The sequence below is a fragment of the Oculina patagonica genome, chromosome 3, assembly GCF_052425735.1.
Source record: "Oculina patagonica isolate OP01 chromosome 3, crgOcupat, whole genome shotgun sequence".
NCBI classification, from domain to species: domain Eukaryota; kingdom Metazoa; phylum Cnidaria; class Anthozoa; order Scleractinia; family Oculinidae; genus Oculina; species Oculina patagonica.
In genome coordinates, this window is record NC_135760.1 from 2,955,244 (window position 1) to 3,025,289 (window position 70,046).

General features: G+C 38.5%; 9 protein-coding genes across 10 annotated transcripts in view; 5 read left to right on the plus strand and 4 right to left on the minus strand.

The window, feature by feature from the left end:
* Positions 1-5,092: 5,092 nt before the first annotated feature.
* Positions 5,093-6,439, plus strand: LOC144645794 (BTB/POZ domain-containing protein 6-B-like). The gene has a single exon (XM_078505335.1). The coding sequence runs from the start codon at positions 5,093-5,095 to the stop codon at positions 6,437-6,439; it is 1,347 nt and encodes a 448-aa protein (XP_078361461.1).
* A 6,109-nt stretch (positions 6,440-12,548) lies between these two features.
* LOC144645560 (BTB/POZ domain-containing protein 6-like) lies at positions 12,549-13,913 on the minus strand. Its single transcript, XM_078505135.1, has one exon. The coding sequence runs from the start codon at positions 13,881-13,883 to the stop codon at positions 12,549-12,551; it is 1,335 nt and encodes a 444-aa protein (XP_078361261.1). The 5' UTR covers positions 13,884-13,913.
* Positions 13,914-16,611: 2,698 nt separating this feature from the next.
* Positions 16,612-18,175, plus strand: LOC144645561 (BTB/POZ domain-containing protein 6-A-like). The gene has a single exon (XM_078505136.1). The coding sequence runs from the start codon at positions 16,646-16,648 to the stop codon at positions 17,894-17,896; it is 1,251 nt and encodes a 416-aa protein (XP_078361262.1). The 5' UTR covers positions 16,612-16,645; the 3' UTR covers positions 17,897-18,175.
* Positions 18,176-20,406: 2,231 nt separating this feature from the next.
* On the plus strand, positions 20,407-22,007 carry LOC144645562 (BTB/POZ domain-containing protein 6-like). Its single transcript, XM_078505137.1, has one exon. The coding sequence runs from the start codon at positions 20,625-20,627 to the stop codon at positions 21,960-21,962; it is 1,338 nt and encodes a 445-aa protein (XP_078361263.1). The 5' UTR covers positions 20,407-20,624; the 3' UTR covers positions 21,963-22,007.
* A 2,312-nt stretch (positions 22,008-24,319) lies between these two features.
* On the plus strand, positions 24,320-26,198 carry LOC144645563 (BTB/POZ domain-containing protein 6-like). Its single transcript, XM_078505139.1, has one exon. It carries the CDS (start codon positions 24,320-24,322, stop codon positions 25,643-25,645), a length of 1,326 nt encoding a protein of 441 aa, XP_078361265.1. The 3' UTR covers positions 25,646-26,198.
* Positions 26,199-30,966: 4,768 nt separating this feature from the next.
* Positions 30,967-48,109, minus strand: LOC144645565 (uncharacterized). 2 transcript variants are annotated; one of them, XM_078505141.1, is made up of 8 exons: positions 47,930-48,109; positions 44,036-44,164; positions 34,553-34,663; positions 33,775-33,891; positions 33,133-33,174; positions 32,832-32,954; positions 32,094-32,238; positions 30,967-31,079 (listed from the first exon to the last, which is right to left on the minus strand). In XM_078505141.1, the coding sequence occupies exons 1-8, from the start codon at positions 48,012-48,014 to the stop codon at positions 31,070-31,072; spliced, it is 762 nt and encodes a 253-aa protein (XP_078361267.1). In that variant the 5' UTR covers positions 48,015-48,109; the 3' UTR covers positions 30,967-31,069. The 2 variants fall into 2 exon arrangements, with proteins under 2 accessions (XP_078361267.1, XP_078361268.1); XM_078505142.1 differs by lacking the exons at positions 44,036-44,164; positions 47,930-48,109 and adding exons at positions 35,811-35,934; positions 37,439-37,556.
* LOC144645564 (adenosine receptor A2b-like) lies at positions 39,571-40,884 on the plus strand. Its single transcript, XM_078505140.1, has one exon. It carries the CDS (start codon positions 39,947-39,949, stop codon positions 40,868-40,870), a length of 924 nt encoding a protein of 307 aa, XP_078361266.1. The 5' UTR covers positions 39,571-39,946; the 3' UTR covers positions 40,871-40,884.
* A 1,454-nt stretch (positions 48,110-49,563) lies between the features above and the next one.
* On the minus strand, positions 49,564-55,004 carry LOC144645566 (uncharacterized). Its single transcript, XM_078505143.1, has 9 exons — positions 54,876-55,004; positions 54,015-54,071; positions 53,551-53,670; positions 52,910-53,002; positions 52,111-52,227; positions 51,499-51,603; positions 50,905-51,021; positions 50,411-50,533; positions 49,564-50,294 (listed from the first exon to the last, which is right to left on the minus strand). Exons 1-9 carry the CDS (start codon positions 54,931-54,933, stop codon positions 50,275-50,277), a joined length of 810 nt encoding a protein of 269 aa, XP_078361269.1. The 5' UTR covers positions 54,934-55,004; the 3' UTR covers positions 49,564-50,274.
* A 3,821-nt stretch (positions 55,005-58,825) lies between these two features.
* The window catches only part of LOC144646215 (uncharacterized), a 12,694-nt gene continuing 1,473 nt past the window's right edge, over positions 58,826-70,046 (minus strand). The window contains exons 3-10 of the mRNA XM_078505753.1: positions 66,736-66,978; positions 66,191-66,304; positions 65,465-65,548; positions 64,634-64,756; positions 62,490-62,591; positions 62,047-62,160; positions 60,980-61,114; positions 58,826-59,833 (exon numbers count right to left, since the gene is read on the minus strand). Of these exons, the coding sequence (XP_078361879.1) occupies positions 59,799-59,833; positions 60,980-61,114; positions 62,047-62,160; positions 62,490-62,591; positions 64,634-64,756; positions 65,465-65,548; positions 66,191-66,304; positions 66,736-66,978 (950 nt within the window). The 3' untranslated portion in view covers positions 58,826-59,798. The remainder of the gene's footprint in view (positions 59,834-60,979; positions 61,115-62,046; positions 62,161-62,489; positions 62,592-64,633; positions 64,757-65,464; positions 65,549-66,190; positions 66,305-66,735; positions 66,979-70,046) is intronic.

The following is a 70,046-nucleotide window of genomic DNA, read 5'->3' on the forward strand; positions in this document are numbered from 1 at the left end:
AACTTTCATTCTAGCAAATTAGCTCAATTTCCTGGTAGAAAAAATAGAATTTTTTTTCTAAGATATCTACTTCTCGGCAAATCGTTTGATAAAAATGCATGGAAGGTTTATTAAAATAGCCAATCCTAATTTAGTACTCAGTTGTCTTCTGGGATAAGTATTGACAGCATGAAATGCATATAATTTTCTAACTAAACCAAATGATAACAATAACAAGGTTCTGTGAACACACACACATCTCCCAATTGAACTGGTGAAGACTAGAGAACTCTTGAACTGCCTGACTGTGATTACAAGAGTGTACAGCAATAAATGATCTTGAGTGGTAGTACCTGTAATGTGATGTGTGTATATTTTTGGAGGAGGGTTCACTATTTATGTAAAGGGGGGCTATGATCAATTCAGGGGGGCATGATTTTTTTCCTGTTAGGTTGTTTTTTTTTTTTTTGGGGGGGGGGGTGGCATCAAAAATTATTGTACTTGACATTTTATAGCAGAAGGGTCTTCTGCAAACGAAGCTTTAGTATAGCTGAAACTTGCAAGACGTGTGGCAATCTGTCCACTCTTGGTGTATGTACTTCACACATGTATGTATTTCACACATGAAATATTATTGGAATGATGGCTCAACAAACCAAATGGCCATTTTTAATTGGTTTTAAAGACTGCAGTGAATATAAGATGTATCCTTTTATGTATGCCAATCAGTTTGATAGCTTGAAGTTTTTCACTCTCAGTGCAACAATAAACATTGATTTTTGCTTTAATATTATGCAAATTTTAGAACATGGTTAATTACGAAACTAAAATGTGTTGTTTCAGTCATTTTAGAGTTTTTTTGGGTTGTGATGGCGAAGGGGTGGGAGGAGGGGGTCATGCTATTCTGCCTGCCATTGTAGGATATGCAATGAGGAAGGGAGAGGGGTAATGGGCAGGCAAAAACAAACCAAATAATAGGGGCAGGCTTCCAAAGATAACAAGGAAAAAAACATAAAGTCATCGTAACCCACGCCACCCCCCTCGAACTAGAAAAATTATAAACCCTCCCTTGGCAAAAAAAAACACATGGTGCCTTCCGGCTTGCTGATAAGGCACGGAATGTCTGCAAGAAATCGTTGGTCAAATAAATGATTTCAGTATCTTTTCGTCTGCTCAGAAATATGAAGAGAAAAACCTGGTGTATCGATGCTGGAAAGTGATTGATAATCAGTCACAGAAAGCTGTGAACTCTGATGGATTTGGGACAATCGAGATAGTCTTACTTGAAGGAGTAGTTGAAAGGGACACCTTGAGAATAAAAGTGGAAAATTTGTTCAAATCGGTCAATCTATAGGCAACAAAGTAGTCGTGCGAGTGCGAATGCTGACACCCAGCCTACACTAAGAAGCATTTGTTTTTGGCTCTGTTATTAAAATGACTGTTTTTGGTACTTTATTGGACTGCAAAGCTCTGTAATTTAGCAATTACGTACTGACTCCGTGCTAAGCCAGGAGCCAATTACCCGGAGCGTGCAACTTTCGTATATTTGTGCAACGGCGTTTTAACAAGTAAAGATATTTTTAGCTAAGCCATTCCCGCGAAAATTACTGCTTCCAATGAAATGTGCTGAAATAACCACTTAAAATGTCAGAACACTCCAAAATCCTCGTATGTATCTGCTATGTCAACTTCCCAGGTGGACGAGGTACTATTTAACAATTATTCGCCGAAGGCGAAGTGACTATTCAACAATAATCACTGAGCCTGAGGCGAATAATGTTTTTAGTATAATTTTCAGAGGTGAATATCAAAAACTGCAAAATAACAATAGAAAACACGAAAACAACAAACAGAAGTGCTCGCTTGCATACGTGTAAACCAGTTTAATTCATCGACTGAAATCATAATTTACACTCAAGTTTTAGCAATAAAAAGGAACAAAACAAACACTACGAAAAAAAAAATTGATATCCGGTACCTTTGTTTAATTGTTGGTGACTCCTGGGCAATTGTGTGAATCCTCTCGAAATTACTAGCTCCAGTGAGAAGAGAACTAAATAAAGTTTTGACAGTCGATCTGATTGAGTACATGGCCGTGTGCGATCTCCAAAACCACTATGTTTACGATCAAATTCTAATGCCTTGAAAAACATCTCTTGAAAACATTTTCGGTCCAAAAGCCTTGGTAGTAAATTTGCAAAACTTCCAATGTTTCAAATATCCAGGATTTGGAGTGTTTTTTTTTTTTTAATGAGAGAAATTTTCATTCAGCAAATGCCGCCATGTTCACTGGCCTGGATGGCAAACGTGGCATGGCTTAGTAGCCAAACCTTCAGATGCAATATTCACCGCCTAGCGCGGTGAATATTGCGAAATAGTCCGAGCTTCTCGACCAATCAGAATTGAATTCACCTCTGGAAATTACACTGAAATTACGTATCAATAGTCTATCACGAAATCGCTTGTGATTGGCTATCCGTAACCAATTCGCGGGAAAATCTTATTTAAAAATAACTTTACTTGTGAAAACGCCGTTTTACAGACGCATAAAATTTTAGAAGTTGTGCGCTTCCTGTAGCTGAGTACTCGCGAGGCTTGCGTCTCCCGCGTATTCGCGTGCAGCCTATCGATATCTCGACCCCACACGTGCAAATTGTATTTATTTCATGACCTCTTAGAAATCATCAGGTCATGACCTCGTTCACCACGAGTCTCCCATTGCTCAGTGGTTAGAGCGTCCAACCGGTATTCTGGAAGGTCATGGGTTCGACTTCCGTTGGGGGAACTCGGAAAATCTTTTTTCCGAGCATTCTACTTGAGAACGCTTCTTCATTCATTTTCACTTTATCCAAGTTGCCATTCCACTTAACACCTCCATTTTCGTCAAAAATACTCCGCTGTACATGTGCGTCGTATTTTCAACTCTCTTCTCGGTGTTTGGATATCCCGATGAAACACTGTCGCTCGTGTTTGATATATCACTTGACAAATGGAAGTCAACTGCATGATATTCAATTTCAATTGACATGTTGCACTGTGCAGAAAGTTAACTTCATAAATTCAGAACTCTGTTAGAGTGGTTTCCAAATGGTTGTCGTTAAAACAAACGAAAGCTATCCCAGTGTGGCCAATCACAAAGGACACATGCATGTACTCATTTTTTCTTCAGACAATCAAGTGAACGAATCAAATCTCGAAGCAAATACATGTAGCTGGCACGAAGCGCGGGAAAACGTGTGCGGTGGGTGAGTCGCGCTAGTATAGTAGCGAAATAAGCACTTAGTAAGCTTTGCTTACCACAGACAAAAATGTCCAAAATTAAACTGAGAGCCCTCAAGATCTAGGAAGATAAAGAAAGTTCACTCAGCTTTTAACGTTTCTGTGGTCTTTTGTCATTTAATGAGGTTTTGAGGCCTAATTAATTCCTCGCTTGCTGCTGATCAAATCACAAAAGACGACACAAAAGTTAAAAGGTAAGTGAACTTTATTTATCTGGCTTACAGTAGATCACAGATTGGGATCAAAAGATCCAAATTCAGTATTTTTTTGCGTATCGTGACGTCACGCTTGCCTCGAATAGTCCGGAATGTCTGGCTGTGGTAAATGACTTTAAAAGCGCAGTAGAATGCCGCATACGTGTTTCTTTTTAACGAATACAAATATTGTGCTATTCTATGACCGACGGAAAACCGACCCTATGGGTATGGCAATGGGCAAATTGGTGGCTGTATACGAATATTTTAATAAAAGTTTCGTGTTATTATATAAAATATTTTAAAAGAAAACAGAAACCACCTTAATATAGTTTACTACATCTGAGCGAGTTAGCTGTTGCCAAAAGACCTGCACCTAGTTTGCCCCTCAGCATTAGGGTCACCTAATCAATTTTAATTAAAGACTCAAGATAACAAACTTGCGTATGTATGGCTGGGTGGCAACTTTTAGCACACCACCTAAAAAACGTTTATGTCAATAATTAATAGCAACTTTTTAAAACAGGATTCAAAACAGGCCTTCTTCATCCTTTCAAACGTGAGGTGAAATTTCACATGCAATAATTGTTTTAATCAGTTTAGAGAGCATTATATGTGAAGATCGTAATAAAACAACCAAAACATAAGTAATCCGCCTATCCGCTGCCCCGATACTTTCCTGTCCCTATTTTCACCACGTATGCGGAAACAAACAACGCACAATTTATTTTGCCATTGATCCTAAAACCCTCTGATGGCTTTTGAAAAATAAGTAATGTACTTATGATTGGAAATATTTACACAGCGTCTGGAAGTTAGCTACAATAGCGTAAAGCTGGCTTAATTCCCAGATTGTCTTACATGGGCTTCCTGAGACTGTGAGGGCCTGTTTATATTTAAGACAGTTGTCCCTGGTAGGAGGTTTACCCTCTCCCGCGAGCCATCTTTTGCCGAGCGTTTATATGAGAAAAGTTGTCCCTGTTGGCCAAGCCAAAACCTGGCCCTTTCGGATCAAAAGACTGGTGAGAGTTGTTTTAAAACATTTATTATGGCTGCCTTTTCTAAAATCAGGAACGCTGCAACATCGACCAAGACCATTTTTTGGACAAATTTACCGCCGACTTCGATTTCTATTTATCTGCAATTTTGTTTATTGTAGCGTTTTCGCATGCTCCGTAGGTGTCAACTTGTCCCTGGAAGGCGAGGCAAAAATAGTTGGCTCGCTCCCCAGGGTCACCCTCCCTTCAAAGCGAGTGACCCTTCACCTAGGGCTACCCTACCCCCCTCCCCCCCCCCCCCCCCCCCCCCCCCCCCCCCCCCCGAGCCAACTTTGAAATTTCTCATGTAAACGGTTCGCAGCTATTTATAAAGAAATATATGAAAATCTCTCTCGTCCGGGGTGGCTCGGTATGGAGGGTAACCCTCTTACCAGGGACAACTCTCCTCCATATAAACAGGCCCTAAGAGAGCGTCTGATACGCAGGCTAGCGTGAAGCGTGACGGTTTAGTAAGAAGAGATGCAAATTTGTTCAACTACCGCTGTCTGACAACTGACAAATCAATTCAGTTTTACTTTCCAGCGATTCTTAAACAACGCCTTCTAGACAACTGAAAATCTCGCCGTTCTTACCCAAAGAGCCATGTCTGTCGTCAAGAAAAACTGGCAAACAACCAGACCGACTATCAGAGAAAGAAGCAAGTATATGTTTAGCAATGATCTCTTCAGCGATGTGAAGTTTGTTGTCCGAGGGGCCGATGGCAAAAGTGAAAGTAAACAAGTGATTCCTGCTTACAAGTTCGTGCTGTCGATTAGCAGTCCTGTGTTTGAGGCCATGTTTTACGGTGAGCTGGCAGAGACTGGAGATTCTATTGAACTGCCAGACTGTGACTACGAGAGCCTGTTGGAGTTGTTTCGTTACATATACAGCGATGAAGCGATCTTGAGTGGAAGCAATGTGATGGGAGTGTTGTATTTGGCGAAGAAATACATGGTGCCTTCACTGGCTGAAAAATGCACGGAATACCTGCAAACTAAATTGGATCCATCGAATGTTTTTAGCATCTTGCCTCACGTTCTGAAATTTGAAGAGGAAGAGCTGGCGATTCGATGCTGGGAAGTTGTCGATGAACAGACAGAAGAGGCAGTGAAATCGGGTGAGTTTGTGACAATTGAGAGGTCCATACTTGAAGCAGTAGTCAAGCGTGACGCTTTGAATATTGAAGAGGTGGAGCTGTTTAAAGCGGTGAATTTGTGGGCAACAAAGAAATGTGAAGAACAAGGCTTATCGACAGATGGTAGCGAAAAAAGAAGAATTCTTGGAGAACGGATTGTAAAAGGGATACGTTTTCCAGTGATGACACAACAAGAATTTGCTGGTGTTGTTCTTGACTGCAAGATACTGACCCCAGACGAAGCTTTTTCAGTGGTTAAACATTTAAATTCAATTCCAGACACTCCAGTAGGATTTCCCGATAAGAAAAGAACTGGTTTACGGGAATGGTTTCATCATTGTTGCAGGTTTGGTTCCGTTGATCACTCTGGTTCAGATTTTCCTTATTTACCTGATGAAAAAGACTATCTTATTTTCACAGTCGACAAAGACATCTCCCTACTTGGAGTTATTCTCTGCGGAAACAAAAATAACACGTATACTGTAACTTTAGAAATACGATATGCGAATGCAAGTAAGGCATTTTTTGTTTCAAAATCAAGAAGCTTTTCTTCTGTTTGTATCAAGTCAGAGCCAGTTTCTTACTACGGTTTCAATATTTTCTTTGATCGTCCTGTTGACATAAAGAAAGCTATCAGATACCGGATCGAAGCTTCCATTACTGGTGCGGATTCGTGCTTAGGCAAAAATGGTAAAAAGTCTGTACTTTGTTCAGGGGTTACATTTAATTTTGAGAATAGTTCTGCGATGTCGAGAAGCAACAGAACAAGTGTTACCATGGGACAATTTCCAGAATTTCTTTTCACTGTGCAATAATCATGCTATCAAATAGAAGGTGTTAAAAATGCTCAGTTAAGAAAAAGAAGAAAACATTACTCAGATTTGATACAATTTAAATTTAGGCCACGTTTTTATCAGAATCCTAATTTGCAGAGCAGACTTATCGGACTTTGACCAAATGTTTTCCAAGAGTTAAGAATTAGACTCAAACCTTTTTATAGGATGGTGTGTGTTTTATTGTTTCAATTTGTACTGTCGATCTATTACAAATATGCAGTTTTGTAACTAGGTTCAGTTGTATTTCATATACTTCAATATGCAGTTCAATAATACTGGCTTATGGTTTGCATTAATTCTAGTTGTTGCTATTAAATCCACTATAAAGAATAAAAATCGGTTATAAGTCACGGAATTACTTATCTTTCTTTTCTATAAGAGACGGACTATTATTTTCCAGGAGGGGCGGAGGGTATGAAAAATATTGAAAACAATTGTTAGCAGGGCCTAAAAAGACTAACTAGAGTTTAACTAGCTAGAGTTTACCGTAAGAAATTAAACCCTTGACTGGGTTATTGCGGGCCCAAAGGAGGCCCGCAACCCTAATCTTGACAGTGACCAGCGGATTGCGTATAACGCGTGCGCGCCACGTTTATAAAAGGCTAGTTGCAAAGCGGAAGTTGAAAATTTTGTTCTTCCACCAAGAACGATCAGAATGCGAAAAATGTGTCAATCAGAACAGATTGTTGAAACACCGAAAGTTGAAAATCTGTTCTTCAAGAACGATTAGAATGCGAAACCAGAGCGAAACATAAGTCAACCTCAACACTTGTCACATAAGATCATGACTTCTGTCACAGGGAAGATTGAAAACTACGTTTGGCCGACGTTGTTTAAGCGTTGGTTTTGAGAATATTTACTGTGATTGTATCACAAACAAACCACGCCAAAACGAATGATTCCTTACAACATTGACAACATAGCGAGTTCACCGACCAAACAAGATGACATCTCGATAACACCGCCCGGGTACACCGCTTGCTCGATTAATCATCCATTCCGTGCGTGACGCGTTACTTGGAATAATAATTGTCTTTTGTCCAGCGATTTATCGACACTTCTGATAAATTTTCGCGACCTGTCGGAGTAATTGCCGGCGTGAAAATAAGGTGACCTAAGTTATTTGTTCTTCAAAATTGCAAAAGGATCCGAAAATGTGTCGTTCAAACAGGAAGTTGAGAAATTTTTTTGGTTAGAATGCGAAGAAAGTGTCATGAACATTTATCAACTGAGATCGACGCTTTTGTCACCTGGAGATGAAGGAAGGTGCATCTAGGCCCGCACTTTCTAACCTGTGGTTACCACTAGTTAACTAATTATTTTACCTTTACCTCGTACTCGTACAAAGTAGGTCTCATTAGGACTCTTGTTGAAAGGGCCTACAAGATCAATAACACCTGGTTGGGGTTACAGGAAGACATAACCAAGCTTACTGAAATTCTTAAAAAGAACCTTTTCCCTACCCATTTAATTGAAAAAGTAGTTAACCCTTACATCACTGGGACCCATAGCAATCATTGTCCCCGGGGCTCCCTCCCTACCACTTCGCCCACATTTTACTTTACTTTTGCCTGGGAAACTTGTGCCGCTAGAAAATAATCCTAATTGAACACAGATAACAAGATGCCGGGGACGATCGCAAATTCCAAAGAAGAAATTTTCAAAGGTCTTAGTAGTTGCCAGTACATCCTGGTTCAATATACACAGAAATAAGATAAAATGGACAGAGATTGTCGGCGGCTTACCGGTATGCTTAACATCGGAGTAGACGTCGACCATGAGGCATAAAAAGAGAAGCTGAATTTAAGATGAAATAGATACTTGATATCAATTGAATTTGCAAATGTTGTCGTTAATAGTAAAATTCTAACACCAAATGAAATTAACAATTTCTTTAAATATACAGTTCAGGACTAAGTTATACTTTGGGATGTTTTAAAACCAAGAGATCTGGTTTCCGCGATGATAACATCCGCCGCTGTGGCAGATTTGACTCTGTACTAAAAAGACAATGGGATTGTGGAGAGCAAGCCGATGGTATTGATTTTACTGTGGACAAAGACATCATGTTACATGGGTTGTGTTTGTTCGGCAATGAGGACAACGTATACTCAGTGACTTTGACAATCAAGAAAGATGGAAGAAATCGAGCCCTGTCCAAAGCAGGAACGTTTTCGTCTAAATTATTGCAACACACAAACGGGAGCTATTACGGATTTGAAATTTTGTTTCATTCTGCAGTTAAGTTAAAGAAGAACACAACGTACCAAATCAAAGCTTTTATAACTGGTCCGCCATCTTGCATTGGTATGGAGAAAATGGTTTCAGTACTCTTGTTTGTTCTGGTGTTACCTTTACATTCACAAGTAACGTGAACCAATTATGGAACTGGCACTGAAGCTGGACAATTTCCTGAAATTCTCTTTTCTGTTTTAACCTAGTCAGTCGTTTTTTTAAAATAAGCCATACAACAACTTGACAAATGGACGCCAACGAATGGAAGTGCAATTTCAAAAAACATGTTGAACACTGTGCAAAAAGTTAACTTTATATAAATCAGGTACTTTGTAAAGGTGTGTTTTCCAATCATTGTCGTAAAAACAAAGCGAAAGCTATTCCAATGTGGCCAATCACAAAGGACACATGCATGTACTCATATTTTCTTCAGGCAATCCAGTGAACCAATCAAAACTCGAAGCAAATACATGCAGCTGGTACGAAGCGCGGGAAAACGTGTGCGGTGAGCGAGTCGCGCTAGTTTAGTTTTAAGCCAGCCAATTACTAAGCAACCGGTATTGCAAAACCAATGCAAATGGAATTTAGACTTTCTACACTCAAGTAAAAAGTACTTTTTTGTTACTAAAAAAAATTCGTCATTGCAGGAAATTGTCCAAAAGTTAATAAACAATGTCGACCAGACTCTCGTACTCACAGTCAGGCAGTTCAATAGAGTCTCCAGTCTCCGCCAGCTCACAATAAAATTGGCTTCAAACACAGGACTGCTAACGACACTAATGGGCTAGCTGAGATTTCCCGTTTAGGAGGATTAGTATTGGTAATCAAATGGTGACGCGTGAAATTAGGAAATAATTTCACGCGCGTTTTGTCAAAATGCATGCTAATAATTTAAAAGGCGAGGGAAACTATTAGCATTTTGACAAAATGCAAGTGAAATTATTTCCTAGTTTCAAAAGTATACCATTTGATTATATTTTAATATCATAGGTGACAAATTACGCTTGCAATCGTAGGTTTTTGACTGGTATATTGCATCGCGAACTCCGAGCTTTGAAAAAGCTGAAAGCATACATATTTTGCTCAAGTTCGCAAGTTTTTTAGTATTTGAAGAAAACCTTTTAGAGATTCCGTTTTGCTGTTGACAAAAGTTTTAAAGATGAATCAACTGTCAATTATTTCTTACATTATGACCGTAGTTCGCCTTGAATGAACTGAAAACGGTGCCCGTGTAAAACGCTCAAAAATCCGCTCGATGCTATTTATGTAACTGGCTTAAGTCTAGAAGTCGCTTTGACGTTTTGAAATATAAAATATCATCAAAAGTTTTATTACATGGCCAAGGCTAGCTAGCTAAGATGAAATTCAAGCAAAAATGTACAAAGTTTAAGCTTTAAAACATCATTTATTACGGACGCCATCTTACCACTAACTACGTTGCCATGGCAATTTTATAATTTCACATGTGAAATTATAAATTAACGTTAAAACTTCGCGCCAAAGTTAAGGAGTAATTTGTCACCTATGATATTTAAATTAATAATCAATCGTAGGGTGGCGGTATGGCGGAATGACGGAATGGTGTAAGTATTGCTCTATCTAACAAATACAAGCTAACGGCAAGCAAACCGGTAGGTCACCCTAATCCGTGTGACTGTGTGATATCTTTGGATGCACGAGGCGAGTTTTACAAACAGATGTGTGCAAAAGGTCACGGCAGTGATGCAGTTTAACAAATTATAAATATGTACCCCAAGCCGTGTGTCGAGGAGCAATTGGGAATTGTGGGGTCGGGGGGGGGGGGGGGGAGATGTACTAGTGTATACGTGGAATTACGGTGTCCGTTAGCGGGTGCGTGAAAACAAAGCGGTTGCTTGAAGGGGAATTAGATAATCTTAAATTTCATATAAAAGTCCTCCAACCCATACAATGGGTGCTAGAGTGTGGCAATAAAGAATAAAAATGATCCGTTTCACCTGTCTCGCTTTATTACTTTATTCTTGTTGTGCCGTTAATCATACATACAAACTTATGATATTATTGTATACAGTTGAACTTCCACTATTGGACACTTCCCGCAGGCGGACACTCAGTCATGGTCCCAGCCACATACATACTGCATTTTTAACCTCCCATAAGCTGATACCTTTCGTACGGGAACACTTGTTCAACGTACCAAGGGTGTCCGTTACCGAAAGGTTTAACTGTAATTAATTACGTAAAGTTATGGGCATAAAACTGAATGCTACACTTGTAATAATTACTATTACAAAGTTAAAAACATAAACAACCCCTTATTAACGCCAGTGTCAACGGTTACAGAACCTATTATTAATCTTTTCATCTCATACCGATAGATTACGCGTTTACTTTAGAGTGTTCATTGATCTCTGCAAGTTTGGATTCCTGCTTACACGACATGCAAACTTAAGGTTTAAGTAATCAGCTATGCCAAATTTAATCCCAATAGAAAAATGAGCAGGTTGAAAGCGTAAACGACAAGAGTAAAATAACAAATAAGCTAGAGCATTGTTGTATAAGCGCAGTCACAGCCACTGATCATGAGAGTTTATTAGTTCTTTCAATCCCGGAAATAACTTCAAAAAATGTTCAGTTCCGTACCTAAGTAAGCAATATAACAGAGCCTATCTTTTCAATATTTGGCTCAGAAAAACAGTAAAAACCTAACGGGGGTACGTCTTATATTTTCAGTTTCGTTGTTTGTAGTCCGTTTAAATTTAAATGTTACCAAATCGAAACCACCCTTGTTCCATTTAGTCCGGCGGCTTAGCTCGAAATTTTAGTTGAATTGTGCACTTTTTGATACAAGCATGAAACTTGGCACAATGAAAGAGATCACCAACAGAAGTTTTTTCAGATATAGTGCCAAGCCCAAAAAACGCCAGTTTCAATGGAAACCGTAATTTATTAAAATCGATAAAATTTCGTGAAATATTTCTTTGTCCTGGTTTATAGACAAATACTATTATGTCAGGTAGTGATACCAAGTCGCACGTGCAAAATTTAGAATAAAATGCGAAGGACGCCAGGGAGTAGAGGGCGGGGAACGAAAAATCTTTTTCCATGCAACAATTTCCTAGTAAATTATTGGTATGGAAAAGATGGTAAAAAATAACAGTTGTAAGCCTGATTTAAAGCATTCATATCTGTATTTTTGAAATAAAATCTACAATAAAAGGTGTATAGAAGCGCAAGAAGAAGTACTTCGTGGGGGAGGGGCCTCTTGGCTGAGAATTTAATTGCTGTTTACTAGCTGAAAATAGGAAATTGGCGTTGGCACTATATCGAGAATTGATTAGTATGTGAATGCTTGTAATCCTGCCAAGTTTGGTGCTTGTATCAAAAATCGCACAATTCAGGAGCTAAGCCGCCGGACTAATTGTGGTTTGGTATTAGTTAGGACTGTGGTTTTCCTGTACCTCAGTAAAGAATTATTTGAGATTTCCTTCTCTTATGGTAATTTTGTACATTATCATATACTCAAGAATATACCGTCCATGCAATTAGTCTATTTGCTACTATAAGCCATATAGCAGATATTGTTTTCAAATCTTTCCCTTAAATTAAACTTCTGTACTGTAACTGTTGTAATTATTGTACAAATATCAAGCTGTATTGTAGCTTATTGAATAAGACATCAGTGACTTAAGTCTATTCGTGTGCAAAATTCACATGTACTTTCTGAGTTCAGTCGTTTCCTTATACTTGGTATGGTCTTTTTAAACTATCACTTGGTTGTAGAATAGGAAAATTCGCTACATCAAGACCTTCAGCACCTATACCAGGCCTAAACTGGCTGCTAATATTTATGGTGGAAATGAAATCGATTTCCTTATATAACTGTGAAAAGAAACTCTGGAAATTGACCTTTTTCAACGTCAGTATTGCTGCCACTACAACACTTTTTGAAGTCAAATCTAACCCCAGAACAAAGCACTGATTGCTTGCCATTTACACCAGCACAAGTACTGGCACCAGAAATAGAAGCTTCAACACGGTATCTGACGCCGCCTTTTAAGACAACAGGACGATCGAAAAAAATATCAAACCCATAGTAAGAGACTTGCTCAGACTTGATATGCTCTGGAGAATAGTTTCCTGATTTGGAATCGATATTTTCATTCCTTTCTAAATCTGTTATTTGTATAGTTACAGAATACTCACTACTTTCACTTCCACAGAGTGTTAACCCAAGTAGGGAAATATCTTTGTCGACTGTAAAAACAAGACAGTCTTTTTTAGCATCAGAACAAGGAAGACCAGAGCCAGTGTGATCCGCGGAAACGAATCTGCGACACCGCTGAAACAATTCCTGCAAACCACTTCTTTTCTTCTCTGGAAATCCTACTGGAGTGTCTAGAACTGAATGCCAATATTTAACAACGTTGAAGGCTTCATCCTGTGTCAGTATCTTGCAGTCAAGAACAACAGCAGCAAATTCCTGTTGTTTTATCACTGGAAAGCGGATGCCTTTCACAATCCCTTCTCCAAGAACTCTTCTCTTTTCACTGCCATCTGTTCGTAAGCCTTGTTCTTCACATTTCTTTGTTGCCCACAAATTCACCGCTTTGAACAGTTCCACCTCTTCAATGTTCAAAGTATCACGCTCGACGACAGCTTCAAGTAAGGACCTCTCAATTGCATCAAAACCTTCCGATTTCACTGCCTCTGCTGTATGTTCATCGATCACTTTCCAGCATTGATCCACCAGGTCTTTCTCGTCATATTTCTGGGCAGCGGACAAGATGTTGAAAACATTCGAAGGCTCTAAATTACTTTGAAGATACTCCGCGCATTTAACAGCCAGTGAAGGTACCATGTATTTCTTCGCCAAATACAACACTCCCATCACATTACTTCCGCTTAAGCTCGCTTCATCGCTGTACATGTAACGGAACAACTCCAACAGACTCTCGTACTCACAGTCAGGCAGTTCAATAGAGTCTTTAGACTCCGCCAGCTCACCGTAAAACATGGCTTCAAACACAGGACTGCTAATCGACAGCACGAACTTGTGAGCAGGAATCATTTGTTTACTTTCACTTTCGCCATTGGCCGATCGCACAACAAACTTCACATCGCTGAAAAGATCGTTGTTGAACATAAACGTGTTTCTTTCTTTGATGGTTGGTCTTGTTGTTTGCCAGTTTTTTATAACGAGAGACATGACTCTTTGAGTAAAAACAGTGTGATTTTTGGCTCTGCTGGATGAGCTGTTTAGCTACGGTTCCCAGACAGCGGTATTTGAACAAATTTTGCATCTCATTTTCTTAAACGCAATGCGTGCGTGACGATATTACGCCACAGGCCATCCCGGCAGGCGACCCGGGGATCGGGGAACTAAACAAAATTTTATTTGGGAAGGACCCTCCCCGCCACCTCAGATGTCAAACTTCTTACACCATTTTTTTTACAAAAGATGTAATCCTTTGATATACATGTACCTTCCACTATAGAAACGCTCAGGCTCCTGCCCGGCACTACATTCTATTTCTGGACCCGAAGCTCGATGGAGTCCTGCTGGAATTAAGTAACCACTTTAAATGCTTGGATGCCCTTAGGTTCGTCTGTTTGAGATTAATTTTTGACAGACAGCTAGGGCCTTTTAAATGCCAATTTTTCCTTCCCTTTTATATCTGGGCCAAAATGTATACCCTTTCCAGCAGAGCTCCCCTCATACGTCTATTATCAGGACAACACGAAGATGAAATCGAAAAAGTAATATTTCGTGACCACTTGGAAAGCATTATAAGCCATGACATGAGCCTGATACGAGAACTACAACCAGTGGACACAAAGAGATTCCGTCTTTTAAGCGTGACGGGTTAGAAAGATAAGATAAGATGTAAATTTGTTCTCTTGCCCAAACTGAACTTAACCATGTCTGTGATTGATGAAAATTGGCAAACAACAAGATCAACCGTCAGGGAAAGAAGTCAGTTTATGTTTAACAATGATCTTTTCAGCGATGCGAAGTTTTTTGTGCGATCGGCCGATGGCCAAAGTGCAAGTAAACAAGTGATTCCTGCTCACAAGTTCGTGCTGTCTATTAGCAGTCCTGCGTTTGAAGCCATGTTTTACGGTGAGCTGTCGAGTCCTGTCCAAAGCAGGAAAAAGGAAATTTAAACTATTACGGATTTGAAATGTTGTTCCATTCTGCAGTTAAGTTAAAGAAGAACACCACGTACCAAATCAAAGCTTTTATAACTGGTCCGCCATCTTGGTATGGAGAAAATGGTGTTAGTACTGTTGTTTGTTCTGGTGTGACCTTTACATTCACAAGTAACGTGAACAATTATGGAACTGGCACTAAAACTGGACAATTTCCTGAAATTCTCTTTTCTGTTTTAACCTAGTAAGACGTACTTTAAAATAAGCCGTACAACAACTTCTCAAACTCAGTAATAATTCAACAAGTTAAGACAAAGAAAATCATAACCGTGGAGGAGGTTTGGATACGCGATCTTAACTAGCATAGATTTTTACGATATTACTTCTCCGTTTACTCCGTAGTTTTTGTTTCGATCGAGAATATATATCAAACACTCGAGACAGTGCTTCATTTTCTGTCCAAACACCTCGAATTAATTTCGTTAAAAATACTCCGCTGCGCGTCATATTTTCAACTTTCTTCTCGGTGTTGGGATATCCCGATTAAACACCGTCGCTCGTGTTTGATATATTACTTGTTAAATGGATGTCAACTGAATGATTTCCAATGACATGTTGCACTATGCAGAAAGTTAATTTTATAATTTCAGTACTCTGTAAGTGCGGTTTTCAAACCAGTGTCGTTAAAACAAAGCGAAAGCTATCCCAGTGTTGCCAATCACAAAGGATACATGCATGTACTCATTTTTTCTTCAGACAATCCAGTGAACCAATGAAAACTCGAAGCAAACACATGCATCATTGGAGCTGAGACATTATACGCGAAATCCATTTTCATTATTTTTAAATATATTTTTAACAGCAATTGGACAATTTGCTGCAATGATGAAATTTTATTAGCAATAAAAGTCTGATTCCATTTACATTGGTTTTGCAATACTTTTCTTAGTTGTTGGCTTAAAACTAAATTAGCGCGACGCTTCGTGCCAGTTGTAAAGTGAAGCGTCGCTTACCAACCAAAAAAAAATCAACATTAAACTGAGAGCCAGTGAGAAAGATTCGAGATAGTGTAGATACTGGTGAGCTTTGCACAGGGACCGCATTTTTCCAATGGGGGAGGGGGGGGGGGGGGCAGCTTGTGTTCATGTGTTTCTTTTAAACAAATACAACATTGCGCTGTTCCGTGAATACAACTAAGCAAGGGGGCGAGCGTGGCCTAATGGTAAGGGCGCTGAACTTGTAATCCGGAGGTCCCGGGTTTAAATCATCCTCCCTGTCACTAGATGGATTTGTCTTCGGTATCCCTGAATTCAACTCCTCCGCGCTTTATAAATAGCCAACTTGTCAGCCTCCTGCCAGTTGGGATTTTTAACAAACTTCTTCTGTTCTATTTACAATGTTTCTTTCCTTATTTACAGTATCCATAATTAGCACAGCATTGTTAAATACTCTGAAACTTAAATGAAGTGATTTATTTTTTTTAACCGCTACAACCGACAGAATACCCATGCTATCGTATGGCAAGGGGCAAATTCTTTGCTTTATATGAAAAAGAAAATGATAATGAGAAATGGTAAATGATAATGCGAGTATAGACCATGAAAGTGACGTCAAATCGTGGTTTCACTTGAGTTTTTTATTTTTAGGTTTATGGTTTACTTCCGACTTTGAAAATCAGTCACGCTGCGGATCAACCGGAACGAGGCGACTGGGTACGAGTCGGTAGTGACGTCAGAACGCTATGTTGTCACGCGTCACGTTAGTTGTGATGCAGTTGAAGAAGGAGCTGGAAAATCGCATATTCGTACGCTAAAAGTCATGTCTATCGCCGAGAAAAACTGGCAAACAACAAGACCCACCATAAGAGAAAGGGGAAAGTTCATGTTTAACAATGATCTCTTCAGCGATGTAAAGTTTGTTGTTCGAGGCGCCAATGTCGAAAGTGAAAGTAAACAAGTAATTCCAGCTCACAAGTTCGTGCTGGCGATTAGCAGTCCTGTGTTTGAAGCCATGTTTTACGGTGAGCTGGCGGAGACTGGAGACTCCATTGAACTGCCTGACTGTGAGTACGAGAGTCTGTTGGAGTTGTTTCGCTACATGTATTGCGATGAAGCGATTTTGGGCGGAAGTAATGTGATGGAAGTGTTGTACTTGGCGAAGAAATACATGATGCCTTCGCTTGCCGATAAATGTACGGAATATCTGCAAGACAACTTAGATCCATCAAATGTATTTAACATTCTGCCAGACGCTCAGAGATATGAAGAGAAAAATCTTGTGCATACATGCTGGGAAGTAATTGATGAAAAGGCAGAAGAAGCTGTGAAATCAGATGGATTTGAGACAATTGAGAGGTCCTTACTTGAGGCAGTAGTCGAGCGTGACACTTTGAATATTGAAGAGGTGGAGTTATTCAAAGCGGTGAATTTGTGGGCAACAAAGAAATGCGAAGAACAAGGCTTATCGACAGATGGTAGTGAAAAAAGAAGAATTCTCGGAGAACGGATTGTGAAAGGGATACGTTTTCCAGTGATGAAACAACAAGAATTTGCTGGTGTCGTTCTTGACTGCAAGATACTGATACCAGACGAAGCTTTTAGCGTTTTTAAATATTTTAACTTAATTCCAGATAGTTCAGTTGGATTTCCTGTGAAGGAAAGAAGTGGTTTACAAGGATTGTATGAGCGTTTTTGCAGGTTTGGTTCCGTAGATGACACTGGGTCAGGCTTTCCTTATTCACCAAATAAAAAAGATTGTCTTTTTCTTGGAGTCGACAGAGACGTCTTGTTGCATGGAGTAACACTCTTCGGCAGCGAAAATAATAAGTATTCTGTTACTATACACATCAAAAATTTTACCGAAAGTAAATATATTTTTTCCAAAACAGGTAATTTTTCTTCTGCGTACATCAAGTCTGAACCAATATCTTATTATGGCTTTAAAATTTTCTTCGATCCTCCTGTCATCATACAGAGAGCTGCCAGTTACCGTTTCGAAGCTTCAATTTCTGGTCCCAATTCTTGTTGTGGTTTAAAAGGTAAATCTACATGTTGTATGTTCAGGAGTTAGATTTAGTATTGACGTTAGTGGAGAGAGTAGCAATGGAACAAATGTTGGACGAGGACAGTTTCCAGAGTTTCTTTTTACTGTAAAATAAATGGCTTGTTTATTCCATATCAAGTAGGATATCTTACAAGACTCAGTCTTTCATTTTACTGCCCCGTAATTGCTGCCAAAAGTCTTATGCAGCCACTTCGCCAAGTGATATAAAACTACTGAATGGACGTCTTTATTAAAAACCAATGGTTGTATATAATGTACTGAGAAAATTATAAAATTAGCCAAAACTATCACGAACCCTTCGAATTCCAATCTATAGGTAGTTTTTGCTATTGTAATGGCAATAAAAAGAAAATATAGAAAAACGTAGCGATTTACGTTATATTACTCAGTTAATACCATATAATTAAGTACATGTAAATAGTGATAATAGTTTGTACTTTGTATTATAATAATACTAAATGATATATGGCTTCAGTTGTTAGTTGTTTCGTTGTATAATTTTCATGCTGAAAAGTGCAATAAAAATTAAACTGTCCTTATGCCACTTTAATCAAAAGCAGCTGATCATGTGCTGTTATAATTATGTTCCAACTCCTCTTTGAGCACATACACAAACTAGTGAAAACAGCTGAGCACTAGACGTGTTGGTAACTATGACAGAAAAAAAGTTTCGCTGTCACGTTTCCGTCGCCTTGACGACTTAGTTTCTTTTTTCTCGAAGTACCTTTGGTACATCTCAATTTGTGAATTGTTGTAATCCAGACATTAAGCAACAGGATTCAGTGACTAATAATGCTTTCTCTGGTGGAGCAAGTGTAGAGTCCAAAGACTGGCCTTTCTTTTTTCCTTGGAAAAAAAGTGCTCTCCTTTCCCTACTTTCGGCCTCCCAGGCCACCCATTCCCCTCCAGTTTTAAACAAGAAAAGCCCAATCTAATTCGTCCCCTCCTCTTTTAGAATGCTGCATTCAAAAGCTTCCCATGGTCACATTGATACCTTCGTTTACCCATGTGCGAAACGCCGACACCCAGCCTAAATGAAAAAGACTTTGTTTCTTGGTCTGTTATTAGATTGGCTATTTTCTGAGTCCTATATGGACAGCAAAGCTCTGTTAATTAGCGTGAGTTTAAAACGATCTGGAACGATTATTTACTGGGCGTAGAAATCTAGAGTGGGCAGGAGACTCGCGAGGCTTGTGCTATGGCTCCGCGTCTTCCGCGTATTCGCGCACAGCCTATCGATATCTCGACCTCACACATGCAAGTTGTATTATGTTTCATGACCAATTGGAAATCATCAGGCCATGACATAGCCTGTGTAGCACAAACTGTCTGCTCACTGATACGAGAAATAGGACACAAGGAGATTAATTCCGTCTATTCAAGCGTGACGGGCGGCCGTAAGTAAGATTAGATGCAATTTTTTTTCTCTCGCAGTACTGTTTAGTAGTGTTCTTGCCCCAGAAACTTAACCATGTCTATAATCGACGATCTTTTCAGCGATGTGAAGTTGCTTGTGCGATCGGCCGATCCAGTGATTCCAGCTCACGAGTTCGTGCTGTCGATAAGCAGTCTTGTGTTTGAAGCCAATTGTGAAGCCATGGTTCACGGTGACCTGGCGGAGATTGGAGACTCTATTGAACTGCCTGTGAGTTTTGGGTTTCTTCAGAGGAAGATTTCGTAGGATCTTAGCGCTCGTTGGAGGCTAAAATTTTGGTGAATAACATATCTTTGTATTAACGTTTTATTGGCATAAAGAATAAATGGCCATTTTGGAGTGAACTTTTCCTTTAAAATTAAAAAATACAATCTTATGCTGTTCCGTGAATACAACTAAGCAAGGAGGCGAGGAGGCGAGCGTGGCCTAATGGTACGTTAGGGCGCTGGACTTAATCCGTCCCTGCTGCACCGTAATCCGGAGCTCCCGGGTTTAAATCCCCTTCCCTGCCACTAGTTGGATTTGTGTTCGGTGGTCCCGAATTCAAGTCCTCCACGCTTTGTACATAGCCAACTGGTCAGCCTCCTGCCGGTTGGGATTTTAAACAAATTTCTGTTCTATTTACAGATGTTTCGTTCCTTATTTACAGTGTCGACAATTAGCACAACCGCCAAAAAAAACCGGATGCTTGCAAGGGGCAAATTCGTTGCTGTGTATGAATATTTTTCAACAAAAGCTTCGTCTTAAAGTTGTTTTATAAATTCATTTTTTAAAAGAAACAAGAATCATGGATAGTTTACTACATCAAGCGACTTTTAGGCACTCGCTATTAAAATAGCGAGCGCTTAAAGACCAGCTGGCCCCAGTTATTGAAAGGGTGAATAACGTTATCCACCGAAAAAATCACTATCCATGCGAAGTAAGTTTTGTTTAGACTTGTGGATAGCCGTTATCCACCGTTTGAACAACTGGTCCCTACTGCTGCACCTATGTTTCCACGCAACAATATTCCCTTTATAAACATGGGATAACTGTATATAAAAAAAAATAGACAAACGAGGTTTGGATCTTTTAAAAAACCTTTAAGGGGGTCCTTAAACATAAAAAGAAAATGCAAATGCATCTAATTTAAGTTACGCTCGAGATTTGACAACTGAGGCGACTGGGAACGATGCAGTAGTGACGTCAGAAGGCTAAGTTGTCACGCGTCACGTTATTTCTGCCGCACTTTAAGTTGGGGCTGTTCGGCAAATCTGAGTAGAAGGAGCTGAAAAATCGCATATTCGTACGCTAAACGTCATGTCTATCGCCGAGAAAAACTGGCAAACAACAAGACCCACCATTAGAGAAAGGGGAAAGTTCATGTTTAACAATAATCTCTTCAGCGATGTGAAGTTTGTTGTTCGAGGCGCCAGTGGCGAAAGTGAAAGTAAACAAGTGATTCCTGCTCACAAGTTCGTGCTGTCGATTAGCAGTCCTGTGTTTGAAGCCATGTTTTACGGTGAGCTGGCGGAGACTACAGACTCTATTGAACTGCCTGACTGTGAGTACGAGAGTCTGTTGGAGATGTTTCGTTACATGTACAGCGATGAAGCGATCTTGAGCGGAAATAATGTGATGGGAGTGTTGTATTTGGCGAAGAAATACGTGGTACCTTCACTGGCTGATAAATGCATGGAATATCTGCAAGACAACTTAGATCCATCAAATGTATTCAACATCCTGCCACACGCTGAGAAATATGACGAGAAAAATCTAGTGGATAGATGCTGGGAAGTGATCGAGGAACAGACATCGGAAGCTGTGGCATCCGATGGATTTGAGACAATTGAGAGGTCCTTACTTGAAGCAGTAGTCGAGCGTGACACTTTGGCTATTGAAGAGGTGGAGTTGTTCAAAGCGGTGAATTTGTGGGCAACAAAGAAATGTGAAGAACAAGGCTTATCGACAGATGGCAGTGAAAAAAGAAGAATTCTTGGAGAACGGATTGTGAAAGGGATACGTTTTCCAGTGATGAAACAACAAGAATTTGCTGGCGTTGTTCTTGACTGCAAGATACTGACCCCAGACGAAGCTTTTAGCGTTTTTAAATATTTTAACTCAATTCCAGACAGTCCAGTTGATTTTCCAGTGAAGGAAAGAAATGGTGTACAAGAATTGTATCAGCGTTTTTGCAGGTTTGGTTCCGTGGATGACGCTGGGTCAGGCTTTCTTTATTCACCGGGTAAAAAAGACTGTCTTTTTCTTAGAGTCGACAGAGACGTCGTGTTGCATGGAGTAACACTCTTTGGCAACGAAAATAATAAGTATTCTGTTACTATACACATCAAAAATTATACCGAAAGTAAATATGTTTTCTCCAAAACAGGAACATTTTCTTCTGCGTACATCAAGTCTGAACCAATTTCTTATTGTGGCTTTAAAATTTTCTTCGACCCTCCCGTCATCATACAGAGAACTTCCAGTTACCGTTTCGAAGCTTCAATTTCTGGTCCCAATTCTGGTTTCGGTCGAGCTGGTAAATCTTCTGTGGTATGTTCAGGCGTAAGATTTATTTTTGACAATAGTAATGAGAGTAGCAATGGAACAAATGTTGGACGAGGACAGTTTCCAGAGTTTCTTTTTACTGTAAAATAAATGGCTTGTTTATTCCATAACAACTAGGATATTTAACAAGAGTCAGTCTTGAATTTTACTCAGTGCCCCATTTTTGCTGCAAACAGTCTTTTTGTAGCCACTTCGCATTGTAACATAAAACTACTGAATGGACGTCTTTGTTAAAAACCAAGAGTTGTATATAATGTACGAAATTCTAAAATTAGCTTAAACTATCACAAACTGGGCCGGACTTCCAATCTATAGGTAGTGTTACTTTTGTAATTGCAATAAAAAGAAAATAATATATAACAAAAAAACGTAGCGATTTTCGTTATATTATAATTAAGTACATTTAAATAGTGATACTAGTTTGTACTTTGTGTTATAATAATACTAAATGGATATATGGCTTCAGTTTTTAGTTGTTTCGTTGTATAATTTGATATTCATGCTGGAAAGTGCAATAAAAATGAAACTGACTTCGTGCCACTTTAATCAAAGCATTCCAGACATGGGCTGACCATGTTCTCTTAATCTTCCAAGATCATCTTTGAGCACATAACAAACTAGTGAAAACAGCTAAGCACTAGACGTGTTTGTAACTATGATAGAAAAAAAACGTTGCGCAGAGACCGCTGATACTGTATTAAACGAGACAATCGTGTTGCGAATTTTTTTCATTTATAGAGTTTACAGTAAGTTAGGGATTTTTCCTGCGATAGTTGTTTGAACAATAAAAAGGACATTGTGGGTGAATTTCAAAAAACAGGATGAAAGTTAAGGCATGAATATAACAAATTTTTATGGATTCTTTATGATTACACAAGCACTCCACATATCCGCACTCCATTTTTTTGTAATATTTTTTTGCCCTAGTTGCTCAGCATTCACCTCAAAGCCCCATTAACAGACTGGTTTTTTTTTTACTGTGGACAAAGACATCATGTTACATGGACTGTGTTTGGTGGGAAGTGAAAAAAACGACAACCATAAAGAAAAGGGGTAATAATTCAGCACTAGTGACCAATTGCAAAACTGATTAATATCTATTATGAAGAATTAAAAAGTACTGGTGACCAACCCTGAGGGCGCTTTCTATTCGATCAAAAATATGCGGTTTGAATTTCCAGAAATTTCCAGTGGCGAATGGAACAGCATTTTTCGCTTGACTGCACCGCAGTGCAAAACGAAATTTTCATATTAGATGCAAAATTAAAGCCATAATTTCGAGAATGAAGAAACATTTTAAACACTGTTACACCGCCATGACCGACATCGCGGTCACAACAGCAGGGACGTTTCAAAAGCCACACCAGCAACGAAAACGTCGGCAAAAAAGGTTTATTAAAAAGGGGGCAAGATAGAACGAACTGAAAAAATCGAACTAGGAGTTAATTTTCATTCAGCTTTGTTGTAGCTTTTTCAGGATAACGCAAAGAATCCGCCTATCCGTTGCGCTGATGTTTTTCTTTTTCTATTTTCAGCGGCTATTTTGCAGAAACAAACTGTCCTTGTGACTCATCTCTCCAGGGATGCTTACCATTTGTAAGAAAAATCCGGTTGGTGTGACCGTTGCATAAAGGTAAGTGATTTTCCGAATATGCCGACCAACCGGATGAGATTTCGCTTACCATTATTCTACCAGGCGTTCCTTCCCGCTCACTCGATCTAGCGCCAAATTCAGTGTTGTTTTCTGTCGATATAGCTGAATACTTCGAGGTAGAAAACAAACTTTTTGACGAAGAAGATGGGTTGATGCTGTTTACTGCCGTCAGCTGTTCCGTGAGACGCGATTTAAACAGAATACAAGGTTATTTTGAGGTAACTGTTCCCACCTACGCACCGAGTGAATTTCGCAGTCGAGTGAAATTGGCACGTTCGATGTTCGAACACATGAACAATTCCAACGTGGAATACCAGAGGCAGGCAGCTTATTTCTCCTAACAAGTGCTGGCATTTCTATGGTCGAGGTGAACATACACGTTCTAAATTGGTATAAAGACTAGCCTCCTACGCAGACGTTCTTTGGGCTCTGAACGTCTGCGTAGGAGGCTATATAAAGACGCCATATTGTAAACACGACTAAAACCGCGCGGAGGTGCTAAAAAGGGCCTGGAAACGGAAGATTCGTTCAAAAACCATCGTACCATGTTCCATTTGACTTTCAACCGAAATTTCCGTTTTTTTGGCTAAATGGTAAGCACCCCAAAAGAGGGGAAAGGAGAGAGCGTGACCAAGTGTGATGCGTGACGGGTCAGTCAGATGAGATGCAAATTTGTTCAACTACCGCTGTCTGATAAATCAATTCAGTCCAGAGTTTCTTAAACAAGACAAACAACGCCTCCTAGCTCAATAACTGAAAATCCTGTCGTTAACGTTCTTGTCCCGAAAGAGCCATGTCCGTCGCCGAGAAAAACTGGCAGTCAGCAAGACCGACTATCAGAGAAAGAAGCAAGTATATGTTCAACAATGATCTCTTCAGCGATGTAAAGTTTGTTGTTCGAGGCGCCAATAGCGAAAGTGAAAGTAAACAAGTGATTCCTGCTCACAAGTTCGTGCTGTCGATTAGCAGTCCTGTGTTTGAAGCCATGTTTTACGGTGAGCTGGCGGAGACTGGAGACGCTATCGAACTGCCTGACTGTGAGTATGAGAGTCTGTTGGAGTTGTTTCGTTACATGTACAGCGATGAAGCGATGTTGAGCGGAAGTAATGTGATGGGAGTGTTGTATTTGGCGAATAAATACATGGTACCTTCACTTGCCGATAAATGCACAGAATATCTGCAAGACAACTTAGATCCATCAAATGTATTCAACATTTTGCCAGATGCTCAGAAATATGATGAGAAACATCTAACGGATAGATGCTGGGAAGTGATCGAGGAACAGACATCGGAAGCTGTGAAATCGGATGGATTTGAGACAATTGAGAGGTCCTTACTTGAAGCAGTAGTGGAACGTGACTCTTTGAATATTGAAGAGGTGGAGTTGTTTAAAGCGGTGAATTTGTGGGCAACAAAGAAATGTGAAGAACAAGGCTTATCGACAGATGGTAGTGAAAAACGAAGTATTCTTGGAGAACGGATTGTAAAAGGGATACGTTTTCCAGTGATGAAGCAACATGAATTTGCCGGTGTTGTTCTTGACTGCAACATACTGACGCCAGGCGAAGCTTTTAGCGTTGTTAAGTTTTTTAATTCAGTTCTTAGTACTCCAGTAGGATTTCCTGAGAAGAAAAGAATTTGTTGGCAGTGTTGTTGCAGATTTGGCTCCGTTAATCAAACTGGTTCTGGTTATCCTTATTTACCAGGCAAGGAAGACTGTGTGATTTTTACTGTCAACAAAGACATCTCGTTACTTGGAGTAACCTTCTGTGGGAGTGAAAATAAAAAGTATTCTGTAACTATAAAGATAAACAATTTAGATAAAAATGAATATCTTTGTTCCAAATCAGGAACCTTTCCTTCTGTGCGTATCAAGTCAGAACCAGTTTCTTATTACGGCTTCAGTATTTTCTTTAACAGTCCTGTAGTCTTAAAGGGAGATGGCAGATACCGGTTCGAAGCTTCAATTTCTGGTGCCAATTCCTGTTTTGGTGAAAATGGTCAAGAGACTGTGCTTTGTTCAGGTGTCAGATTTAACTTTAAAACTAGTGCTGCTAGTGGCAACGGAACAACGGTTAAAAGAGGACAATTTCCACAATTTATTTTTACCGTGGAATGATTTTTTTGATTTCAACACGCAAAAATACAAGATTGGTAACAACTCTAAGTTCTGGGGAGAAAAAGAAAAAGAAAGCAAAAAAAAACAAAAACATTTATCAAATTCGTTAATTGATCATGATAGCTGCTAAATGTTCATGATAAAAGTATATTGAATAGTTTCTCCAGACTATGGTAGACATTAAACAGATGCTCCCAAAGAGCAAGCTCCTCAAGCCCAGGGTTTCTCTGAAACTATGTTCATGTTGTATAGAAAGACAGAGTATGAATAATACCTTGCCGATGTCAATAGGAGATATTTCGAAGATATTTTATATGTTCATTCAGTGTGATTTTCGGTTAGTTTTGTAAAAATGTAAAAAAAAAAAAAAAAAACAATCATAAATTAAGCATTAACATTTCAGGCCATTTCTAAGCTGATCTCAATTCTGAGCACTTCATCATTGTTGTAAATAATTCTTTTATAAGTGCATGTAGTGATTGCTTCATTTTCTAGTTGTTTCAGTGTAGTACTTCCCATGCAGGAAATTAAAGTGCAATAAAATATCATATTGATCCAAAGCACACCGTGCACTATACTTGTTTTCCTTACTGACATTGTGTTTTCATGTAAATGCTCTCAAACAGTGGCATGTGTAGACACAATGGCCTTCATTTACGGTCTTGCAAAAATATGCCCATATATTTTTCCTTGGGCTTTACATGTGACATTATCTGTACTGACTAAGAAGTGAAAACTTACCCGAAAGCTAGGCTCGAGAAAAACTTGTCGCTTCACGGAATCGGATATTTGCAGGCAAATATCACGTGCATATTTTCGCGCCAAATGACGGGCATCGGGTTCACATATGGCTTACAGTTGTAAAAAAAAAGTTTTGCAACAAATTCAGGACGTAAAAATCAATTGGTTTATTAGTTTAAGTGATCGGTGTTTTGTCTGTTGGATTGTCTCTTTAAATACGTGAAGTGTATTGTGGAATCTTTGGGACAGCCCTAAGCCCCTAACGGTCTTGCTGCGAAGCGAGCTCGCAGCAGCTAGTTATAATCAGAAGTTAAAAGAAATCTATGAAAAATCTTGGTGATCAGACCTCCCCGCAACCCATACTTTTTGCTTCCAGTTCTCGTCTCTTCCGCCTGTTATGCTTTCTTCATCTACTGAAAAATATTAGGGAATATATGTAATTTTTTCTTATTTCTCTCGGTTCCACCAGCGCAGAAATTCTGTCCCGCCCTCTCTTTTCGGTCTCCCGGCCTTAAACATCCAGGTCCCTTTTCTACTGGGTTGTTGCCCATATGAGTGAAGAGAACTCCGTCTTTACTTAGCAAGGTGGACTATTGTTACTTATTGAATCACGAAAATAAAGGGCAGTTGCAAGCTCAGTATTTCATTCACAAGTCTAGAGGTAATTTTTTACTATTTAACATAGCTGCCAGATTTCAGTCAACTCTCTCTAAGACGGACACCTTCGGGACCGGCCCTAACTGTCCGTCTCGGAGAGGTGTCCGCCTTATAGAGAGTCGAGGTAACGTGACACCAGTAATTCTGAGATAATAAAGCTGAACGGCTATGCTCAATGAATACACGTCTGTTTTGAGTCTGTTTAAAGTCGCTTAATTTAGCAAAACCTACAATCTTGAATAAAAATAATAGATTTTTATAATATTGACTTGTTGTTCATTACAATCGATAGTTCACTGCTTTTAATAAGTTAGCAGTGCATACATGTTGCAAACTGCATCTTGCCTATAAGTATTCGCTTGTTTAAGCAAACGTTCACGACTGCCAGTCTAAAATTTTAACTGTACCGGCTTTGAAAACTGGAACAGGACTAAAATAATAAATTAAATACCGTATCGTTGTTGAAACAAAAGTTGAGATCTACAAACTGTAATACTGTAAGTAGAAAACGACCTCTTTAGTGCCCATAAGCAAAGAAGTGATCCGTTAAAGCGTTATCGTTTTTGGTGAGTAAGCTTGGTATCCTTGAGATGCTGAAACTTCTCAAGTGTCCGTTACGATTTCAAAGTGTCCGTTGTCCGTCTTAGAGAGGTTCCCGTGTTTAGTTACAGTAAAATGACTGAAAAACGGCAGGGTCTAACGCCTGGCGTACGTCTCATATAGGTGTGCGTTAAGTGAGAGTTGACTGTACATCAGAATCTTGATCCCGCTTGTGGACTTCAAAATGGACTTCCTGATTTGCGGACCTCTGGATTTCGCTTCGCTGGAAGTCCAGTCAGGAGTGGTCAAGGGAATGGACTACCCACGCATGGATCACGCATTAGCAGTGCAGTACACAAGAATAGGACAAAACAGTTTTGAATGTTTTATTTAGCGATTATTTTGGGTATGGGAGCCAATTTTGCACAACAGTTCTGGCCCTCTTTCAGTCACGCAACGCCATGCTCAGCGCAGGATTGCGTGACATAGAGAAGACTCCCTGGCGTGGGAGAAGTATAATCCTTAAGAGCTGACTTTGGCAAACAAAACAGGAAACTGAACAAAACAAAAAGATACAATTGAAAAACCGAACGAACAATTACAAACAAAAAAAAGGTAAAAAACGAACGAACCGACGAATAAACAGTCACCTCCCAGAGAACCTGGATCGAGAGCATGAAAATGAGGTTCGATTCCCCCTGGTTTTAAACATGGCCGCGGGAACAATCGTGTTTTGCGACTTCTTCGACAAAATTCTCGGTGATTCTGGTAATTTCTCTTGGTATAATTCACTGTAAGGTCAGTAGAAAAGACATGGTTAAACGTCAAGTGGCATAGGGGATGAATAGCCGAATTGTGCATGACAAAATACAACGTAATTGTCTTTCTATTTGACAGAAGTATCGCCATTATTTGTATGCATGTTGTTGGACTGGAGCCGGCACGACGCAATTCAGTTTGTGAATGGACTTGGCAAATTAACCACAACAATTTATTGCAGTGAAGATCATAAAAGGTGAGTGTGAATATTAACCGTGTTGTTTACACCAAACCGATAAACAAAAGTAGAGACACAAATTTTAAACAATCATTGGATGAGGTTTTTGTGATATCCGAAATAATCAAGGTCGAGGTAAGTGTTATCAGCCTCAGCCTTCGGCTTCAGCTGATAACACTTACCTCGACCTTGATTATTCCGAATATCACATAAACTGAATCTAATAATTGTTTTATTATGCATTGTTTTTCTGGAAAAGGAAGTATTAAATGGCAAACGATTTCAACCTGTTTCAAAACTTGTGCTAATCCCGGCTGGTCGTCCTACTAAATCGTGGAATAGTTCCTTCCCAATTTTTGTTAGTCATTTTGTGTTTTCCGAGACTTTATTGTCCAGCAATTTTTGAACTTTGGTCAAACTATTTCTCGTTTGAAGAAGTGAATCGACGAACTATGAATTTCCTTCGCCGCCAGATGCCTGACACATTGCTCTTGGAAATCATGCATTGCGCGCGCAACCTACAGATTAGTGAATAATCTGCTAGCAGATTATTCACTAATCTGTAGGTTGCGTGGGGTTGCGCGGTTTCCCAGAATTAGATGTAGGCTCTAAGCCAATGAGAAGACAGCTAGTGACTACAACGTATAATAACTATTTATCAGTGTGATGCAGTGCAGTGTCGACGTCTAATCAGCTCTGGTTTTTGTCCGTGGTATAAAGCCCGTATAAAGTGTGTGCGTTGTAACCTCTTTGGTTATTCCTATGATTTCTGCTTCTGCATTTATACAATAGGAGCAAATTTCTTGATATATAAATGGTGAGCTATTTGCATTGATGTTGCCTGAATGTGGCGGCAAAATTATGTTACGTTGCGGAAGTCGGCAAGTTATCAAATGAAGGATACTTGTCGTGTAATTGAGATTTGACGCTTTTCTTCGCCTTGGTTTTGCCAAATTCACTTCAATTTTATTAGGAACTAGGGTCCGATTACACGGCGAATTTCAGCCCGGGCTGAAATGTTAACCCGGTTTGCCGTTTGCGATTTGCGATTACATGAAGAAAGTTTCATCCCGGGCCGAATACGGATACGCAGTGATGGCGGCCAAGATGATTTTTCAGTTTTAAAAGTGTTCAACCCGGACTAAAATTCGTGTAATCGCAAGAAAATTCCAGCCCGGGAAACCGGGCTGAAATTCGCCATGTACTCAGGCCCCTTGTGTGTTTCAAGAGACAGACAACTCTGCCGCATTTAAATGGATTCTACACGTGTTAATAAGAATTCATCTGACCGGGCATGTTTCAACGTCACATTGTGACTTTTATTGTTAAGTTTTTCTTTTCTGTTTTGTTCTCTACATCTCGAGGAAGACTAGACTTGGATGCAATTTGCGAACCAAAGATAGAATTAGGCTTTTAATTGCAATACTTGATAATTTTCAGAGCAGTTTCATTTCTACGGTTGTCTTTGTCGCGTGAACGCAGCGGCGGATCTAGAGGAGGAGCTCGGGGGCCCCACCTTTTTTAGAAGAAATAGAGGCCCGATCCGAAGGGCCGATATTTTCGAGAGCGCCCCCCCCTCCCTATTCTAGGATCTGGATGATCGCCCCTCCCTCCCCATCACCATTATCTAAAGGTCTGGATGCGCCACTGGGACGAACAGGCTTGATTGCCTAAGTCTTTCTGTGAGATCAATTTAGAAGGGGGAAGTGGGGTGGATAGGAGCTTAACAAAACAAATGAACTTGTTATTTGGAATATCCAGACCATTACGTTTAAGGATACAAGGGAGGCATGCAGTTCTAATAGGACGTGAAACTTAAGAAATTTGGCCGTTGAGGTTCACGTTTTCCCTGAAACGAAGAGTTTGCTTATATCACCATGTTGTTTTGCAGAGGACAGCTAAGAAATGACTAATGTACTGTTATTCAAGCTTTTTGGTTTAGCGACGTCTTTGCATAACTTTGAAATGTCAAAAATTAATCACTTTTGTGGTCTTATTTGTCTATCACAATTTTGTGTTGTAATGAACAACGCCTCAGAAGGTAGACCACCCCCCCCCCTTTTTTAAGGAAATAACTGTTGACTTATGATTTAATTTGCGCGAGCATCTTTCATAGTTTACGATAGGGAAGCTTTATTGGCCTATTTATATATGTGTTTACAACAGAAGTGTTCACTTTAATAGTGTGAGCTACCCGTCAGCATTAAGTATTGTCATGCAATATCACTAACATGGAGAGTCAAACAAAACAAGTGCTTTAGACAATGCTTTAGCAAATAATGTTTTGATTTACTAGTCAAGCTTGTTTGCCAAATCGAAAATAAATTATAACTTTTAGCAAGCTTGGCAAGAAAATGCACTCTAAACAATATTACATACGTACATATGTAAAAGGTTTGTAGTGTAGGTTTCTGAATTGAGATTAAAACACGACAGAATAAATAAGACTTCAGTTCCAGTTCTGAAACATCCTGGCGACTATTTCTCGATCACCTTCGCCTGAAAATAAAACGGAAAATAAAAATTAGCAAATAGTTTAAGTCATCAAATACATGAATGACTTTTAACTGCAGAATTTAAGTAAATCTTCATTCCCACTTTGCGTTTTAACTCTTATAAACATGCATTTACCCATTGCGTGATTACCTTTAGATTAGTGCCTTTAGAGCAGTTTTCAATTGAGTGTAGTAAAACCAAAACCAAAGTAATTACCAATCAAATCAATCACAAAGGACACAGACAATCCAGTCAGCCAATCAAAACTCGAAGCAAATACATGTTGCAGGCACGAAGCGCGGGAAAACGTGCGCGAGCGAGTCACGATTGGTTTTGGTTTTACTTCTGATTGGTTAAGAAAGTGGCGCGAGATTTTTAAACCAATCACTAAGCGTAGTAATGCAAAACCAAAGCAAACGCAAATTACTTTCAACACTCAAGTGAAAACCGCTCTATTTTGTACTGATCGTACAAGTTTCATTACGACCCGTTGATTAATTTATGCCACAACCTTGTTAATGAAATGAATAGGTGCTACTTAATAAAACGGCAAAAGGGCAAAGTAGCATTCACTTGCCAAAAGATTTTTTACAACTTAATGCTAACTTTACGCGTTTATCGGTAAAGAAAAGAGCAAGCGAAAGAGGTAATTGGTGTAAATTTCTACAGGTTGTGTTGCTTTGAAACAATTTGACGTCCCTTTGATAACTTTCTAATGGGTTCCGTTTAATATGAATAATTAAAATGTACGAGGTTTGGGGGTGAAGTTGTAAAGCACTTGTAGGCGTGTAACACTTTGCACCGATGGTACACAGGGAAACTTTAAGTGTCAGCGCCTATTCTTTGATAAACAAAGTCACGGGCAATGGCAAGATGCAGCATTGCAAATTTATATTTAAGGAAGGAAACGTGAGGTTGGCGTTAACGTTACAAGCATTTGGGCATAAAAGCACTTTAGTTTAAGTCCCAATATTTTTGTGCATATCGATCAATCGCTTTTCTTCAAACAAATCGAACCTGTCCACACTGCAAAATCCGCAAGTCAACTTGCAATTGTCTGTCATAAATCGCTTCCACGTCGCGCCTGCTTTTTCACAGCGGTTTCTCCCTCTCCAGACGTAACAGACGCGAGTTAAGGTGATGTCTCTACACTGATTGGCTCCTTGTTGGAACATTCAACATGAAATCAACCAAATAAAAATAAGAAAAACAGTGCAAGCGTATAACATAGAGGGAATATTAAATAAACAACTAACCAATTTCAGGCTTTAATAGTTGTGAAGAAAAAAGCGTAGACGCTATATATTCGTGAGCTCGTTTTCCACACAATCTGAGAGTCTGAAACAGGCCCCAGTACAACTTGCAATAGAGTCGGACACAAACATGTTAATCCTTGTGTTCATTGTATGGTCTCCTTCCCCCTCTCCCCACTTCCCCCCCCCCCCGCTAAAGAAAACAAATCTCTCAGTGACCGGGGGGAGGGGGATTCAATTCCCAAGTACAAAGTTTCAAGTATTAACAGTTGACTTTTCCCGGAAACACTAGGGGAAAAGAGAACCGTCTAAATTTATAAGTTAAAACCTGAAATTCGCTCGCTGGGAGAATTAAAGGTTAACACTTGAAATCACCCATTTATATCATACTTGTTTAACTACATTAGTATAAATAAGCTATAAGCGGTTCACGTTCTCAGTGCCTCATCCACAGAAAGAGGAACAGTAGAATTAAAGAATGGTTTCAAAATTCTGTACTTACCGCAGTAGCGACATGTGCGTGCGCAGTTTTTCTGCAGATAGTCCTTCCACCCTTCCAGTGAGCAGTACCCAGCCCACTTCCGACGCTCACAGAGCTCTTGCGGCAGAACGTCATAACATTCACCTAAAAAAGGAACAAACAAACAAAAAAAAAAAAAAAAAAAACAAAATAAAAAACAAAAAAGAGAAACTACATTGTCTTTTTATCAAAAAGTTATGTGTCTAAATTTAATTGATTTTTGACTTTTGTGATTTGGTATTAGAAAAACTGTTTAGTAATCATAATAAAGAAATGCACTCACTTTGGCAGTTTCCTGAATCGTCATCGCAAGGGTGAGGTGCCTCTAAAAATGAAACGCAGTAACGTTTACGAAGATGCAGAACTATTCGTTTGCACATTATAATAACGGTTATTAGTTGCCATGAAATTTGGGCTTTTCGTCTTGTTAAGTCAATAAAAATAATGCAGTGACACTAATATCAAGACGATATCTCCTAACTAGTTCATGATTTTCTCTATTTTCATTATCCTTCTGCTTGAAAATCTAGTGATACTGTGAGGAGAAACTTGATGTTGACCACTCTTGAAAGTTAAAAGTGTAAAACACAATGCATCTCGAACTAGTGGAGAACTGTTGTTGAAGCCCAGTGTGTCACTTTGGGCATCTCGTGTCCTGAGTAAGTCATCAAGGTTTAAGAAAGTGATTTGTAATGAACTGAACGGCCAACCCAAACTGATTTAATTTGTTATGCTGTAATATAATTCGACTGCATATTTTGTTTGACGTTTGGGGGAGCGGGGATGGCGCAGTGGTGAGAGCACTCGCCTCCCACCAATGTGGCCCGGGTCGTCCCGCCCGGTTGGTTTTTTTTTGGTCCCCCGTTTTTCGTCTTCCCCCCCCCCAAAAAGGAAATTAAGAGTGAGTCGGATCAGTCTGTCGTACTTTTACAATAGCCGCAGGTCTCAGGACAGTTCAACCTGAGAAGCTTGTGGTTGTTCCGAGTAAAGCACAAGTCCCTCATCATGGAGCAAAACCTTCTGGTCTTTTTGTTTTCGCAGGCTGAAAGAAATATAGAAACGCTCACTGTAAGATTAGCAAAAGATCAACAACTATGGTTTAAGGAGACAATGTCGTCTTGACAACTTTGCTTTGACACTTATCAGGTGCTTCTTAAAATCACGCACAATGACCGCGGCTGCTGCACGCAGGTCAAGACTACACCACGGATGGCGTTTTTCGAACATTTTCGGGAATTTTTTTCCAGTTTTGTAATCCACCTTAACGTTCCTCAATCTTAATTTGTTGGATTTAGGTTAAAAAGTACATTGGAAATCCCAGTAAGCGGACACCCATATATAGGACCAGAGAAAGTGTCCACTTTAGAGGGGTGTCCGCTAATGAGAGATTATGAATGTAGTGTTACTGTAGTATGTGTCTGTGATTGAAAGGATCTTTAGAAAAGATATCGAGTGCGAGATGAGTACCAGTTCGACTTTTCAAACATAGTGCTTATGCTTTCGATTATCACAATTCACACAAATCTCGGACCGATAGTCTCCTTTCCAACTGGAAGCAACAAGGAGTGAGGGCTCTGGGAATGTAACTGGATGTTAATTTCAAAGTCGTGTGTAATTTTGTAAACTACTATTTCAATGGCAATTTGTGAAGAAATGAGTTATAGAAGGTAGATATTAAGTCAGTCTTTGCATAAACTAGTTACCAGGGCATCCCTGTCCGTCAGGACCGGTGGCAGCAGTTATGCCGTCCCAACAACAACCATATTTTGACTTCTCGTGGTTTCCATTGTAGCACACTTCAGGCGATGGAGGCTCTAAAAATAGACGATGTTTGTATGGGAATTAGTTACATTAACTTATTCGAACGATATCAATACATGTGATCTTAAAATTAATTTGGTAAATATTTGAAACAGGTAGCACCACAAGAAATAACTGTTCAATAGCTTTCACTCGTCTGAGTGGTAACACATTAGAGTTTCATCCACATACTCAAAAGTTTAATGTCTCGTACAGCATACCAATACCACATGAAAGTACTGCTCAATAGCATTCATTTGAATGGTCACACACAGACTTAAAAGAACAAACAATTATTAGCGATAGAGTATCATTCACAGATTTGAGAGTTAAAAACTTCATTAATAATCTTTGACTGGAAGTAAAAAAATACTATTCTTAACTTTGTCTTCTGTATTATTTTTCCAAGCTTTGAAATCAAAACAATCCCATCCGGCACTGAAAAATGTACCGGAATTAACTTACCAGAATCAAGTAAGTTGATTAACACGATCGATAGCTTTAACTTTCAAATTTTCTCATGCTATTTTTAATAACTTGTACAAACTTTTCATCATTCTTTGGAGCCACATTAAGATTATTTAAGTGAATTAAAGTGTTAGGAAGCTACGTCACGGACACCGCAATGATTTTAACCTCAAGTCTTAGTTTGTCGTTCGTTATCCGCATACGCCGTAACCATCTTTGCTTATTTTCGGTTTATTATTACTTCTTTGTTTTATTTTTCTACGTATAGAAAACTATTATTTCAAAGTTTCCTTCAATTTGAAATTACTTTTGTAGTCAGTCTGTCCACAGACCCTCTATTTTGCCCTCGCACGTCGGTAATCCACAGATGTAACCATCTTCGTTTATTTTGGCTTAATCAAAAAATGTCTTTGTTTTTTTCTACCGTATGACGTTTCCTTCAATTTGAAAGTAACTGTGTACTAGATTGTCAAATGACCCTCTATTTTGCCCTCGCGCGCTTAGTAGCTAAAAAAGAAATTTCAGCTGTGGATAGACCATACTGTACCATCAAAAATGGCTCAAAATGTTAGTTGTAGCTCCTTTAACTTTACCCTGGGTGTCAAAGGCTTTTCTATGCGCCGTTTCTACACCCGCAAGAAAATCCTCTGGTACCCAGTTTACTTTAACTTGAGAGTGAAGGGTATAGCTTACCACAGTAGTTGCAGGTTTCGAAGCACATTCGCCGCATTATCTCTTGCACATGGCGAGAAGGCGATGTGCAAAGTCCTCTTGACTTCCACATAGCACATTTCCTTGTCTCATAGTCCTGGCACCACTCTATAGAAAAATAATGTTATCATGATCTTTTAAATGAACCATAACTGAAATGAGTCCAACCTTAGTTTTAGATAGCCATCGAGTAGACTAGCTGTAAATTATAAGAGATGCGTAACGTTTATACTTTGATGTTGAAATTAGCTGTGGTTTTGAACAAGTGTTTAGTTTTGTTTTCAGTTTGGAAGAGCTCCAAATCCGCATTGACCGACAGAAAAGTCTGTTAGTGTGTAATCTTTTCAATTCCACACACAAACGGTGAAAAATTCTGTCAAATCACTAGAGAAAGCACTTCATCATTGGGTATTACGAACGGTATAACTGTCCCAAGCATACCACCCTTTTTCATGCTTATTTTCATGTATGTATATGATCGTAAAGTCGGAGCCATTAAATATGTGTTAATTGATATGTAGCCTCTGTCAAAGTGCAAGCAAGTCAGGATGATAAATGTCTATATCTACCTTCTGTATCATAGAATCACAAAATGTACTGACACGTATTTTTAAATACGTATTGTTTAAAAACTCAGTGGTTTATACGTTAAATTACGTAATCGTTGAACATTCAAGTCAACATAGTTTAGTTAAAATAATAATGTATGTGGTCGTTTTAAGCACAATGTTCAAGTACCTGATTATGTATTGTAAAAAAGTAAGCACTGACTTATAATTAGTTTGCTAAAGACAACGAATATTGAACTAAAAAAGAAAAGGGAAACTATCTTTTTGGCGAACTATCTAGTGCAATATATGAAGTGCTCAGAAGCACTTTAAGTTTTAAAACAATATCGACCAAGTTAGCAGTCTTATCATATATTGATAGACTGTTAAAGAAACCAGAAACTCCAAAGGGAGAGAAACGGGCGTTTCAGGCGAATAACTAAAACTAAATCTATCCTGCTTCAAAACTTCTGTCGACCATACTATAAACAACCTAAACTCAAACGTTTTCAGCTACACCAACGTACGAGTTTTTAAAACCCAAGGGCGTCAGCGAAAAAAGAGCATTGTTAACGCAAGCAGTTGATAAAATTTGTAAGAGAATACGTATCCAGGGCACGACAATATCTCGATGGAAAAATGACAGAGTATTCAGTAAACGCATTGCAATCTCAGTTTTTCATGCGATGCGTAGGAGAGCAGCTGGAAATGTTGTAAATAATTTTTTTTATTCAGCTCGTGACTCCTCAGTATTTAATCGTGGTTAATAAGTCGTTAAAATTTTAATGCATTGAAATGATTATCAAAGTTTTCTACATCTCTAAGGGAATTCAGCGCTGTGATCTATACATAGGGCGTACATTGTATTAAATCTGTAAACGGCCAATTTTTGCTTTGATTGACTAAAAAGAAGACCTGAATTGAGAGCTGCAGTCAGTTAGAATTTGTTCGTTTTGCTCAGTTGTTAGTTAACTTAACTCGGACTCTCATTAATTGCAAATACGTCAGTGCTTTCAAAATTACTACAACGAAATGCACGAATTGACAAGATACTATACCTACCTCTAAGCTGTGGACGATAACTGACGATACAGCTAGTAGAACGAAACAAGAAAAGGACAACCACATTTAACTGACAACGTTCAGTTTCTCATAAAGCAACGCCGAGATCATCAAATTTTGCATGGAGATTAGTTGGTTGTGGATTAAGTCAGATTATCTCGCGTGCATGCAAGTATGATCCATTGTTCTAAATTCTCCTAACTCAATAGTGTTCATCTTTTGTAATGTTGGTTAGGAGAAATTGGCGATAAAACATGATTGTCCCAACTGTTTCACGCCAACACAATGTCTGTTTGACAATGTGACGATATTACAGCAAAGGAATTTTAAATTATACATAATCTAGCTAATTGGGCTTATGGACACGTATGGACCAACTTGAAACGTGTGGGCGTGCATTTTTTAAGTTTGTCTTTGATAACGCGTTTTCATCTCAAGTTTTCGTTTATTTCCAGGATCTTGACATCCTTAGTTTGTTTTTTGAATCATCCACTGGACGAAACCAGTTGTTTTGGATCACTGCTGCTTTGGTCTTTGAGTCAACCAAAATACCTGGTTCTTTAGCACTACGACGGTTTTGGGGGGAAATTATCCCTTTGGGGGGGGCATCGATTAAGTTTTTAAATTATTAGTCATTTTTAATGAAGCCTCACTTGATAGATAGATCGAGTTATTGTTACAGATATTGTTCTTGAGTGCCATTCCACTCAAACATAAATTCGTGATATTGCTCTTGAGGTTTAACATATCACTTGCGATCATTTATTTCAGAACAACGTAGTATGTGTAGTGACCTAGCTTTTTTAAAACAGAGTAGTCTGGCGTTGCAACTTTCGAAAAAGCCGCCTCAGTTTTATCAATGGCGTAGTCCACGCGTGAAAAAAATGTCATTTCAGTGAGCGATTAGAACTCTAGCGACTAGGTACAATTGAAGATTTTTTCAGCATGAATTACGCGATCTATAGTTGGCGGCTAAGGATGAGTGTTTTTGGCCGGTAGTTTTAGCGGATAGTTGCTAGGCTAATCTTTCTTAAAGCTGTTCCAGTGTTCCTGCTTTAGTCTGTGGTTGCGTGGTAAAATTCGTCATTTAATCTCTAAGACGCACGCTTTTCCAAAAGTGAAGTCATATATGGCTTCTTATATAGGGAACATTGGCGGCGTTCAGAGCATGCACATGTACATACACCTAATTGCAATAACGTTGTCATAGGAAAAAGAAAAAAAGAAAAAAGGGAAATAGGAATTAATTAGCGTAGTTTCATAACTGATAGCATTTACAGAAAACTCACGAGTTTTTATCGGCACTCTTTTAGTCCACTTTTTTATGCTGTAACAAGATAAATTGATTTATTCGTATTTGAGGCATTTCGAGGCCATTTGTACAAATAAATGTCATGGATTCGCTTAATTAATTCCTATTTGACTTTTTCCTTTATCCTTTTTTTCTATGACAACCTTATTGCAATTAAGTGTACATCCTACACTCGCTCTTTTCCGCACTGGTTAAGCTTTACATAGGAGAGGGGGCGGGGGGGGGGGGGGGGGGGGGGGGTTTGCTGGTGGAGAGGAGTAAAAGGACAACACTACGGCGCACTGAGTAGGACACTAAGAGTGGCTTCAAAATGCACATGTTATTGTGTACTTATAGCAAATAATTGCGAGCTGTTGCCCAAAATATATATGAATCTGCAAAGTTGTAAAAAAGCCCAATAATCAAGCCGCTATTCTACAAACTTGTTCATATTGGTATTGGCGGGGTAATTTCGGTCCTATTGTTTTCTTAGAAATATTTCTTGCTACTATTGAAAGCTCATATCGTCAGCTGCAAACAACTGCTAGCTGAATATGTCTGTTTGACTTCAAATGAACGAATGGTTATTGTTTTATTCGATCCTGCTTTGACTCAGTTGACAGTTGGAACATAAACAATCGAAAATTAATATAGTGACTCTAGATTTATTGACGAAGTCTGGAGGTGATTATTCATTCGCATAAAACACAACAGCAAAAACGGTTAACTTGAATACTGAGCTTTTACTGGTACTTATATGAAGATTTTAGTTGCGTTAGCTTAAAAACTACATTGATCTTTTTTATTTCAGAAAATTTTGGATGTAATAATTGAAAAATAAAACGCCCACGAATAGCGCATGAATAGCGCAAAAACAGACAAAACACCTGTATTAGTATTATCTGGGCAGCGACATGAGATACGAAACGTCCAAACTTGTCTTGATTGACATCAGATCACAATTAGAGATCAAGGGAACTTCCTCATTGTTAATTTGAGCTTTTGCGTTTACGTTTAACATTGGAACGAAACTTTCGAAGCACTCGGGATAAAGAAGACCATCGATGCGGTACCTATAAAAAATACAGCTAATCAGACATCTTTTTTGTTGATTTTGTTGTCCAAAATTGGAACGAAGCCTCCAAAAGCTAACTCAGGTTTGAAGACCTGATCGAGAATCGTTCACCACTGGATAAAACATCGTACTGTTTAAAAACATGAAAAATCGCCTTTGTGACGAATTGCGCTTATACCAGCCCACGGAAACTGAAGCTAAAGACTTGTATTCATCCTACATTGTTAACATAGTCTTGAACGCTTTCTTATCCATTACCGCTATCATCTTGAACAGCGTCACAATCCAGGCGTTGAGAAGAACTTCGTCGCTGTCAAAGCCTCTAAAAACATTGCTCTTGAGTCTTGCTGTTTCTGATCTTGGTGTTGGCTTACTGTGGGAGCCCTTTAACATCGCATTTCTGGTGAAATGGTCACAGCAAAATAAGGATAACAATCCAATTTGTGCTTCTTATACCGCATATGTGCTTACTTTATCCTTGTTTTGCATCGCTTCGTTTTTAGGTGTTATGGCTCTGAGTGTAGACAGATTCTTGGCAATTCATCTTCATCTCAGATATCAGGAACTTGTGACTCACAAGCGTGTTGTTGCTGTGGTGATTTCAATATGGGTGTCTAGTGCATTTATTTCATTATTAAGACTATGGGTGCCTTTTTATATTACTCTGATGGTTTTTCCCACCATTGAGGTTCTTTGTCTCGCTCTCGCATCGGTGCTCCATTTCAAGATTTATTTAACGGTACGACGCCACAGAAATCAAATTCATGCCCTCCAAGTACAAGTAGCACAGAATGGCGAAATGGCAAGCGCTGCTAGGATGAGAAAGTCTGCTCTCGTCTCATTTTACGTATATCTAGTGTTTTTAGCTTGCTTTTTGCCACAGATTTGTAATGTGGCTATGATATATGAATCAAATAGCGCTATAAAGGGGTTTATTCTTTATTCAGTAACCCTTTTGTTTCTTAATTCATCTTTAAACCCTGTTATTTACTGCTGGAAAATGAGACACATTCGACACGCTACCATGGACATACTGCAAAGTAGATCAGTTCCAAGTCACAACTAATTAAAGCCGTTACATTCAAATGAGGGGGATAGAATGTTGACGGATGAGCAAATGACACTACCAACACCTTAAATATTTCCTTCACTAGTACTTCAACAACACCACGCAGCTTTCTACTGCGTACGTTTTATATTTATTGGTAGTTTTAATGATTTTTTGTACAGCTGTGTAAGTCTGTAACGTCGGTAGCTGTAATATTTCATAGTAATATAATATGACAAACTTGTCCTTAACGAATTTTATATTTTTGTATAGTAAACTTCTCCGTTTTGACTAGCCAACGACTTTAGTTAAACTTCTGTATGTGCTTTACTTTGTCACATACGTTTGCCAAAAATAGATAATGGTAATGCATATGAATATATGGCACCGTAATAGTACATTTGCTCAAAATGCGCTGTTCTGTACATGTGAAACTTTGAATAAAGTCGTACGTCAGCATTATATATGTTTTCATTCGCAAAGTTGTAAAAAAACCAACGTGCAATTAGAAAATTCAATGAACAGGCTTGTTTGGTCCGTATAGAAGGATTCTGAGAAGGATGTTTGCTCAGTAGCGTGTGTGTAATGTGTGCCCACGTCACCGTCTGCAAACATATGTGAACTGTAGAATTTTATTGGCTTGAAGTGAAGAAATTGTTATTGTTTTTATCCATTCCGCTTTGACTCATGCAGTTGACAGTTTTAAAGCACGATTTGTGTGGTTGCAATTTAAGAACACAATTTCATCGTTGGTTATAGGTTTGAGCGAACTGGGAGCCCGGGACTGGGAGTGAAAACAAATGCAAAAATCAGATTTCACAATATTGCACCAGCGCGCGCCACATCATTAAAAATCATGGAAGTCATGTACAATAGATCGGTGAGAGACATCCTTTAGAAGCGTGCCATTCTAAATTGCTTGTAGTACGAGAAACTTGAAAAATTAGTTTAGCAAATGACCCCACAAGCATTGCGCATAAAACCTGATAGTGTTTAAATAAAGGATATGATGATGACGATGATGATGATGATGATGATGATGATGATGATGATGATAATTCGGTCATGTACATTGTTCCTTGTCGTTTTACAGAGGGAGGTTAAGAAAAGCACCAATATTTTACATTGATGATACTGCTTCATGAGACACGTTTCAATGTGTTTATTACAGTTTACATGCATTGGTTAGCTAATACAAATTTTTGTTTAAAAGAGCTCAGTCTCTCTCAGAAGTGAGAATTTTGACACTAAGATAGGATAAAGAAGGACAGTATCAAAGAGATAATAAGTTGACTTGGCGAGCGAAATCTGGAGAGAGGACAAAACTTTCGGGATGCCGGGGCAGGGGGTAGGAGGGCAGGGGGCAGGGGCAAAGAAGTTTTTCCCCAACCTTAGAGTTCACTCCGTAAATTATTCAAGATCGCGGCTCCACGATCGAACGTAACGGTTCGAAGAACAGTTCCAAAAAATAGTTCCATAGTTTATTATTGTGGACGTTTTATTGACCTGCAATTGTATATTTGTAACAGAACTATTCACTTCGACTGGATTGACTATCAGACTTAAATATTGCCATGCAGTATAACAACATGAAAAGTCAAACAAAACAGGTGCGTTAGACAATGCTATAGCAAATTATTATTTGATTCAAGAGTCGTGCTCGTTTTCCAATTCGGAAATAAATGATAAATATAAGCAAGATTGGCCAGAGCAAGACTTAATATGAACTCAACACGCCGGTAACATAATTTAAACCTGAGCTTAACACTGCAGGTTAATTGGTTTTAAAACATGACAGAATAAATAAGATTTCAGTCCCAGTTCTGAAACATTCTGGCTTCCACTCCTTGATCACTTTTGCCTGGGAATAAAACAGAAAAGACGTTCGATTAGCTACGCTGGGAAAAGAAAAATTTGCAATAATAGTAATTTCATCGGGCATTGTTGTGCATTTTGCTAAAATGAAGAATTAGGGGTAAAATATATTTTAGCCCGCTGCCGTGGACCAATCAGAAACAAGTGAATAAAAAAGCCAGCCAATCAGAAATAAAAATCCATTAAACTGTTCTCCCCCTTTCCTCGCTGGCTGGCATCACTTCAAGCTCCGCTTAGTTGAGTCGAGGCGCTTCCATCTGCACTGCACAGTGGCGGATCCAATCCTTCAGATTGGGCAGGGGGGGGGGGGGGGAACGATCCTCCAGACCCTAGAATAAGGGGGTGGGGGCCGCCCGAAAAAATATTTCTTGGCCCTTCAGGCCTCTATTTGTTAAAAAAATAAGGGGCTCCGGGCCCCTTCCCTAGATCCGCCACTGCTGCAAACTGTTTTTTTAGCTTTATAACGACACAATGGCTAAACTACTTAACGGGGAAGTGAATTCTCAGTCTTAGCTAGATAAAGAGAAATTACAGAAATTCAAATAAGAATCTAGGCCGCAAATTAAGTGAATATAAGTTTGTCTTCGTAGAGCGGAACTCACTCAGTTCAGGCATAATGCCAAACTGCCAGTTCAGTTAACAGCACAATTAATTTTAATACTTTTAACTGACGAATATTTCTTTGCTGTCGAAAGAATTGTAATTCCTTTTCAGGCAAAGAGTGTTTTGAGCAATTTTGCGGTTTTTCTGTCGAGGTTTGTAAGCTTTAAAACCTGGTTTTCAATCAGAAATGAACGCCGATGTAAGGTTTTCTTAATGAGAGAGAGTTGATGTTCTTGGGCGTAAATACGTTTTTGGCCCTTCTCAGAGCTAATTTAGCTCTTGCCTGCGGCTCGGGCTAAAATGAGCCTAAGACGGGCCAAAAACATATTTACGCCCAAGAACATCAACTCTATTGTTATAATAGTGTAAGTGAGCTGAGGTTTATAGGAGCTACACACTGACGGCGCACTTTTGCCAAGTTTAAATTTGTCGTTCGTGATCTGCAGATGTCGTAATCATCTTTCGTAACCATCTTCTTATTTAATCATTACTTCTTTTTTTAAAACATTTTCACGTTTCCTTTAATTTGATGGTACTCTTTTTACTAGTCTGTCATCAGACCCTCGGATATTTGCCCCCGCACGCTCGCTAGCTAAAAAAAAAAAACTTCAGTTGTGAGACAGACTATTTTGTACCATAAGAAAAATGGCTCAAAATGTTATTATAAATAGCTCCTTTAACTTGAGAGTGAGACGTAAAGCCTACCACAGTAGTTGCAGGTTTCCTTGCACATTTGCCGCATCATTTTCTGCAAACGTGGAATGCGCGATGTGCAATATCCTTTCAAATTCCACCTGTCACATGTCTTTAAATCATAGACGTCCTGGCACCACTCTATAGAAAAAAATGTTACTATAAATTTTTAGATTAATCATAATTGAAAGGAGTCCAACCTTTCGGCCGAATCCTGATAACTCGAACCTTCAAGGGAAATCAAAAAAGCTTCGAGTTACTCGAGGGTACAATTAGTAAGAAAATGACCTGGAGGGAATCGAACAAGGGTTCGAGTTATTGGGATTCACCTGTTTTGCATCGTCTTGACTAGCTGTTAAGAGATGCGTGACTATTAGTACTTTAATTTGATGTTGAAGTTAACTTTAGTTTTGAACGAAATAATGTTCAGCTTTGTTTTTAGTTTGGAAGAACTTAAAATGCGGATTGACCGACGCAAAACTCAGTTAGCGTGAAATCCTTCCGACTTAACACAAAAGATCATTCTTTATTACTAGGCACAAAATAACTTTCGATGATTTACGATCATTTATTTCAGAACAACGTTGCATAAACCTTGTACGTTTGGCGACATATGTAGCTTTATTAAAACAGATCAGTCCCGCGTTGCAGTTTGGTAAAGGAAAGGATGGAGAAATAGCCGGTTATGTGTTTTGCTTGCGAGTTTCAGTTATGTACCAAAAATACTACTTTGCAGTTTGCTATGGCCTTTGCATGGAATTGTCAAAACTTGCATTACTCATGTCCCGTAATAACAAATCTTGCCAGTTGGTCGTAAGGCTAATTGTCCGAAGTTTGCTTCACTTTGTTCTTGAGAAACGACGATGCATGACATGACACAGCCTTTTTTTCTTTTAACTGACTTTGAATTCCGAGCAGAGGAAGTTGTTTTGTACATGTTTGCTATTCTGAATCAAAGAAAATGTATGTAATGTGATAGAAATTTATTACACTCTTCAGGGGCGTATCTAGCCTATAGGCCCGTAGGCCCGGGCCTACAAATTTTTTAGCCCACTCTTTTTTTTTTAATGTGCTATCAAGAGAGTAATTGTGGCTGAAGCACTTTTAAGATGAAATAGAAAGCAATATGCATTATCGCAACAACCCTTTCTCGATTGATCAAGTCTCTAGCAAGTATAAAACCTTGGCTGCGTGACACTTGTACTTTAAAGCATAAAAAGGTAAAAAATAAAGTTCTCGTGTTCGAGCATAAAGTGCCAATTTAACAATATGGCGTTCCAAACGTCTCGGGCTTTTTTTTTAATAGCACGACGTCTTAGTTCACACCACCGACAGTAGCCAGTCTGGTCTTAACGTTTCCATGCACGCACGCTCGCTGCCGCACCTGTGATTAATTCTCTTGACCCCGCCCTGCAGGATCCCAAATGCTCTAGCGCTATCAAAGATGCTTTCACCAGCGAAACAACCGGCTCAGTAAATGGCATCTCTTGCCGCCGTTGTTCTGCGATCTACATCGCCGAAACTGGCCGCACGCTGCAGCAACGTTTCATTGAGCGCCTCTGCAGCATCGAGAAAAACCTGCCAGGCTTTCCTGTCGCAAAGCATTTCAATAAAAATGGCCACACTATTTAAGATGTACAAGTCCGTAGCATCATGTTCTGCGATGGGAACAAACAACGAAAACGTCAGGAAAAGCGACTCATCTTCAATCTGTGAACAAGTCAGCCGCGCTGACGGAATGTAAGTCGCCGCGCGCTCATCGTGCGCGCAGCTTGCATTGGAACTTTAACTCTTTTTTCGTGGCCTTAGCAAATTTCTCAACGAAACAGCAACTTGACTTCCACTGATAAAGGACCAAGCTCAAAACGTCTGGAAGGATATATTGTTAAATTGGCACTTTATACTCGAACTCGAGAACTTAACTTTACAAAGTGATAGGTATGTGTCGTTAAAGACAAGTGCGTTTATATATTTAACAATGAGTGAAAATTGCCGGACCATTCTCTGCAATGAAATGCCAAAATTTAGGTGCTGCCGGATTGCACTTTTGAGGGCCTTTATCTGGAGCATAACCCCTCCCCCTCCCCCTCTCCCTCTAGAAGCGGCCAGGCCTACAACTCTTCAGAAAGCTGGCTACGCCCCTGCTCTTTTTGTCTATGAGAATATTCTTTATAGGAATACCGAGGCTGAAATTTGCGAAATTTAAAGAACATTTTAAGAATTAAACCCGAGGCTGAGATTTTGAAAATAATATAATTTTGTGTGTTGAAAATTGGTAAATACAAGGCAATGATATGTTTTCAACTAAAACGTATAAAATTCTTTCTTTCTCTAAACGACAAACCTAACCAAAGAAAACAACAAAAGCAGCACTAGCCGTATGTTTGATACTAATAACATTTTTGCAAGACGTTATACACCAAACACTTGTAATTGATACCCCAGTACATGATTTACGAACGTGGTTTTGTCAACTGGAAAACTATGCTTACCTATGTTTAGTTCAGAAGTGGAACGCTACGTCAAGCTTAGCGTCACAATTTTTTTTAGCCAATTAACACTCTCCTAAAGTGAATTTCTTTTCAATGGGCTGTAAATGATTAAATACATGCAAGGGAAACTAGAGGTAGTTTAACTATTTGATTTTTCCTTAAGTTATTTTTTTTATTATTCTAACTAAGATTAAGTGATGATTGTTTATTTCCTTTTTTGCTTTTCATTTAATTTCTGGAAATATATAAAAGGATCTGTTATATTTTCAAGTGTTGTTTAATTTATCTCTACAGAGCAGTAGTTTTCTTTTAAAACAACGACAATAACAAAAGGAGGTTTCAAAGTATGAATAATATTATTTGTAACCGAGTTCACAATAATTCATTATTTATAAGCCTGCCTACGGAAATTGAACCTGCAAAAATGAAAATGGGTGCGGTTTTACTGTTTTTCTTGCAGTTTCATGCTCTTGAACGTCGGAAAACGAAAATCTGGGTGGTTACGTAAAGGAATAAAATTGTAAATTTCAAGTAGGGACAGTTCTTATTTTCAACTTGGCACATGTAGCTGGATTTGGATAGTATATGTGTTTTTTTTAAATTTAAATTTGATTGCTTGTGATACCTGTGAGTTATGTCATTAACACGAACCGTGAAATATCATTTAATAACCTGGTTACCTGACTGGGAAAATAACCAACATGAAGGAAGCAAAGCAAGTTAATTTTAACGGTTAATTCTAGAACTTGTCGTTCATTAAAATAGTAATGATATCTCACTGTATATGTTATAGTTTAAAATAAATGTCAGGTCAAAATAATATCAAATTGTAACTTGATTTGTATTTTTCTTTCTTCTAGATTTATTACTATAATCCTTAAACAAAGAAAAATACAAATCAAACAAGTTTGAAATCATTTGGACCTGGAATTAATTTTAAACTACATCATATACATACATATCTTTTCAGCAAGAACAAAGTGAAGCAAACTTCGGACAATTAGCCTTAAGACCAACTGGCAAGATTTGTTATTACGGGACATGAGTAATGCAACAATTTTTTTTATCTGAATGCAGATAAATGAATAAGATGAATGCAGAATGCAGATTTTTTTATCTGATCGTGAAATATCGTTAACCGAGTAACCCGTCTAACAAATAAATCTTGGAAGTAAGCATGAACGGTCAACTGAATTCTATAACTTGGCGTTCTCCAGTAAAAAATAAAACAACACAAAACAAAAACTTATGATATCTCAGTGTACACGGACCAGTTGTTAGTCACGATCATTTTTACCTAAAAGCTCAAGAACAGCATAAATAACGCTTTCAATTTAAAGTCCTGGCTGCCGATGTTATCTTTTAAAACTATAAAATAAATTAAATAAAATTATGTTAAACAAAATACACTTACCATTGTCCGCTCCCCTCGAGATGCTTACGTACAAGAGAAAAACCACGAACTGTACTAACAACTTTGAATTCGTCTTGTATCCCATTGCTAAGTTCTTAGCGATAAAGTGGTTCACTGAACTAAGTTTAGTTTTGTCAAGACAACTCTAGCGGAGAAGCTAAGAGAAAGTTACTTTTTCCAGCTTTGATCGGAAATGGAACAGATGACTTCTTTTATAGCAGCCAGAACCCTCTATAGAGAACAGATTAGATGGTTGGTGGTCTCGTTTCGTCAAGGACCCCCGTGTCTCTACTTTCTCAGTAATTACCTTTGCTTTTGTGTTGAGTATGTTCAAAGAAATCGAATGAAGTGTTTTTAAGTTGCAATGTCCTTGATTGATCACGCAACATCTTAAATAAAACTTGTTTTCGTATTTAGACAGTTTCAGGGACACAATTAACTCGAAGCGACACCAACTATCTCTGGAAGTATTTCATGTTAAATGTACAGAATGATATAGTGTTGGTTCTTTTGCCTGATATATTGACGAAACAAACATGAACTAATTACACCTTACTGACGAACCCACTTCGAATGTCATGTGGAGATTAAGTTCTGTTCAAAACAACGGCAGATCTTAATTTTTTTAAAAAAGGCCGTGACGTTAGCGAAAAAAACATGACGTCTTTTGATATGAACAGGTGAAGATATGTCATGAATCTTTTATTTTTGTCAATTTTTTTGGGTCGAGTTATAGAGGAAATACTGTCAGTTTTTTTTTCTTGATATCCGTGGTCAGTTATGTTAGATGACTGATTTAAATTCCAATAGCTTAAAATTTAACATTCCTTCTAGCCCAGCTCTTAGGTACCTCATGATCAGTTTTACCTTCCTTGCAAGTCGGAATAAAAATATAAGAAGACAAATTACTACTACAACATGTGCAGAAATTAAGTTGCTTATTCCTTTCCAAATTATACACTTTTTTAAACTTGATTTAAGTCGAACGATTATATTTGTATTTGTATTTTTCTTTTGTTTTGTTTTGTTTTTAATTTTTATATTTTTTCATGAATCAATTGTAACTAGGTAATTCTCAGAATGCGTGGGTTTGACTCTCTAGGTGATCAAACACAAAGGCATCTTTGAAATCGAGTTTCAGTGCCGTTTCCGAGGAAATATTTTTTTCAATTTGCTCCTGTAAAACGATACTGTTTAGTTTGTAAAAGTGGACTTCAATATTGTTTCTAAGTAAAAGGTTTGGTTTAATACTTAGAAATAGTACTGCACAATATTTAAAAGGGACTTTTATTTTCTTTCTATGGAAACGTTTATATATAAGATAGTTTTGCATGATCAGTAAATGTTTCTATTTACAATAGAAACCACAAAGCTGATCACACACAAACAAGTTTTTGCATGTAGCATGTTTACCTTATCAAGCTAATTAACGTCCCGTGACATATTTTTTTAAAGTTGCAATACGCTTTGTTCAGCAGAATTGCCCGCCAGAAACGTGATAGATTTCCCTTTGACAAAAAATAAATTCAATTTAAAAAATATCTTACTGATCTGGCAGACGTTCATACACCCCCTGCCCCCCCCCCCCCCTCCCACCCCTGCAAAATTATTCAGGAGCTGATAACCGGGGAAATTTTTCTCTCATAATAAGTCTTTGAGACCTTTGCCAGCTTTAAATGAGATTGGTTGAATCACAGCGTTTAGTGTGATAAACAACATTTAATTTCAAAATGTATTCTTTAAAAATATATTGACAAAGTTAATATGTGTACGGAATACCACTCAAGGCTTTCTGGTTTCGTACTTCCTCTAGCCCTTAGTATACAACTGCAAGTCGTTGTTTGTTGTTTTATTGGCTAGTGAATTTTCAGTTATTTTCCAAGAAATTTTCCTGTAGTCGAAGCTGTCTGAATATTATTCCTTCAGTTCTCAATGAGAGGCTTCCATCTTCTTGTCTTGTTTTTTTTTTTTTGAACTGTGGTAAACCTTTATTTTTTGTGCTGCTTTCAACTCTAATTTGCCTTGGAGTGCTTTAAAAGTTCTCTAATTTTAATTTCAGACCTTTCGGGATCTCTTTAGGCTGAGATACTGTGTAAAAGAATCCACGTAACACTTTCAATAATCTGTTTAGCAACAATTAGTTTCTATTTTTTGTCTTTGCAATTGTTGTTTCTTTCCTTTTGTTTGTTTTTTGTTTGTATTTTTTAGAGCCGGCCATTAATGAGAAATATGTTGCACGTTGAGTTTGGTCTTGACATTGCTCTACTTGTTTGCAATCCATTTATAGTCCGGTAGATAAGTATGATGTATTATGTACAGAGTCCACTGGTTATTGGCCGGTGATGTTAATTTTCCAATGCACCATCTACACAAGAACAGAATACACAAAATTAGTAGGAATCGTTGCCTCTATTGTAACAGTAGACATGGGAGTGAGGGTTATTACATACATGATTTATTGACCGAACTTGGCGTACGTACCTTGACAGTGGCCGCAAGACTGGGGGCAGTGTTTCTTCATGAAGTGATTCCAGAACATTCGTTTGCACAGACCTTCCCGAGCCCACTTGCTGCATTTCTCTTTTGTGTCGTAACAATCGAAAGCTAAGGATGGAACGGAAGAGATGGTATACATAAGAACAACAACAACAACAATTATCACTCCACAAGCCCTCCACCCTGCCACAAGCTGTTTCTCTCCTTCTCTTTATTTTTTTTTTCGTTATTCCCGAGTTCAAGTGTTCAACTTTTTGCCAGTTTGTATTTTTTACCATTACAAGTAGGTTTTAATTATGTTCACCCCCAAACAAACCTTTCTTTTGCTTTTATAGCTACGTGCAGTTCCAGTTAAATTTTGGGAATACAGAGTTGTCTATTTAAGAAAAGAATAGCCATGCTTGGAAAAACGTCTGCATAATTCAACACTTATTGCAATTAGTAAAGGAGAAAAGGACAGGACGACAAGCAGTACTTACGGCATTGTCCACAGGTTTGTGGGCAGTGCTGTTCCATGAAGCTTCGTGAGAAGTAAAACTTCGATTCGCATTTCTCTTTTAACAGATTACAAACATATTTGCTGGAGTCAACACAGACTGTAGAGAAATTGTAACTACGATTACTGTACAACGCAGGTCTCTTCCTATTTACAGGCGTTTTGCACTAGATTTACACATCGTAACTGAGTTTTTTAAATGACTGAACAAATTCACTCACACCTCACCCGTTAGGTCATTACGACTGAAAAAATCTACCCACACCTTACCCGTCAGGTCATGTCTACCGAACATTTTCTTCACACCCTACCCGCACAAAGGCCGTGTTGTTACACTACGGTGGCTTCCGAAGATATTTGAATTTCGCGGTCGATGATTTTGCTACGCGTCGGTAATCACATCTTTTGTTTTTCAAACAATAGAGGCACTTTTCTAGAACAATGAAAATGACCGTATAAGGAGCGAAATTCTCCTATTCTCAAACCAAAAATGCAACCCAAAGTTTGATACGATAGTTGTGTCACAGGCAGCCCAAAATAACTTGGGTTAGCTGTGGCCCTCTTCTGGTGAACTTACCAGCGCAGCCTTGGCGTCCAGGTCCCGTTGCCTCGTCTCCATTCCAACAACAGCCGTAAATCGGTTTGTTTCCTTCGCATTTTTGCTTGGGGTTTGAAGGTGCACCTGTAAGAAATTATATCACTTATTACGGATGCTCAAAATCTCATTTACATAACTAATTATCTACCATAACTTCTGAAAATTTGGTGTAAAATCAAGACAATGCTACTTGGCTGGTGATTTGATTGTCTCTCTTCGCGATCAACACCAATAAAAAATACTGAGGTGAGCGCTAATTCGAGGCTGGGTGCTTATTTTATTCCTATCTTCAGGGGGGGTCGCTTATTCTAGGTTGGGCGCTTAATCAAATAATTACGGTACACGTTTAGTTAGAAACAATTGCAATGGCAAACGGTCAAACGTGCATTTAGCTCAAACCTTCAAACGTCCCGTATGTTAAGTCCTAGTGAAAAGCGTCGGGCTCATTTTTCTTGTAATATGAAGCACGCCCAATAAATAGATTAAGATGCATTTACAAGGGATCGCAAAAGGATATATTTAGGCCTCTATTAGCTATAGCCTCCGTGGCGAGGGTAAAGAGCGTCTGAATCTACCTTTACTAATACTTACGACAAAATCCGCATGTAGCGGCACATCTCTCTGTAATCCAATTCTTAAAAACCCTGCTTTTGGTGCCACATGCCTTCTTGATGTTGTCACAAACAATCGTGTCGACGCATAGTTTCACTGTTGAAAGCAAAAAGACCGATGTTTACTTTCCCGCACCTTGTTAAACTAAATTGGTTCTTGAGCATGGATTTGTCTGGCGTGTGAGGAAAAAATGGTTGTTTGCCGTCAGTTCTCAGATGGCAGTCTACGCCCTCAAAACCAAACATTTTTTACTGTGCTAAATCAGATTAAAAGCTGAATTCAACTAAGGGCTTGGACAAAACACAAACTATTGGAACATGTCTGTTGCTCAGTTGATCAACACCCAGGATAGCAAAACAACGCCATGATCCTTGGCACAAAAACAAAATCCTGCATGTGTGACTACGTGTACTGCTACGTGTAGGCATCTGGTGCATTTACTTCAGGGAGGAGAACTCTTATGTACATTGAAGGGACAGGAATGCTCGTCTAAAAAATAGACTATGACCCGCCATCCTTTATAATTTTGCGGGTAAAATCTTGGGAAAGTACAAAGTTATTAAGTATGTGTCAAAATCCTTTGTATTTAACCCAGTGGTAGTATTTATGTCCTATCCCTATTATTTCCAAACAACGATTCGCGTAACCATATAGGTTATTGGAGGCAAGAGACTGATCATCATGGGGCATTTGTGATATTTAATCAGATTCTCCCAACTATAACTGTACAAACTGTATGTAGGCCAGTAAAGAGAATTCGTCTTTTAGTCTGACTTACCAGCACATCCTTTTCCGTATGGTCCATCTGCAGGTGTCACTCTGTCCTGGCAGCACCCATATTTGTAAGTTTGGCATGGAGATTTTCTTGGAACTGAAGGAGAGAATTGATGGGTAACACCATGTTGTGGTAAAACTTTAATTCTAGAAGTTTAGTTTCGGACTTAGGTCATACTTGTTGATTATATTAATTGTAAATCGGAAAGAACGTTTCAAAAGCACTTTTGGACCTGGTACATAAGCAAAAGACTCGCCCCTGTCGGTTGCTACACGTGAACCCCCCCCCTTTTGTTGTTGTTGTTGTTATTATATAGGTACACAGAGCGATCTGTTTTTAGGTTTTTAGCATGATTCCGAGAAGCCCCACACTTAACATAGCTATATGGTCAAAAAACTCAACAACGATGGCTTGGTTTTGAAGAATGGTAGCCTTTTAGTGTGCAAAGAAACTTCTAACGGACGATAAGTAGGTTGAAAGTGTATCATTTTGAGTTATGATATGATCAAACTTGACATTGAAAGAGTTTCTTTGAATTTTTATCGTATTCCTTTCAAATTATGCAAGCTAAGAAGCTCGATCCGGAGTCCAGCGTACTAACCATAAGGCCACTGCGTCTCCCACAAACCACACATAAAGCTTACCACAAAATCCACAGGTTCGAGCGCATTTTGTCTTCATCCAGTTCTGTGACATTGGGTTTTCGCAGTATTTGTTTCGTTTAAAGGCTCTACATTCCCTGTGATGGTCCCTACAATGGGGATCTAAAAAGCAAAATGAACCGGTTATCCGATTAAAAAAAAGAGAACTAAAAAAAGTAGCTTACTGCATGTAATCCTCCAATAAACTAGTAGCGTCAGTTAGCAGAAAAGAAATTATTTTGAAATTCAAAATGGAATTGATTCAAGGTTTTAAAAAGGCTTTTGCACTTGCCACGTACACTGCATAGCTCAAAATATCGATTCTCTTCCCTTGATTGTCATAAATTTCCTTGCGTGTTTTTTCTGAGATTTTGGTGGTATGTCAAGACAATATATCTGTATACTAGTTGAGGAAAGATCAAATCAAAAGAGATGATCAATCACTAATACTGTAGTTCAATAGTTACCTCTCGCCGTATTTGATCTCCAGATTTGAGCTGAATAACCATTAACGCGAGTTTGAACTGTAAAATAAAAGGAATGGTGTCAATCATACGGCTAGTGACGTTTATGACGTTTCGACGGATATCCAGGCCTGATACATTTTTGTGTGTTTTCATTCTATGATTTTTTAAGCCTTTTTGTTTAATCACGTTAATAGCCGTTATTTTGGAGCCAGACTCGGACCATGGTATTCAGTCTGAGTAGTAAAATCAACAGAAAAGAAGAACTGCGTTTTCTCTCAACTGACGGCTGAACAAACTGAGGTGCGGTGGATATTATTGAAGACACTAGCGATCACAATTATAAGGGCAAATTTATCAGGACTTGTTGTTTGGCTAGACTCTAAAATCCTTGAATATACACAGTCATTTTACGCTTGATGTTAGTGATCAATGGAGACATTTTTCTCCAAAACCGTTAAATGAAATGAACCGTCTAGAGTGAAGTGATGGAATCAACTCAATAGTAGTAGAACCGAAAGCAGGCTCAAGGTGGGTGCATATCTGGGAAGTGAAACACTGATCGTTCCAAAAAACAACTTCAACAAAACTCTATCTCTTTCTGAGTTTAACTTTGAGTGTGATCAGATTTATTTCTCATAATAAGTGATCACCCTCATTTCTTAAATTGCTTGTGTTGAGGATTTTATTGCCATTTGTAAGCAAATGCCCGTAGGTTGATGATTTTCTTTATTTTCGTTTCTTGACTTGTATTCATAGTGTAACGGGGAAATTAGATGCGGAAACTGTTAAAAGATAAGCTACAAAGGGGAGAGATATTCAATTGGTTAAAACGATCAATTTAAAATATGAGTACAAACTTACCGTGTATTGCTATCACAACCAGGGCAAAAGTAAACACAGTATAACTTTGTTGCATCATTTTCACGTGCACGTAATTACTGCAGGACCTCTGCTAGTTCTTCTTGTGTCTTGTAGTCTGTTCATTCTTTTTTTAAAAGACCTCTGCTGTGTAATGCAGAAAACTCAACTCGGATTTCAATTTATATGTTTTTGAGACCACCCTCTATAACACGGCATGTCATTCTTGGCATTCTAAGGTTCAAGTTTCAAATGTTATTTTTCTTTTTAATTAAAATGTTTTATTGAGACGGACAAAAAAAGCAAAAGATGGAATTATGTAGTATTTACAATCAGTCTAGAAAGAACGTTTCTTAAATCGCTAAACAACAGCAAACGGTAGCACTATTAAAATACGTCTACATCTGCAAGCTTAGAATGTTTTGTGAAAAAAAAAACTGCGCCAATTTCGGTGGTATAAACGTGCGATGAAGGCTCTTTCTGTGTGATCATTTTGGGCGTTTGTTGGTTCCTCACTGAGTTTTGTCATGATGTAAATAATTCCAGAGTGGACTGATGGTGATGCACATAATGTATGTGATAAACTGAAATACTCCGAAAGAAAGAGTATCCGAATTGAATTATGCCTTTCCTTCGGGTCATATGCCGAGAAGCGAGCGAGACTTCTCTTTCCATACTTAGACTGGAGGAGTAAACGTTAAAGATGCCAATAAAACTATGCTTTGAAAGAACACAACGAAAAGTTCCTTTTTCAAAAGAAGTTTTTTTTAATTTTTTGCACACGGACTGTACATCCGAAATTGCTTATTTTTTGCCTTGCTGCGTTCAGTTTTCGAAAGCTCTTTGAAAAAAAAAGACATTAATGGTGTAAGCTGCTAAATAAATATAACTTTATTTATTTTAATAAAGTCCATAACGTCTAGAATTCTCGTAAGTCATAAAGCGCAAACCATGTCGGATGTCATTGCTGTTAATTTGTGATCTTACCAGACAAATACAGGGCTAGGGGAATTATGGAAGGACGCTTTGCGTTTAGTCTGAAAAAGGAAAAACTATCATAGTTCGTGATAAGCACTATCTATTTAGGACAAGGGCCTCAAACAGAGTTCTTAAAGATTTACGGTTATTGATAACCGGACATCGAGCAGTCTGCAAAAAGGCCAAGGGAAACTTTTTTCAGTTTGCGATTATGTGAGAACTTTCCTTGAACTCAAAATTGTCTTATTTCATTTCAGTATTTCTTATTTTACTATAAATTATCATTCAACAAGAAGTTTTGCAATGGCCTCATTCGCCTCTAAGTTCGCTTGGAATTTTAGCAGGACAGTACTTCAAAAACACTTAGTGGTTGATAAGCTATTTCTAATCCACTGTAAAACCTGTATCTCACTTAACTTAAGATAAAAGTTTTTTGAATATCTTTCTTGATGTGGTGTGCAAATCTTGTAAAAATAATTCGAGATTCTTCGCACGTCTATAAACTTTGTGTGTGGTTAAATCAGCATGAATTCACTGGATGCTAAACCCTCATAATGATGTCCGTCACTCCTGAAAGTGATACCTTACCAAACCCATGCAACGCCTAGAAACAAAGTTTTACTTTTGATTTCGTCGGAAAGGCAATAGAACAAACTGTGTTATGTTCCATTTCGTAATTGTTACATTTTCGCTCTTTTTTACGTCAGTGTACATAAGAAATTTACTTTTTTGTCTGAGAAGCAGTAGTATATAAATATTGTTTAATCCTTAGTTGATATGAAGTCTGAATTTGAAAACTTTTTTAAGATGTTGTTTTTACGTAACTTAACTTTAAACGCGATCGAGTAATCAAATAAGGAACACAATAGCGCCCAGCGACAGAGAAACTTACTATAAAAAATGCACTTTTAAAAAGTATTTGTTATAAAGAAGCACTTTTGTTCTTTCAAAAAGCCATATACACTGACCTGATCTGCAGTAATAAAACAAGATTTTTTTTGTGCTTTTGCCAGGAAGATGATAGAAAAGAACAAACAGTTTGATGTTTTATTTTATAATTGTTGCATAAACATAAACGTTTACATCTTCATAAATCAGTTTTAATAGTTATGGAGCAGGGAGTAAATGGTATACGTTCTTTGGTTATGTTTCGCCCAAAATAGGGTTTTAGATTTTGTCTGTGTTTCATGCTGGGGTGTTTTTGATGTTGTGATGTCTTGCGGTAAAAAGTGTGTTCAGGTTTGTTTGTACTTTTAAATATGAAAATACAAGAACGTACAAATGCGCGGTAAGACTGGCATAGGGTAAGAGTTTAGAGGTCAGGGCTAGGAAAAGGATTGGAATGCATTTGGTTTGAATGTAGTACAGTTAAATATTTTGTACATGTCCGTCTGTTTCCTGCGTCGTCATTGGCCACTTCGTGTACGTAGAGGCATTGTTATTTGCGGTTCATTTATCTTGGTATATATGACATCACGAAAAACATCCTCCAGTAGAATTTTGTGCAGCTTAAGTTACACTGTTGTAGGTTCCTTTCGATCGTTACGAAGTTGTTGACTAGTCTGTCAACAGGGGATTTTAAAAGTAAATGCAACTGTAACTTTTACTGTGTAACTGCTCAAGTGTTTTTCTCAAGTTGTGTACCGATCACTCTAAAACAAGTTAACATGAAGGCGAACTTTACTGAAGCAATTCACTTGATAAATGTACCTTGTCATAATTGAGGGAAGCCTGTGTACGCTCTTTTAGATATATCTCGGTTACTACCAAAAACAACAATCTCAAGTACTTAATAACTGACGCACCTCTTCCACTTTTCAGATATCACCCTTATTTTAAGTGGGTGATTTCCCATGCGTGCATGGCATAATGTTTTGTAAGATTCGACGCGTACACTTTCACTTTAGTCGGCAAACCCTTGATAACCAATAGCTTATGCCTGTAGAGGACAGTTTCCTTTTTTTTTTTTTGCAGAAATAGCAATTCAAATGGTTTTATTTGGTATTTACCGTTCAAAAATTTAAGGAAACTTTCCGTAAAACAACATCGGCTTCCTTCCAGCAGGTACACTTGGCACTTAGACTTGCCCACAGGTCGAGTGCACAGAGTGCGAACCGGAAACAAGAAGCGAACGACTTTGAGAAAGTCTTACTTGCATTGGTACTCATCGTAAAAACGAAAACCTATCACGCTGTTGTGGTGTACCAATGCTGTAATAATTAATGAAGATATTGGGTGGGAGTCATGAGACTTTACAGCTAACATTTTGACCTTGGTACATGTCCTCAGGATGGATCCATCATCAATTCCCAGAGTTGCTATTCACTGGACGCCATCTGAGAAAAGAGCAAGGGGACGACCAAAAGAGACCTGGCGACGGACAGTTGAAAAAGAGATGTGGGAAAACGGAGTCAGCTGGGGAGAGCTGAGGAAGAGGGCAAAGAAAAGGCAGCAGTGGCGGTCTCTGGTACCTGCCTTATGTGCCCAATGGCACGAAGAGAATTGAGTGCGTGAGTTTTGACCTTAAGCTTGATATTTTATTTGTTTCCTTCTGGAGCGGATTAATTAAGAAGTAATAAGGTAACCAAACTGACAAACGGCCAAAAGTTTACCTTGTAACTGAGAAATGAGGTGTAACCCGAAACTGACAAACATTGCAAACGGCCAGCGATAAAGTTATAAGTGCATGGCACCTGCCCAGCCATGTGCTGGTAAATAAAGTGTGACTGAAAGTGTAACTGATAACTGTATCAATCTCAAATCAATTTATTATTAGTGATACTGACATCTCTTCTGTGACCAGACTTTTGGCCAAGATTTCAATGACATTTTTCCTCCGTATATAATTCTTCCAGTAATGTTTTGAAAAAACACGACTTCGAGAGATGTTTGCTTGTAAAATTTCGTTTTAGCTTATAAACGTATACCGCTTGGAGTGTATTTAGAAAACGATGGCTGTAAGTTAAACAGTAGACTTTGTAGATTGGAGTAAGATTTATTTTTTATTCTACATCAAAAGGCGTCAAGTGACTGTAAACTTATTGTCAGCTCATAGATACTTGAACGCTTTACACAAAATCCTATCGCCATAGTTATTATTTTAAATATTGTTTTACAAGTTAAGAACATTCAACAAATCTACCATTACGCCTACTCTGCTACATGTTCTCTGGTTATATTATCTTGTTGACGTACGTCTCTTTTGCTTCCTTATTCAAGTCCGAGCAAAACGGCTCCTTTTCTGATCTTCCACTATTAAGCGATTTCTAATTTTTACGTATTTTGAGGGTCTTAGAGCGGTTTTCGATCGGCCGTCAATAAAAACGTCAAAAGTGGTTTTCTGTGTGTTGCAGTTTTGAGTTTGCTTAGCTCATAAACTTGGTCTTAAATCTTGTTTAATATTCTGTAACAATAAGGAAAACATACCGTTTAATTTTGAAGTCAATCTCGAGCAAAACTATAACTTATGCCTAAAATCTTGGCTTGTCTGGCTTGCGTTTTCCCGCGCTCGGGGGGTTTTCCCGCGCTTGGCACGGGTTGCACGTTCTAACTTCGAGTTCTGATTGGTTCCGCATCGAGTTTTAAAATTTTCTTGTGATTGGTGAGATGCGAAAACTTTGGCTTTGATATTGAAACAGTCATTAACAACCGCTCTATCCTGTAAGATTATTCTAAATTTATGCAAAAGCAATTTTTTTTGAAAAAACTAAAAGATACATTTATATATATATAATTAGTTAATATGGCCGAAGGAGCATGTATAGCTAGCACTAAATTACTTCTTGTGGCTACCTACACTTTAATAACACAGCTGCTTAGCTAGCCAGTGGTTTTAAGTTAAATTTTTCACAGCGTTGCTCATGCCTACATCGCTTTGATTATACGATGTACGTTTACTATTTTTTCCACTAGTTTATGTTTTTCTAAACTACCAAATGTCTTGTCTTCTTACAGCCCAAGTAAGGACCTCACGCCAACATTTCCTGGAAATCAAAATAACATTAATATCAATAACAATCTATATCGTAAGGGGATTACCTGAAAATAATTTAATCGTAGCCTTTAACAGCTAAATAGTTAATAGACGTTCTATAAAACAAATTGTGGCCGAAACTGTATTTTTCTTCTTCTTGAGAAAATCGTCTTTATTATTATTGGTGGAGGCACTGACACAGTGTTTTCCATATAAGGACAGGTTTTCGACTAATTGGTTTGGCAAGTTTATTTTAAAAACGTATCTTATGGTATGTTTGTCTGTTTAACATGATCACGTGAGTAAAACACTTTGTGCAGACGAACAAAGCACATAATGATATCTCAAAAAACTGAACGTCTGTGTTTGAGAAAGACGTTACTTTAAAGATGACGAGAAAATGCTTGAGTGCCGTGATGTACTGAGATGAGCATGACTTTTTTATGATTGTTTCCATGAGGGATATTTATAACAAAATTATCCCTTTGCAGCTAACGGTCGCATGGTATAAAGTTACACCCTGCTGGAGGGCAAGCTGCGCACTGGAACATCCAAAACAAATTAAAGCGTCTCTTCAACCTGTCATGCACATCAGTGCTAAATACACTGACACTTTAATAAAGTTTTTTTTTTTTTTTTTTTTGACTTTTCTTTGTTTGGGATTTCCCTGAGCGTAGTTTGCTCTCCAGTAAGATATTATTTTGTACCATTTTACCGTTAGCTGCAAAGGGCCCAAGAACACTGAATACACCTTATTCTTACTAATTTTCCTTCGCGATCATACGCGTACGGAAAAAAACATTGCGCGAATTTAAACACGCGAAATTATACCACATTTTGTATCAAACAATAAAAATTTAAATGTTTGAACTGCAACTATTCTTCCGAAAATATCTTTCAGTCTGTCGACTAGCACCCTTCCTCGATTACCGTTTTCTTTACCTGTACGCCAACCTCACGAGAACAGGAGCCCGGCGTTTGCAGGCCTGTAGTTACATGAACCACCTAGGAATACCAGTTGTCCGCCGCGACGACAGGACAATCGCACACGCCAGCGGAAAAATAAACCGCGAAATCGGCCCCGAGCGGAAATTAAGACGCGCGAAAATTAGTAAGAATAAGGTACGAGTTTGCCAATGTGTCGATTTTAACTTACCGCTGGAGCCACAGAAGCGGCATGTCTTGGCACAGTTTTCTTCCAAATATTGCTTCCAGCCAGCTGAACTCGTGCACAAGCCTTGTCTTTCCCACTGCTCACACTTAGCAGTCACTTGCTTATCAGTGCACACTCCTGTGTATACAAGAAAAAAACATGTACGTAACAGTGTTGGATAGCGCTTTGTATAGGTAACTCCACGCTGCAACAAAACGTTTGCAAAATTTCAAAGATGTTCGAGTCAATCGCAAAAACGCCATTGCCAGTCATCTCTCCACATCTCTCTTATATGGAACCAGCTGAACAAAGTCGTTAACGTTCCTATGAGCTACGCGCAACGACGTTTTTACCTCTTCAAATATATGCAAATGTTTAATATTTTATTTACCTACGGAACAGTAACACCTAAAAGCTCTTAATAACTTGCTGGAAAGTGTACGATACTACTGGATTTTCGAGGAAAGGGAAAAACCGAAGAACCCGGAAAAGAAACACCCTCGGAGAAAGGACCGGAACTAACAACAATATCAAACCGCCAGGACCAGGATTCAAACATGGGCCAGCTAGTGGGAGGCCAGCGCTCTCACCACAGTACCACCCCTGCTGCCCATCCTGTTTAACAGCAGTTAAAGGGACTGTGTCACGGCTGACTTAAGTTTATTTTATTTAGTTCTGCCAAATGCTCGCTATGAAAATTATGTTTGCAAATAAATTAATCATATGGATCTTAATGACACAACCATAGCTTCCATTGCAACCAAATGTGTATCCCAGAGGTTATAATTTAGATATTTCAAGCAAACGGAACTAACTTTGAAAACTGTTCAACAGGCAGCACAACAATATTTCAAAAACCCATATCGCAATCCGTTTCAATCTTCGTCACTAGTGGCCATCCGTACCTTCTTTAGTATTTGCTGTGTAAATGAAATGTTACTTCACTATTTTAAGTGGTTATTTTTTTATATCTGACCAAATTTGATGGTCATTTCCCATCACTAAATTTGGCTAAAATCTGTGACACAGAACCTTTAAGTGCACGTGACACTGTCCTTTATATGACTTACCACATCTTCCACAGGTCTGCGGACACCTCTGTTCAGCGAATTTCCTCACATGATAAAATGGGGAATCACATTCCCCAAACAGCTTGCATGCTCGAACATGGAAGTCTTCGCAAGCTGTTTACAAGTGGAAAACAAAACGAATTATGGACCACCGATTCTAGGTTCTTTGCTAAGATAAGAATGGCACTTTGAAGTTTTTTGGTGTAAAGCCTGAGAGCAAACCCATTCGTATGAGCCTAAATGAGCACTGGATCATTCGTGAAGACCTAAACCGTTCAGTAAACAAGCTAAAAGGCTAACTAAAAACATGATTCTCTCATTTTGTCATGCATGTAACACTTTCAGCTCCCGTTATAGGGGCTGACAACCATCAAGTAAACAAAATTAATAATGATTTATCGCAATGTAAGTGGCAGTGATAGTAACAACAAGAAGATACATACGCACGCAGCCTTGGCCGTTATAGCCCGTTGCTTCGTCGCCATTCCAACAACAGCCGTACAAGGGTTTGCGAGCCTCGCAGTCTGCTTTGGGATTTGGCGCCTCTGTTTAAAAAAGCAAATTAATAAACAAACAAACAAACAAAACAAATGAATAAATTTAAAAAGCGCTAAAGCTATAAATATTCCAAAGCGCTGTTATAATTGAATATACATAATAAAAATGGGCTGAGTTACGTCTCTTTGGTGCGCCAGTTTTTAGTGTAGTGTTTACACTACACTCATGCATTGACTTGAGATGGGAAAGCAAACGCTACGCTAGGTGTTAGATAATGCGCAGTCAAATGGAACAAGCACGTAGACACGAATATGCAAATTAGACGGGAACGGGCTTGTTATTATGACCTATTATCCATGAATGTTCTCAAGCAATGGGTTAAAAAGTTCTCCCGCCTGCCAAGCGTCGAATAACTTTTTTTAGGTATCACTTCCTTGGCGATCTTCAAGAGGAAATGTGAACCAGAAAACACTCGAATTTTTGCCGGTGAAGTTTTCGCGGGATGTTATATTTTTAGTTTAGAGTACGGAGATAACGCTAGCACTGAAGTGGAACAAGCATTCCATTCATTTCAAAAGATCGGCTTTCAAATAGCCTGCATTGCAGCCGGACGTGTCACCAAATCTACTTTCAGAAGATCGAATTAATGTAATTATATGTAAGATTTAAATCCTCCGGCGCGTTTCCAGGTATGAATTACAAGAATTTCTTGTCTTTTGCCTTAAAGGAAAAGGCAAAAACATGTCAAAAAGCGAGTTGGCAAGTAAAGTTTCTTTGATTTGTCAAACATGAAAGCGAATGTTTCCAAATTTATATTTAAAGCAACATGACCTTTTCCCTACATCAACAATCCGTCACGCAAATTGAACATTTCCTAAGTATTTCCATCTATGAATGAAACTTTTGTTTGAGAGCGGAATATTTCCTCAGAAGAAAGCTTTCAGACCGTCAGACATTATAAGAAGAGTGCCGTGTGAAATCTTCGCAGTGCAAAAAACAATACCTCTGATACTTTCACTGCTGATACCATCTTTTGAAAAAAGGAAACATTTACCGCGTTTTTCTGTTTTTTTTTTTTAAGTGGAAACTGTTGCTTCACTGTGAACTAATGAACGGTTATATAGGTTTGAAGGTTAATCTTAGTTGCTACATATATTTCGGAGTCAAACACTACACTCTCCGATTGGAGCACTCGTTGAACACTCAGGAGGAACACCTGAGCTTCAAGCAAAAACATTCCGCACTGATGACGTAACACCGCATGTAGCGTCTCTGATTGGCTGTATTTTTCAATTTATCAGAATACATGGATCGTTAATCGAAGAATTGTAAATCGCTTTAAGTATAAATTTCCCCTGGATAATTTTATTCCTTCTTAGCTAAACTAGACTTCACATGAATAACCTAACAGTCAGTTATGTGTGGCAGACTGGCCCGTGATAAAAGGATCCAAAAGTTGCAATACGGAGAGCTTAGTTAGAATACTTGTGAATTAATCTCGTCGAGACGATACAAAAGAAAACTGTATTTTACCCCCTTGGTTAGTAGAATTTTTTACTGTTGCTAAACTCTTCGACTAATCATACCGAGCCTCGACTATTTGAGAACAAATTAGACAAGTCAAATCCTTGGAGCGATTTCCGATTGAGTGTCGTAAAACCAAACCACAGTAATCGCGCTTGCCAATCACAGTGGACACAGACAATTTAGTTAACCAATCAAAACTCGAAGCAAATACATATAGTTAGCACGAAGCTTGGGGAAAAAATGAGCGAGCGAGTCATGAATGGTTTTGGTTTTACCCCTAATTGGTTAAGAAAGCGGCGTGGGTTTTCTAAACCAATCACGGTAGACGCAGACAATCTAGTTAGCCAATCAAAACTGGAAGCAAATACATGTAGCCAGCACGAAGCGCGGGAAACCATGCGCGAGTGATTCACGAATGGTGTTGGTTTTACTCCTGATTGGTTAGGAAAGCGGCGTGGGTTTTGTAAACCAATCACTGAACAAAGTAAACAAAACCAAAGCAAGCGCGAATTACTTTTGACACTCAAGTGGAAACTACTCTAATCTATCGGTAATCACTTACTGCAGAGCCTGCAAGTATAAGCGCAGTAGTTTTTGAGCCAAGCCTTTCGTTGAGTAGATATAGACGCGTTGTCACACTCGTCTTTAACTTTGTCACAGACCCGAAGGTCAACACATAACTTAACTAAAAATAAAAAAAAGAAATACAAAAAAATCGGTCAATTGCTAGTTGATCGATCAAACAAACAAGCGGTCAACCAGCCAGTCAGTCAGTTGGGGTCAGTCAGTCAGTCAGTCAGTCAGTCAGTCAGTCAGTCAGTCAGTCAGTCAGCCAGCCAGCCAGTCAGTGTTGACCAGTCAATCAGTCAGTCAGTCAGTCAGTCAGTCAGTCAGTCAGTCAGTCAGTCAGCCAGCCAGTCTGTCTTGATCAGTGAGTCATTCAGTTAGTTTGACAGTCAATCATTCAGTCGGTCAGATATGCCTGATTATTTGATTATTATCAACCTCATCTAGGAGCTACAGACTTTCTCAAATATAAAGACAACTGTTTAACATACATAGGTTATTCAACGCTTAGGCTGTATAGTTCTGTTAAACTAATGACCCCTAGCTGGTTTTCATACGGGTCCTCTATCTAGCTCGAATTGTAATTCGTCTTGGATACGACTCGGTAGTTTTGTAGGTAAAACCCTTGAACGACTTCTTCCCCGAATAGGTTGTTTATCTCGACCATTTTCAAACCCGAAATTCAGCCTTTGACATGTGTTTATGCTGCGCGGGTCAGGGAGACTTATACTCGTGTACCATCACCGTAAGTTCCTGCTCTTCTTGGAACCTAACCACACTAGCCAGACTGGCTCTAAAAATGATGACTTAACAAGGATAATGTTACCTCCGCAGCCCATCTTAGCTGGCCCATCAGCAGCGGTTTTTCCGTCCGGACAGCAGCCATATTTCGTTTCCCAGCAATTCACCTCTTTTTAGAGAGAGAAGAAGAAGTTCAGTCGGCGTCAACACAGGTATTAGCAAAAGCACATGAATAGTTTTAAAAATGTTTTGGTTCTTGCTTTGCGCTTTTGTTTTTTAATGTTGTAGACTCTGCTCGTGTTTGCAGTAATGCTTGTTTCGATTTACAATCACTTATATATTATTAGATTCGATATGAAACGTTATCGATCAGACTTTATAACTTTAACTATCATGATAAATGCAAACGTACAGAGTATTTAAAGAACGAACCATATTGTCACCGATGGGAGGCTATGGTGAGGAGTGATGGTAGTCTATTGCTCAAAAGCGGGGGTGGGGGAGAAACGAAAATGTTTGGCCTTTGGGGCTGTACATTTTCAACGATTTAGGTGGGGGGAAGGCTCCAGCCTATTCCACCAGGGCTCCTATCTTGTTTGCTATGTGTGGAAGAGATTTTTTTTCTCCAAACGGTAATTGTCACACTAGGTTAGCTTTTGCCTAGTTCAGTAGTTCCTTTTGACAATTTTCTAAGAAGATTGCTTTCTGTGGCTGAAACAAATGCCAAAAATACGAGATTTCACGTCTACAGATCTGTTAAAAGCAAAGTAAAATGTTCGGGCACCGCAAAAACTCAATACCAAAAACTTACTGCAGTATTCACAGCTTTTCTTGCATCGTGATTTCATCCATCCTTTGAACTTGTCTTCCCAACACTGTCCGTTGTCCACGAACCTTTGACAGCTACGGAAACTGTCAGCACATTCTGTCAAAAAATACATAAATTATTAAATATAATGAACAACTTCTGTTTACCCTAATTTCAGAAACCAATCTGAGTGTATGTTAATACAGTGGCAAATATCGGAAAAAGTATGGCTTTCTTTGATTCTATTGGGTGTTAGGCTCGCAAGATATGAATAATAATAACAATAATAATTTAATATTTCTAGTGCGCAAATTAAACATGTAAAAAATGATCAAATGCGCATCACAAATTTGAAAAATTGCTTAAAACTACGATAAAAAAGTGCCAAGGACACGAAAATGTGCACAATGTACAGCCGCCATCTTTGTCTTACGATGGATTGCGTTTCAATAGGCTTCTTTGAGTAATGAGACTTCCAAAAGAATGAAACGTTCAGCTGTTAACTGACTTTTAAGAAATACTTTTCTTCAAGAGATGTAACAACTTACTTCCATCGTCGAAAAGCGGCTCGTCCTGTTGTGGCTCGTACCAGGCTATCGGACCGTGAGGATCATCTGATACGGGAGAGTGGACGGGCACCTGGTCAAGAGTTTCGAGCATGCGCTTGATCTCGACCAGCGGTGTTTGGTCTGAAATATGCGTGTCTAAGTTGTCAAATGGGAAGGTTTCACGGTCACCAAACTCATCCCGGGGAATGTCGCGACTGTTGAAAAGTGGATCATTTGGAAGAACTGTGAAAAAATAAAGAAATAAATAAATCATTGACTAGCAAAGACATCACTTCTAATGATTAAACCATAAAAAAGTAGAAATATGTGGTATATAGTTGAAATGAATAGAACGCTTTCGCGCAAAATGCCTTCTGTTATTCTTTTTAAGCCAACGAAATTAAAAAAGAAATTTTGTGGAAAAAGCAAATTGATAATAGTTAATAGTTACTTTTTTGGATAGTATTAAAAATGAAAAAGTAGCATGTGACTTTTTTTTTTTAATTTTTTTTTTTTTTTTTTTTTTTTTTATTTTTCCCTCTTTTTTTTTTTTTTTTTTTTTTTATATAAATTTTTCCTATAAAATTTTTTTAAGTTTTTTTTTTTTTTTTTTTTTTTTTTTTTTTTAGTGGTAAAAATAGAGATTGAAGTTAAAGTGTCGATAATGTGAACTGGAGTATTTCTGTAAGTAAACGGCTTCATCTTGACAAAATATTATCTAAAAGTTTTCTTTTTTGCTAACTCTATATGTTTTTGGTACGGCGGGGGAGGGGAATCGGGCGGGGGGAGGGAGATAGCTTCTTTATAATAAATGATCTAATAAACGCCCACTCTCAAATAAACGCCTCATATCTAATAAACGCCCCCACTTAGGTTTAAATTTTGCATTAGACGCCCGTGCGGTGCCAAAGGGTATGTTTTTTAGCCATTTTGGTCTGATATCGGTTATAGAGTTTTACCTTTTTTTGTTCTGAAATAGGGTGTGGTTTATGAACTGTGGTTTGCCGGTAATTGTTTTTTTTCTGTCAATGCTGGATATAAAGGCTTTAAAACATCAAGTTCTATGACGTTTTATTACCGTCATTTTGATGAACAGCGAAGTCGAATTTTAATCGTTTTTTGAGAAAACATTCTTTTTTTGTATTTTTGAACATAAAATTGTTTACGATTTAATCTCAAGTAAGTGCAACTGAAGAAAAATTGAAATGCACTAGAACATTAACATGACGTCGTTTCCAATCAAGCGCGTGACGTCTGGATCGATAGCGTGACTCAATTCACCAAATATGGCCTACTATGTTTACATGTGTGGTTGATAGAATGTAATAGAATGTATCACATTTGATTCCATTACGACCTGCTCCTAGTCGTTAACATTATAAAGTATTTTTGAGATTATCTGGGGAGTCGGCTAAATTACGAAAATTCAAATGGAAACCATTTCCTTCTAATTGGGTGCGGCTTAATTCAACGGACATAGCAACGATGCAAGGATTTTAAAATCTAAATGATTTTTTAACTGAAAAATCCACCAACGCTACCCGAAAGAACGCCTTAATTCCGCTCTATATCCGTTAATTTTGGAAGCGGAAAACCATAGAAATGTCTGATAGACTTTATAATGCCGATACAAAGTTCTGACCCTGGTTTTAATTAGGTTCCTGAATCTATTCATTGAATTCAGAGGTCTTCGTATCAATATTACGCCCGGAATTAATTTGAGCTTTTCCCTTAAAAAGCCAACGGAAATTTAAGGGACGCGTTAACTCCCTTAAAAACATTTTGATACCAACGCCACGCTGTTTTGCACTCAACATTTTTAGAACTTTCTATAAGGAGATTAATTCTCAAAATTATTTTATCCTTTTAGGTGCGTCAGTGCGCTCACTAAGTGGGGATGAACGAATTTTGTCTTTAGCCTATAAGCATTTAGGTCACGTGCATATGAAAAATAATGACAGGACTCCTGTAGTATTTGAAGACGATACGTTTTATTTTATGCATTCTATCTATACGCTTTAGTTCATCGTTTTAGGCAAGCTTTCTCGTTGATGTCAAAATATCAACTCGCAAATATATCCGTTATCGCCATTTTTGCAGGCGTAATTTTGTCTCTCGGACTTCCAAAGAGACTTGACGCAGAAAGGAACTTTGACATCTCAACCTGGGAAAGGGATTAAAGTTATTTATTTATTTTATCGACTTGTTTGCTTTGCTTTACATGTTCGGCTTAGACACAGAAGTATCTTGCTTCTCAGTGTAAAACGCGTCTCTTTCAGGAAGTCGAAGATCACGATGCAGTTTAGAAATGTTCGCAATTTTTGTTGACAAGTTTGTTGTTTTGCCTATAGACGTTTTCGAACTACAGTACGATGTTTTCTTTTCTCTCTCCCGGAAGCTCGATAAGAAGTCTTGAAAACGTCGAGTTCTTTGATGCTTGTGGCTAAAATTTTGAAGGCGAACTCGTATTTTCGTCGTTATATTGTTAACTTTAAACTTAATTTCTCAATCTTTCATTTTTGCATTTCCCCGCGTACATATTTTTTGCGATTAAATCCTTGTTATTTTAGCCATAAAAATACGGCATCGTTTACTGAGTTTGTTTACTCTTTAACCGCTAAAGTAAAACGGTTGTTTAACCGCGATCGAATGAACACGTTTAGGTGGCCTTGCAGTGTATGACCTCACATTCATTTATACCGGCTAAAATCGACTTTAAAATACATTATGCGTTGCGACCGAAAATTGAGGTCGGCCTTACGGCTGGTTATTTTGGCAATCAAGGGTTTCCGATTGGTAGCGTGACGTCTGGATCAATAGCGTGATGTTGGCAGCGATAGCGTGACTCAGATTTACTATGTTTACGTGTGGTGGTCAGAAGGTATTACATTCAGATTCTATTTACGCTCCTTAAACGTAAACAATTTAGGGTCTATTGGCGTCTATTGTTTAGACGCGATCGAGCTAATTTCGTTAATAGTCTTATTGAGATCATCTGGGGAGTCGGCTACTAGATCACGAACAATTAAATGAAATCGCAAACGCCACTTTAAAAAACGCCTCAAGTGGATATTTTTCCGCTCTATATCCGTCTATTGTGGGAGTGAAAAACATACGATGGTTTTAAGTTCCGATCCTTAGGGAAATGTGGTTACATGACAGCTATTCACTGAATTCAGAAGTCGGTAGTTAATGTCCGGAATCAATTTAACTTTTCCCTTTTAAAACCAACAGAAATTTCAACGACGCGTGAACTCCCTTAAAAAAATCTGAACTGAAGCCATCCTTGTTTTAGCACTGAACATTTTTAG

Coding starts and splice junctions, on each gene's coding strand:
- LOC144645794 (XM_078505335.1), top strand. CDS start 5,093: ATGTCTGTCGTCAAGAAAAACTGGCAAACAACCAGACCGACTATCAGA.
- LOC144645560 (XM_078505135.1), bottom strand. CDS start 13,883: ATGTCTCTCGTTATAAAAAACTGGCAAACAACAAGACCAACCATCAAA.
- LOC144645561 (XM_078505136.1), top strand. CDS start 16,646: ATGTCTATCGCCGAGAAAAACTGGCAAACAACAAGACCCACCATAAGA.
- LOC144645562 (XM_078505137.1), top strand. CDS start 20,625: ATGTCTATCGCCGAGAAAAACTGGCAAACAACAAGACCCACCATTAGA.
- LOC144645563 (XM_078505139.1), top strand. CDS start 24,320: ATGTCCGTCGCCGAGAAAAACTGGCAGTCAGCAAGACCGACTATCAGA.
- LOC144645564 (XM_078505140.1), top strand. CDS start 39,947: ATGAAAAATCGCCTTTGTGACGAATTGCGCTTATACCAGCCCACGGAA.
- LOC144645565 (XM_078505141.1), bottom strand. CDS start 48,014: ATGGGATACAAGACGAATTCAAAGTTGTTAGTACAGTTCGTGGTTTTT. Junction 34,664..44,035: donor GGAAACCTGCAACTACTGTG/GTAGGCTTTACG, acceptor GTCTATTTTTAG/AGCCTCCATCGCCTGAAGTG. Junction 32,955..33,132: donor CGATTCAGGAAACTGCCAAA/GTGAGTGCATTT, acceptor TTCCTTTTTTAG/GTGAATGTTATGACGTTCTG.
- LOC144645566 (XM_078505143.1), bottom strand. CDS start 54,933: ATGATGCAACAAAGTTATACTGTGTTTACTTTTGCCCTGGTTGTGATA. Junction 54,072..54,875: donor GGTTGTGATAGCAATACACG/GTAAGTTTGTAC, acceptor TTTATTTTACAG/TTCAAACTCGCGTTAATGGT. Junction 50,534..50,904: donor ACAAACCTGTGGACAATGCC/GTAAGTACTGCT, acceptor TTCCATCCTTAG/CTTTCGATTGTTACGACACA.